The sequence below is a fragment of the Triticum aestivum genome, chromosome 1B (assembly GCF_018294505.1).
Source record: "Triticum aestivum cultivar Chinese Spring chromosome 1B, IWGSC CS RefSeq v2.1, whole genome shotgun sequence".
NCBI lineage: Eukaryota > Viridiplantae > Streptophyta > Magnoliopsida > Poales > Poaceae > Triticum > Triticum aestivum.
In genome coordinates, this window is record NC_057795.1 from 430,396,657 (window position 1) to 430,467,835 (window position 71,179).

At 46.6% G+C, this 71,179-nt stretch overlaps 4 protein-coding genes and 1 pseudogene across 4 annotated transcripts; 4 read left to right on the forward strand and 1 right to left on the reverse strand.

Annotated features, from left to right (window-relative positions):
* Positions 1 to 7,196: 7,196 nt before the first annotated feature.
* Positions 7,197 to 11,492, forward strand: LOC123129047 (late embryogenesis abundant protein B19.4). Its single transcript, XM_044549190.1, has 4 exons — positions 7,197 to 7,406; positions 7,493 to 8,856; positions 10,057 to 10,142; positions 10,863 to 11,492. The coding sequence occupies exons 1-2, from the start codon at positions 7,289 to 7,291 to the stop codon at positions 7,834 to 7,836; spliced, it is 462 nt and encodes a 153-aa protein (XP_044405125.1). The 5' UTR covers positions 7,197 to 7,288; the 3' UTR covers positions 7,837 to 8,856; positions 10,057 to 10,142; positions 10,863 to 11,492.
* LOC123129054 (uncharacterized) lies at positions 8,372 to 8,833 on the forward strand. The gene has a single exon (XM_044549201.1). The coding sequence runs from the start codon at positions 8,372 to 8,374 to the stop codon at positions 8,831 to 8,833; it is 462 nt and encodes a 153-aa protein (XP_044405136.1).
* A 3,161-nt stretch (positions 11,493 to 14,653) lies between the features above and the next one.
* On the forward strand, positions 14,654 to 15,417 carry LOC543497 (em protein-like). Its single transcript, NM_001428000.1, has 2 exons — positions 14,654 to 14,852; positions 14,964 to 15,417. Exons 1-2 carry the CDS (start codon positions 14,735 to 14,737, stop codon positions 15,125 to 15,127), a joined length of 282 nt encoding a protein of 93 aa, NP_001414929.1. The 5' UTR covers positions 14,654 to 14,734; the 3' UTR covers positions 15,128 to 15,417.
* Positions 15,418 to 18,520: 3,103 nt separating this feature from the next.
* Positions 18,521 to 19,324, forward strand: LOC123129074 (em protein-like; annotated as a pseudogene).
* A 1,977-nt stretch (positions 19,325 to 21,301) lies between these two features.
* LOC123129081 (chlorophyll synthase, chloroplastic) lies at positions 21,302 to 30,238 on the reverse strand. Its single transcript, XM_044549236.1, has 15 exons — positions 30,016 to 30,238; positions 29,878 to 29,928; positions 29,682 to 29,770; positions 29,232 to 29,319; positions 28,637 to 28,722; positions 28,436 to 28,522; positions 24,205 to 24,270; positions 24,031 to 24,114; positions 23,860 to 23,921; positions 23,152 to 23,227; positions 23,007 to 23,069; positions 22,852 to 22,933; positions 22,226 to 22,302; positions 21,762 to 21,809; positions 21,302 to 21,654 (listed from the first exon to the last, which is right to left on the reverse strand). The coding sequence occupies exons 1-15, from the start codon at positions 30,128 to 30,130 to the stop codon at positions 21,592 to 21,594; spliced, it is 1,137 nt and encodes a 378-aa protein (XP_044405171.1). The 5' UTR covers positions 30,131 to 30,238; the 3' UTR covers positions 21,302 to 21,591.
* Between the last annotated feature and the right edge of the window lie 40,941 nt (positions 30,239 to 71,179).

Here is a 71,179-nt window from a genome sequence, read left to right on the forward strand (position 1 = left end):
CGTTACAAAAAGGAAACAGAGAGTTTGCAATGCCAACTTGATGGGACCGATCGCTCACTTCGGTTAGACCGAAACGTTACAAAGGGAAACAAAGAGTTTGCATTCCCATCTCGGTGAAATCAAACTGATTAGGGTTTGTGGATATGGCTATGTCAAGTGAACTCGGTGGCGCCGGATGAATCAAATCGGTAGGGCCGAGTTTGACTTTAGGTTTAGGACATATGTGGAAATGAGAAAGTGATTGAGGGATTTTGGAGCATATCACTAAGCATTTTGAGCAAGCAAGCCATTAAGCAACACCTCATCCCCTTTTAATAGTATTGGCTTTCCTATAGACTCAATGTGATCTTGGATCACTAAAATGAAAATGTAGAGTCTTGAGCTTTTACCAATATGTGTCCTTAGCATTTTGACATCTCTTGTCCATGCCATACCAATCATTCAACTTTCTGAAACATTGATCTTGAAAGAGTATTAGTTCAATGAGCTATATGTTGTTATGAATTACCAAAACCACCCGGGAATAATTGCACTTTCAGCGCAGAATTACAAAGGACGATTGGCCCATGACCCCTTCTCATTTAGGATGTAGACCGATGTGTGACCTCTCTGTTGAGCCTAGGTAGGACTACGACGTGTTAATCGGCCGAGGCCAATCATGACCTGATGGTGTGTTCAGCCGGAGTTGATCGAGCGTGTTGGGTAAGTTTGTGCACCCCTGCAGGGCAGTATTATCTATTCGAATAGCCAGGTCCACGGTAATGGACGCTCGGAGTTGTATGCCGATCGATACAACTAGAGCTGGATGCTAAGGCATGAGATGGATATGATGGCTCCGGGATTGCTTTCTCGCAGGGAGTCGAGGAAGGATCTTTGGGTGCTAATGTTACAACATGTTTGCTAAATATAAACTGCTATTCTTTACTCTTCTGAATGCTGCAAGATGCTTGGAGCTGCTTGAAGATGCTAGTCTTCGATAGGCTAGACTTTCCCCTTCTCTTCTGGCATTCTGTAGTTCAGTCCACAGATACTACCCATTTCATTGATGCCGATGCATATGTAGTGTAGATCCTTGCTTGCGAGTACTTTGGATGAGTACTCATGGTTGCTTTGCTTTATCATTTCCCCCTTTTCCTTTCTTCTCGGATGTCGCAGCCAGATGGTGGAGCCCAAGAGACAGACGCCACCTTCGACGACTACTACTATTACACCGAGGGTGCCTACTACTATATGGAGGCCGCCGACGACCAGGAGTAGTTAGGAGGCTCCCAGGCAGGAGGCCTTGCCTCTTGGATCGTTGTTGCTTTTGTGCTAACCTTCTTAAGGAATACTTGTTCAACTTATGTCTGTACTCAGGTATTGTTGCTTCTGCTGACTCTTGTGTATTCGAGCCCTCGACGCCCATGTCTTGTAATATAAGGCTTGTATTATTTTAATTTGTGTTTAGAGTTGTGTTGTGATATCTTCCCGTGAGTCCTTGATCTTGATCTTACACATTTGTGTGTATGATTAGTGTACGATTGAATCGAGGGCGTCACATTGACCACAAGACAATCATTGCAGCTCTGCAGACCAGGGGTTTTGGAGATAGATGGATTAAGTGGATGAACATGATCTTATCCTCTGATACTTCTTCATTCTTTCTCAATGGTGTTCCTGGCAAGGTATTTCATGCAAAAAGGAGTCAGACAAGGAGACCCCTCTCTCCTATATTGTTTTTTATATCAACTGATATCTTGCAATCAATTCTAAATGAAGCCATGCATTAGAATTTAATATGGACACCCATTGCTAGTCAAGCCTTCCCTTACTTTCCAGTCATTCAATATACATATGAGACCATCCTAGTGCTACCTGCAGATCCCATGCAACTGTCACAAATCAAGAATCTCATCATGCACTATTCTGTATTCACTGGGTTGAAAGTTAAGTACGATAAATCCTTTTTGTTGCCAATCAATGTGCCTGAACATCACATACCTTGCTTACTCAATATTTTGGGATGCAAGCAAGGGCGGTTCCCTTTCACATATCTTGGCCTGCCACTAAGTACTTCCAAAACAAAAATAGAGGACTTCAACCCAATGATGTAAAGAATTAAAAGAAGACTATTTGGGTGCTCAACACTGCTCTCATATGATGGAAGAATTCTACTGATCAAATCAGTCTTTGCAGCTTTGCCAATATTTTTCATGTGCACCTTGCACTCCCCATTGGTGTTATTGAAAAGATAAACAAGTATTTGGGGAATTTCTTGTGGAGAAAATTTGGAATGGAAAATAGGGGCACAACACTGATTGCTTGGTCAAAGGTTTGTCAACCAAAGCAGCATGGGGGACTTGGAATTTTGGATACTGCACTTCACAACAAATCTCTTCTCATGAAAAATCTATATAAGTTTCTCAACAAAGATGACATCCCATGGATCAAATTAATTTGGGAAAAATATTATCATACAACTGCACCCATGGGAAAACCGGAAGGCTCTTTTTGGTGGAAGGCCCATGTTACCCTTTTGAATAATATTAAATCACTTAGGAGCTGCATAATAGGGTCTGGCGAAACAGTGATGGTCTGGAAAGACAAATGGAAGGATGAAACACTTCATCAAACATTCCCTAAACTTCATTCTTATGCAATTGATGAAACCCAATCAGTACAAAGGTTCTGTGAAGCACAAGATTGGACAAAGCACTTCCATCTACCAATGTCCATTGAAGCCTATGATCAATTCAATCAACTAGGAGAACTTATTCCTTAGATACACCAAGACATAAAAGACAAATGGACCTGCAATGGACTAGCAAACATTTTCTCATCAATTCAAATGTATATGAAGATGCTTGGAAGCAAGGATGTGGGCTAGCTCCAGTAGATTGAATTACAAAATATTCTCCTGGTTGGTGGCACACTGTAGGATCAATACCAGATCACTTCTCCAGAGGAAAGGAATGCACCTAGACAATCCTTACTGTCCTAATTGCAATTAGAGGGCAGAAGGGACAACTATGCATCTTTTATGGGATTTAAACTTTGCACAAGATTGCTGGAACTCATTTATACCAAGTAGAAAGAGAGGTACATCTATGTGAGGACTAACCTTTGCTATGGAACTCCTTCCAAAACAATTAGCATCAGAGATTGTTATACTAGGATGTTGGCATGTATGGCTTAAGAGAATGGCAAATTTTCAGAGCTCAGACACAGTCAATTCAAGCATGGAGGTTCTATTTGAAGCAAGATTTGAAACTCCTAAGATTCAAGATTAAGGATAATTATGAACAAAGTTTCTCCTAGTGGTTAGACAATGACTTATAAAGCCATGACTCTATACCTAGAACATGCATTGGCTAGATCCTGACTTGATCTTTGGCCTTCTTTTGGGTGTTTTGTTTTCACTTCTTTGTAATATATTTTGATTAATATATATATATACATATATATATATATATATATATATATATATATATATATAATATCGTAGAACTATTGCTCTACGGGTTGGGGGTAAAAAACTCTTTTAGGGTTGAAATATGCACTTCTCTTTTCTTTTTATCCTCGTCGGCTTGCCATACAAGCGATGCCCTATAAAAGTCAGCATTCTTTCTAACACCCGCAGAAATGGGTATAGAGGCATCATAAACATATGCATATTAGTTTGGCGGGATTGCGCCAAAGTCACGCTACCAACAATGTTTAAAAGTCTTACTTACTGACGGGCACATCGTTTCTCAATTTTTAAGTAACCACCTTGCAATGATTATTCCTAATTCAAATGTCAGAGACATGCATCACCAAATATTTCAAAGGAACAACACCTAGTTTGCAAGTGGAAATCTCTTGATATATGGGAGCTTTATTAACTGACTCCCTAAAAAAACACTCATGAAAATTAATAGTGAGACCACATATTTGCTCAAACATACTTATAATAAACTTGAGATTCCTAGCACTATCCTCATCATCTTGTAATAGGAAATAGTGCCATATGCATATTAGTGAAAAATGACCTTGTAGTTTAATTTTTCACCCAACACCCCTTTCACAACTCCATCATTTCTAGCTCTCTCTCTCCAAAATAATGGCAAGGGCATCAACTGGCAAATCAAATAGCAAAGGAGATAAAGCATCTATTTGCCTAAGGCCTTTGTGATTTTTAAAATAAGCACCAATTACATAATTTATTTTGACCCCACATGCCCTCTCCTCTTAGTGCGCATAATTCAATCAAACCACTGAATAGGGAAGTTTTTGAGTTTTAGCATTTGGTGAACAAAAGGCCATTTAATCTTATCACAGGCTTTCTCAAAGTCAGCCTTAAAGAGAAATGCACTTTGTTTCCTACAATGTAGTATGGAGTTCAAAGCTTCATGTAGTAGAACAACACTTTCCATTATGTATCTACCTTTAATGAAAGCATTTGGTTATGAGCAATAATAGGGTTAATGACCCTACTAAGCCTGTTCATTAGGACTTTAGTAATAATTTTGAAACTAACATTCAATAGAAAATTTGGTCTATAATTTGAATCTTAACATCTTTAATTTTGGGAACCAGGGTGATAATTCCCTAATTTATCCTAGCAATATCTATAACCGCATTATGAAAATTATCCATGACCCCTTCCAAATCCCACTTACCAATTTTCCCAAAAATGTTGATAAAAATCAACAAGCAACCCATTAGGTACATGGCTCTTGTTTTTCTAGAGAGAGAAGACTACATTGTGTAATTCCTCTATGAAGAAAGGTCCCACCAACCTATTAGCATCGTGTCTAGAATTTTTCTGTTCTTCTTGGATGTTTAAAGAAACAGAGGAGATCTTAGCTTGTCCAAAAAAATATAGAAATTAGTGATGTATTTTAAAAGATTGTCTTCCCTTTAATCGTCCCCTCATCTTGCTCTAAAGAAATAATTTTATTTTTCCTTCTCCTGCCATTGCCCTTGCCATGGTAGAATCTAGTATACAATCACCTTGTCTGATTTCGTTATCCTTATATCTTTGGAGCCATTTTAACTCTCCTTGTTTTAAAATTCTCCCTAACTGTTCACTAAGTTTCTTTCATTCAGTTCTATCATGAGTAGTTAAGCCATTAATTTATGCATTCTTATCAATGAAATCTAACTTGGATATGTTTTTTTTTATTTTTCTATACCATGTACCAACATTTAAGTTTCAGCCCCTAATCTTCTTCCAAAGAATTCTCAACCTATTTTTCCACCTCTGAATATTAGAACTTTCATAATTATTGGTCTAAATTTTGGTGACGAAGTCCTTAAAACCATCTCTCAGCATCCAATAATTTTTAAATCTAAAAATTGGCTTTGAAATATTATGAGACCCAGTCTCAAGAATGAGAAGGTTGTTTTAGAAACTTCCCTCTCCAAGGCTTGTACCATAGCTAAGGGGTAATATTCCTCCCATTCATGACAAATTCTATCTAATTTCTCAAAGGTTGGTTTAGCCAAATTATTGCCCAGGTAAAATTTCTCCCATTTAGAGGAAATTTTCTAAGCTCTGCATGCTCAATAATGACAATATAAAACTCCAGTGATCAGTGATCAGTTTCATTGGATTTCTTTTCTCATAACTTTTCTAATAAGATTAAAATCCCCACCTACCACACAAGATAAAATATTGTCATGTTAGACCCTAGACAATTCTGCCAATAAGCAGTTTTGCCATCTAATTGAACATCACCATACACAATAATAAGATTTCAATGAAATTTAGCTATTTTATCAAGAAACAACAGTTTCACAAAGTATACCCCTACTTCTACTGTAGTCACATCAAACAAATCATTATTTACTCCAACGAGGTTCACTTCAGATTTACCTATTGGAGCGGACTAGTTCCAAATAAGATAAAAAAACTCGAATGTAAATATGGATATTCCATTGGATCTTTAGTTGATGATGTATTTCCTTTTCATTCATCCTATCCATGTTTTCTTGAACTTTTAGAGATTTCACTATACAAACTACATTCAGATGTATATAGACGGCTTTTAGAGTTTATGTCCACTCATTTTGCTCTGCCTGTAGTCTGTAGTGGAACCTTTAAACAATGGTGGAGCTTAGTGCATGGTCGGGGGGTACGGTTCTGCCCCCCCCCCCCCCCCCAAACACACACACACACACACTTTCGTCATCTTAGTAGGATGGGAGCTTTGGAACCAACGGAACGCGCGCGTGTTTAACAGGCTGCAACAGCAGAGGACCCCAATAGAGCTGGCGGACGACATCTTTAGAGAAGTGCAACAATGGAGACTAGCCGGTGTTGGAGTTGGTGGTTTAATCCAGTTTGTGAGAGAGTAGCCTAGAGTGTTGGGTTTGGGTGTAATGGGTGTTGGCCGTGCCTAGATGCTTACATCTGCCCCGTGCCTATCTTGTACATTTTCTCTCCATCTTCAATAAAAATATGGTACGTCATTGGCGTACTTTCGAAAAAAAAAAATACATGCAGACGTAAATTTTTCAGAGAGAGATTAGATGATTTAATAACGAAGGGAGTAGTTCACAACGAAGCCAAATATTGAAGCCGTGTTTTTTACCCTAAATGCCCCAAGTGGTTGTTTGGATATCGAGAATTATAAAAAGACAATTATGCCCTAAAATGGAGCCGCTGTTGAAACGCTCTAATGCTATATAAACTTGCATCCGCAAACGTAGCTAGCTGCGTCTCGCTTTAATGGTGCGACCGGACGACAGCGCGGGACAACGCAGGCGTCCAAGCATTGTAGCCCATACCGGACGTTTCTCGGATAACTATGGCCGTGCGCACACATATGTGTCCATGCCCACGCACGCTCGCACATGTCGTACGCCCCTCCGTAGCCCAGAGAATTACATGAGGCACGCGCGGTACAGCATGGCGAGTCCATGACGTGCAGTCTCCGACCGGCCGCCGAACACCCGAGCATGGCGAGTGCTAGAACCATGATCCTAGCTACTACGTGCCAACCGGACGACAGCGCGGGACAACGCACGAGTCGCCAGCATTGGCAGCTCATCCTCACTTCCTCGGACAACCGTGCGCACCCAATTCGGGGCCCATGCGAGCTACCACGTGTCGTCCCTCCAGAGGCTTGCATGCGCGACGCGCGTCGACAGCAGGAACAGGGAGAGGTACACGCGCACCTCCTCGCCGGCTATATAATGGCGACGCCGATGGCTCCTCCGCCATCAGCATCAGGCAATCACAAAGCAACAACAGCGGTCACATACCAAAACCTACGTCCGCTTACGGTTTCCGTTTAGCTAGCTCCCAGGCAGCGATCGAGCGATGGCTTCCGGTCAGCAGGAGAGGTCGGAGCTGGACCGCATGGCCCGCGAGGGGGAGACCGTCGTCCCCGGCGGCACCGGTGGGAAAACCCTCGAGGCGCAGGAGCACCTCGCCGACGGTATGCTTCCTGTACTTGCGTTTCGCTTGAGCGATCTGTGACTTCTGGTACTCAATACTGGCGTTGTTGTGACCGCATTTGTGCAGGGCGCAGCCGCGGTGGGCAGACTCGGAAGGAGCAGCTGGGGGAGGAGGGATACCGCGAGATGGGTCACAAGGGCGGGGAGACTCGCAAGGAGCAGCTGGGGGAGGAGGGGTACCGCGAGATGGGTCACAAGGGCGGGGAGACTCGCAAGGAGCAGCTCGGGGAGGAGGGGTACCGCGAGATGGGGCACAAGGGCGGGGAGACTCGCAAGGACCAGCTCGGGGAGGAGGGGTACCGCGAGATGGGGCGCAAGGGCGGGCTGAGCACCATGCAGGAGTCCGGTGGCGAGCGCGCCGCCAGGGAGGGCATCGAGATCGATGAGTCCAAGTTCAAGACCAAGTCCTAAATAATGTAGGTCAGTGTCTAGCTGAGTAGCTAGCTACTAGTGAGCAAGCTGTCTCCTCATGTTTGTAGTAATGAATAATGTAGGTCAAGGTCAGGTCTTGACATGACGAGAGAGCACGCATGTAGGCGATCACATGTACTGTGATCATGTGTGCTTTAGGTGTCTTAGCTTGTAGCGGTGACCATGTGTTCTTCAGGTGTCCTAGTACTTCCTCTGTTCCGAAATGTAAGTCGTTTAAGGGTTTGACGTGTAAATTTCGTAACGCTACGAGAATTTTTCACTTTCCAGAAATGCCCTCCCACCACCGCTCGCTCTCACCCACTCAAGCTCACTCTCTCGTTCCCCTCTCACCCACCCGGCCACCCCTCTCTCGCTCCCCTCCAGATCCCCGTCGTCGCCGGCCTCTCCTCGCCATCGTCACCGCTAAGCCACCCCGCTTCCTCTCTTTCTCCGCACCATCGAGCCACCCCGTTTCCTCCCACCGCCAGAAATCCACCACCCGTAGGTCAAAAGCTTGATTTTTTAGGCGCCGGCGATGAGCTTCTGGCCGGCGGAGGCGCTGGATCCGCGTGCTTCGACGCCGGCGACGAAGCGACATGGATCCGGGCGGGATGCTGCTGGAGGACTTCGGGCTGTGGGTGGACCTGGTGCGGCGCATCCGCGAGGTGCTGGCCAACTACCCGGAGGGCACCACCGCGCTGCGGGACGCCGGGAGCTCATCCAGAACGCCGACGATGCCGGGGCCTCGTGCGTCCGCCTCTGCCTCGACCGCCGCGCCCATGGGTCCCGCTCGCTGCTCGCCCCCGCGCTTGCGCAGTGTACGCCAGCAACGACGCCGCCTTCACCGACGAAGAGTTCGCCAGCATCCCCCGCATCGGCGGCCGCAAGAAGTCCTCCCAGGCCTGGAAGACCGGCAGCAAGATGGGCGCTAGCTACACTCTCTATCGCTGCTGAGCTCTGCTTCGAGCTGCTGCTCTTTCAATTTGAGCTGCGCTAGCTAAGCTCTTTCAATCTGAACCAGTACGTGTTCATTTTCTACTCGTACGAATGTTGCTGCTGTTTTGTGTTGTCACCTACGAATGCTGCTGCTAATTTGAGTTCTACTGTTAATTTGAGAACAATATGCTTAGCAAGGACCCACTGTTAATTTGGAGTAGCAACTGTACTCCATTGAAGTACTGTTACTGTTAATTTGCAAACTGAATTTGGAGTAGCAGCATACTGAATTTTGTATACTGAATTTGGAGTAGCAATTTGGAGTATGAAGCAGCTGTATGGATTACTGTTAATTTTGCATACTGAATTTGAGTAAAATGGAGTAGCTCTGTCACTGAATTTGGTTGGTAAAGATGCAGTAGCAGTAGGAGTTTTTACTGCACCTAACTAAGGTAGCTGCTGGGGTTAATTAGTTACCGCGCCTAATTAATTATCATGTGTAATCTGAACTGGTGTGTGTACCAAGTGATGATGGTTCTTAAGTTTAGCATGCATCACCAAGTTAATTGGGCGCCTAATTGCCAACTCTTTTGTGTCAGGAACATATATTCATAATGGAATAAAAACAACTTGCCAAGTTCTTTTGTGACTGGAACATATTCAGAATGGAATAAAAACAACTTGCCAAGTTCTTTTGTGACTGGAACATATTCAGAATTTATTTCTTCTCCAGTTCAGTTGCTTAATTTTCTTGGAGTACATTTGCTTAATTTGCTTGGAGTACATTTAACTTGGAGTACTTCAATACTCCAAGATTTGCTTAATTTGTGAACAGGAGTAGTTTTCAGAATGGAATGAAAACTAATGGCAGTACATTTGCTTAATTTGCTTTGAGTACATTTAACTTGGAGTCCTCTCGTACTCCAAGATTTGCTACTCAAACAAATTTTGAGTACTTGCACTTGCACACAACACTACTCAGCAATTTTCAATTAATTTTCTTGGATTACTCCATCTTGCTCTGTTAGGTTATCTTGCATTTTCTGTTAATTACTCCATCTTGGATACTTGGAGCACTGATGATGATTGCTGCTGTTATGTTAGGACTTGCAAGCAGTAGTTTTAGTACTTTAGTGTAGGACTTGCAACAAGAGGAGAGCTACTGTAGTATACTCCTCTTGTGCCCTCCATATTCTTGATCTCTTCTTTTCTCTTCTCTCTTCTACAGTAAATATGAGCCCTACAATAATATGATTTGTGACCTTGAATGTTTTTTTCCATCAGATTGTTTTAAAGAAGGGCTAATGAAAAAAGATGTGTGAGGGTATCAGTCATTCTCATGCCGGCATGCTGCACTTTTCAGCTAGCAGGTTGGTATCTCAACATTTCTCCATTCAAGTCATTTCCCATAGTGTTTTTTCGAAGCACTAACTGCAGATTTGCATACTAAGAATGGCTGGAGTATTTTATTTACATCAAATTATGTCAAACAGTTTAGATTGTTCAGTCATACCATAGTGTTTAAAATTTTGGACATTCTGAAGATTCAAATAAAAATAGACATGTGCACAGTTTACTTGATCATGTCAAGTTACAGGTGAAAGTGACCCTCTTATGGGAATAATGAAGTACAGAAATGAGATCGAGTTCAAAGTAAGGCTGGGGTAAAATTTTCAAAGGCCATGATGTACTCCTTCCTGATATTCATGCTCCTGATATTCCTACTCCTATTCCTACTCAATTTTACCTTAAATGAGAGTAGCAATTATTTCTGCCCGTTAATTCATACTCCTACTGATTTGGAGTACTGATGAAACTAAGTCCAAACCTGTTCTAAATTGACAGTACTTGTTCATCTTTTCTATTGACAGTACCGGTCCAAACCTGTTCTAAATTGACAGTACTTGTTCATCTTTTCTATTGACAGTACCGGTCCAAACCTGTATTGATAGTACATGTTCTACTCAGTGTTCATCTTTCACTGTTCAGTTTCAGTGTTAAATTTCAGTATTACTCCAAGATTGTACTGCATGCAATTATTCAAGACAAATGATTACAACAAGTTTATGATCATCAAATTGTTTACTCAGATGCAGAGCGAGTACTGGGCGAGGAGATGAACCTAGGCGAGCAAAATTGAGAACTCCGGCTGGAGCAGCTCCTGTCCAGCGGCGAGGACTTCAGCGGCAGCAGCACCTGTGCGTGGGGAGGAACAACACCTGGGCGCGTGCAGGCGGCAGCTCGCCTCCAACAGTGGGCGGCAGCAGAGCACCAGCTCGCCACCACCAGGGGCCGGCAGCAGAGCACCAGCTCGCCTCCACCAGCGGGCGGCAGCAGAGCACCACCTGGGCACGCGCGGGCCAGGAGGGGCCCCTGGGCGTGGGAGAGGAGGAGCGCCTGGGCAGGGGTGGAGGTGGAGGGCGGGGGAGGAGGCGGAGGTGGAAGGCAGGGATGGAGGCGGAGGTGGAAGACGCCGAGGAAGAAGACGGGCTGATTCAAAGTTTGAACTGGGGGCATAAAGGTCCATTTGCCCATTTTCACCTGGTCGGAACATATTCCCCAGCGACTTACATTTCGGAACGGAGGGAGTAGCTTGTAGTACGTCTCGTTGTGGCTTGTGAGTCAGCTTGCTAATGTATGTGAGTCGTCGTTAAATCAGGTTGTGGCTTGTGAGTCAGCTTGCTAATGTATGTGAGTCGTTAAATCAGGTCGTTGTTGAATCAGAACGTGTGCTCTTAAATTGTTCTCTTGGACTGGCTAGAGAGGAACAACTCCCGACCGTACTGGCCCATGAACAACTCCAGGTAGGCGGCCTCATCAATTCCTGCGGTCCACTAGTCTGGTGTTGCTTCCCATGGCCGTCCTCAAGGAAAGGGGCCTTGTTGTGGAATCCATCGGATCTGAATTCGCCCCTTCCCGTTCCAGGCCTAGTTGCAGGGTCTTTCCTCACGTCACGAGGGAGGCAGGGAGCTCAGTTGCACGGGTGAGGATGAGGGCCTCGGGTGCATGTGCCACATTGGTCGGTGCATGACTAGTTGATGTTGGTGTCGATTAGGGTTTAGGGCCATGAATGACATCTAGTTAAGTATTGCAAGAAAATATAGCAGGGTCATGTGACTATTTAAAAAAAATCTAAGTATAATCTCTTATCCATTATCTCAGGAAACAATTTATTTTTTTGTAAATTTGCCATGTGCTGACTGCAAACATTTTCAAAATTTGCCATGCTATAGAGAAACATTTTCCCTTAATTTGCCATGTGATTATTGGAAAAAAAATCTGAATCGTTGCCATGATTTTAGGAAACGTAAATTTTCAAAAATAGCCATGTGATCAGTATAAACATTTTAAACTTTACCATGTTCGAGAGAACAAAATCTCTTAAATTTACCATGTGATTATCTTACATTTTTTTCTAAATCGTGCCATGATTTGGGAATCAAAATTATCTCATTTCACCATGCGATTATCTAGTTTTTTTTTCTAAATCTTGCCATGATTTGGGAATCAAAAATTATCTCAATTCGCCACGTGATCACTGCAAACCTTTCCAAGTTGACTAATCTTTTCAACAAAATTTTAATGTGACCATGGCAACTCATTCGTTTGTTTCCATTTTCCCCCTACATTGTGGAACTTGTTTGTGTGCGAGCTTTTATACACATGCATTCTTCAACTTGTAGTGTCTTTTCTCCTAGATCATGATACACTTTTGTTTTTATGTGACAGCTTTATACATATGTGAAGGAACTGTTTAACATGGTAAATTTATGCTCTATCATGGCTCTCGAATGTGTTTTGTATATACTTTGTCATGTCATAATAGTAACTGTTGATTTCATTAAATAATGGGTCTAAGTAACTCTTACAGAAAGGCATCACGCCTTGCTTTATCCCACGAGAATACGACCAATCCAAAACCAGATGTTCACAAACATACAACAATGTTCGAAATAAAAAGTACTACCTACCTTCCTAAATATAACTTTTTAGAGACTTCAGTGTGCACCATATAAGAAGCAAAATGAGCGATCTACACTTTAAAATATGTCTATATATATTAGTATGTAGTTTTTATTAAAATCTTTAAAAAGACTTATAATTAAAATATATCTATATACATCAGCATGTAGTTTTATTGAAATTTTTAAAAGGACTTATATTTAGAAACGGAAGAAGTACAGAAAATACGTGCTTGGGGCACAACAAAACAAGCCCACAATTGCTAACATAACTATCAAGCAGAATAAGTGACCACAGGCATCCGGGACGCCAACTCGGATCCGGTGCCTTGACACACAAAAGGCACATGTGAATAGCGAAACTACTATGCAGACGAAAGTCCCTGCACGATCAGGGAACGACAGCCAAATCCAGCCGTCTACTTCATTTCAGTGCTGTGCATGGACGAGCTGATTTGCATTGTCGTTCACATATCGTCCACAGCCCATCGTGTGTATAGCAGCGCTGTGTGAATAGTGCAATGCCTTGAGCTTTCAGCCGCTAGATCGGAAATCAAGGTTCCAGATTTCAGTGAACAGTACTCCGCGCTACAATGTGTTAGTCATGTAGCGATTGTCCTGTAGCAGACTTCCTGTAGCGATGCACTGTAGCAGACTTCTCGATGTTCATCGGACCGTTGCTTGTAGATCCAACGGTCAGGAGATGCCCTCAAGGCACAATACTGTTCATCCGTGCCTTGTGTGTGTCAAGGCACCGGATCTCAGTCCGACTCCTCGTGCTTCCTGGCCAGGTTGTCGATAGCGCCTTATCCCGCCATTCTCTTAGGGTCTCAATAACTCTTATCTCTTACATTCCACGTGAAAAGGGAAGATAAAAGGGATCATGTTAAAATTAACTGTGTTTTGTATATAATTAATCATGTCATAATAGTAATTTTAATTTTTTTTAATCTAGTTGTCATGATATTGTGATTTTCAGATTTTTGAAAAAAAATACAATGATTTTTACATCAGTTCTTTTATTGGTCAACTACAGTGACATTTGGTCCAACGGGTTGGGCATCTCCTCTCTGTTTCGGTCGTGCAGAATGGCCTGCAGAGAACATCATCATTCTCTCATTCCATGCTACCTGAGGGAACAATCGTCCCTCGGGAACCTCCTAAGGTAACGTTCACCATATTAGCGTCCAAAAAATGGATATGGAGTTTTTGTACCTGAGATAAGAAAAAATAGTAAAAGAATTTGAAAATTCCAATTTTTCTCCTAAACATGCATGTTTCAACTGCATTTGTCATTTCATCACAAAAGTTTACATGCAGTTGAAATATTCATCAATGTTCATAAAAAATAGATTTTTAAAATTTTTTTACCATTTTCTAAAATTTTACTGTTCATAAGGGAGCACGTGAGATCGGAATTAAAAGAACATTTGGCCATAAAAACAAAGAAAATGTACTATAATGCTTGCCTTTGGCAAGAATATAAACAGAAATGCACCAGAGTGAACAAGCGCCGCTCTAGAAATTCCAAACTGCCGGATGCTGTATACGGAGTCCGTAGCACGGCAAGGGCTAGTCCATGCATGCCTGGTCTCCGACCGGCCGCCAAACGAGAGCTGGCATGGCCAGGAGTGCTCCACGACGCGGACATACGTGACGTGGCGGAACAACGACAACGCAGGACAGCTCAGGTGTCCTAGCTCGTACTAGCTCATTCCGGTCACTTCCTCGGATAACCATGCCCTACGCCCGTGCGCAGGCGTATGCCCATGCACGCTCGCACGCGTCGCGCCACAGGGGACTCGCATGGCGCGCGTCGACACATCAGAGGCACACGCGCCGGCGCTCCGCGCCGTGACGCGCCTCCTCCGCCGCTATAAAAGGGGCGACGCCGGTGCCTCCTCCTTCATCAGCATCAGGCAATCACGAACACCACCTTACAAGCAGTGACACAACGTTTCCCAGTTGAGGTTGTAGTAGCAAGGCAGGCAGAGAGAGCAATGGCTTCCGGTCAGCAGGAGAGGTCGCAGCTGGACCGCAAGGCCCGCGAGGGCGAGACCGTCGTCCCCGGTGGCACCGGCGGCAAGTCCCTCGAGGCGCAGGAGAACCTCGCCGAAGGTGCGTACGGGCATGATGATGCATGCGTGAGAAATGTCGTCGTACTATACTTGAGCGATCTGTGACTTCCGATGCTGATTGCTAGTATTGCTGTGTGCTGTATTTGTGCAGGGCGCAGCCGTGGCGGGCAGACTCGCAGGGAGCAGATGGGGGAGGAGGGGTACAGCCAGATGGGGCGCAAGGGCGGGCTGAGCACCAACGACGAGTCCGGCGGCGACCGCGCCGCCAGGGAGGGCATCGACATCGACGAGTCCAAGTTCAAGACCAAGTCCTAGATGATCTGTTACCCTAGCAAGCAAGACGAATCTCCTTAGGTCGGCTGTTGGTTTGCCCTAGTGTCTACGTACCGAATAATGTAGTTCAGGCGCACGTAGGCGATCGTACGTAGTATGATCATGTGTGCTTCGTAGCTGGTAGTCTGTAGCTACTCTACGGTGAGTAGCGTCAGGTTAAGTCGGAAGCGTACTGTGGCTTGGTCAGGTGGCTGGTCTGCCTCTGGGCCCAGGAGTGTCGCAGTGTCCACTGTATCCTTGCTTCTTCAGTAATGCATGTCGTCTTGCTCAAATCTGGAGCCTTGTCTGATTTGTGTTGATTGCTGGTGCTTTTGGGGGCATACCCTTGTTGCTCGTAGCCGTCACCGGCTCGTCTCAACGAGAAACACACGGGTGCCCCATGAGCAGTCACTGTGACCGCCAAACCATGAATGAACGTGTACCTTCATGGCTTTGCTCAGCACCTGCGTCTATACATTTGCCACGAAAGATGAGATACCAGAGCAGATCGATCGATCTCGCGGACATGTCCCAGAAACGGGGAGCTCTTGATTACGTCCGGGAGTTCGGCAATGCACGCGTGGACGAGACTGAAAGGGCCTTCCGTAAGAGATGCCGCATGCACTATATAATTGAAGCATCTCATTAGTACTCGAAATGGAGACTCTTGACTCATCATAAAATACACCGTACGTGCTTGTAAGTTGTAACAAAGCATTCACAAGGACACATATTTTTGGAATTTTCGGAACTAGAGTCCACATGTATCCCTTATGAATAGTAAAAAAGAATCAAGCCGTAATGAAAAAAAATAACAAATGGCCTGTGAAGTTCCTTAACTTAGATGATATTTGTTGTGGGAATTGGTTGTAATATATTTTATATGAGATTTGGTTGTATAAAGCATGAGTAGTTTTGATTTATAAATGACTAAAACCGAATATATATATGGTATTTGGTTATTATATAATTACAAATTATTTATTGGACTTTTTTTTAACATCAGTAAGTAGCATAATATAGTGTGCTTTCTTTTAACATCAATACAGACGCAAGAGCTCATACATACGCGCATACACTCACCCCCTATGAACACACACATCCTACCCTTACGAGCATTTCCGGAGACTGAGCCGACATATCATCATGAGATTTACAAAGTCATCGTGGGCCCTTCGTCGTCGACGGGAACGTTTCCTCCCACTGAAAGCGCATCACCGAAAGTCCTGAAATAAATCCAGAAATAATGCGAGCACCAGGACTTGAACCCTGGTGGACTGGGGTTACCGCCAATCAACCACATGTTGGTTCACATATAATGGTTTTTTTTTGCCATGGCATGTGTGTATATTGAGAAAAATAAAGTAGTGAGGATCAACACTTAACTAGAGGTGTTGCTACAAAGGAATTGTGCCCCTAATACCTTATTTTCCCCAAAAACATCACATATATGAGTAGAACAGTCGACCAGTTTTATTATGAAAAGGTTGTGTATTAATTAACCTGCCTCAAGATTATCCAGTGCACATAGTTTTACAATTCTTCCAGAACCAGACCGGAACCAGACGGCCGTCTTAATCTCAACTCTCCCAATCTAAGCTAATTCATGACTAACACGATTACTCTCCCTTTTGATAGCCTGGATTTTAATCTCCCGCTCCCCTCTCATCATAGTTGAGATCTCTTGAGTAATGGCAGTGTGTTGTGATCTGTCAACCGAGGGGTTGGATATCATCACAGCAACTTTAGCACTATCCATTTCAAAGGTGAACGGAAGTGAGCTCCATTCCAAAGCAAGAGCAATACCCTCCTTGCAGCCTCGAGTTCTGTAGCTAGAGCATTACCACATGTGAAGAGATGTCGAAACGAGTTGAAAATAATGCTACAAGAGCTGTCCTGGAGCACCATTCCCGTGCTCCCATTGCCTGCATGTGCTATGTTTGAACCATCCACGTTTAGTGTGAGCAACCCGGGCTTAGGCGCTCTCCAGCCCTTACTCGGACGCAGCACTTCGTGGCGCCCGGTGTGTTGTTATGGCCGCTAGCAGCCAGTGCATCCCTGTTGTTGCCTTCTCCCAACTCGCCATGGCTGCTGCCGGCCGTCGTATGTAACATCGGGCTCATCAAGACCATTTTACCTTTTTCTCGGTCTGCTGTGGTCATCAAGAGAGCCATGCAAGATGTGTCCAAGAGCAGCTCAAGCACGTCAAAGAGCCATCCGGGCCTGTGTGCCGCACCGGCTTGATGTCCCGGAGCGTCCAGTCTTTAGTCATCGCCCTCCAAAGCTCGACTGCACGAGGGCACCTGCACATTGCGTGAAATCCATCCTCGCATTCCAGACCACACATGAGGCATATGTCAGTGGTTTTCAAATGACGGTAGAATTTATTTGCCCACTCTTGCAAGATAATTTGTCACAAGCCGCCAAGCAAACAGCGTATCTTTGGGGGACCAGATGGCGCGTCAACCATCCGGTGCCAGGGCAATAACTAGCAGGCCAAAGATGAAGACAAACAATAGCGTGGAGTACAGACTAGCTGGCGTGGCTACTAGACGGCCCATCGTCAAAATGATGATTGAACACCACTTCATGTCCAAGGGGAAAACTCCTATTCTGGCCCTCATTCATTGGTTAGGCTTAGCAGCGATGAACTTGCGTCATTACCTTGTCGAAGGTGCTGTCTCCTTGCCATTGTGCTGGCCTTCGGTGGTTAGTTTTGACAATTGGAATGAAAATCCTAGTCTTGGTTGTCTTCGACCGGACGTGATCATGGCGATGTGAGAGCACTTATTCCTCGAAAGAAGTCGGATTAGTCGTAGATGTTTATTTCATACATTTTATAATGACTAAGCCGTGTTTATCTTTCTCTAACTCTGCTTAATACTCCCTCCGTCCAGAATTACTTGTCATTAAAATGAATGTATTTAAAACTGAAATACATCTAGATACACCCATTTCAATGACAAGTATTTTCGGACGAAGGGAGTAACTAATAAGAATAATTATGTGCATTACGATGATGCAGAGGCCAAGAGTTTAACCTTCTTTTTGTTTGAAAAAAATAGCAATGGAACGCTCGATCCATGCCCTGGTTCCTACGACCGGACGACGACGAACGCACGTACGGGAGTGACAAGTACGGTAGTACTACGATCTACGCGCCAACAGGACGACAGTGCCAAGACAACGCAGGTGTTGTACGTAGGCTCCTACAGCTCTCTAGCTCATTCCGGTGGCTGCCTCGGATAAGCACGCTCGGACGTGTCATCCGCCCGGTGCCTCGCCTAACGCGTGTCGATGCGTCAGGGACAGCAAGAGGAGCGGCTTGCGTCCGCGTCGTCGCACACGCCCCGTCTCCTGGCCGCGCGGCGCGCCTCCTCTCCGGCTATAAAACTGCGACGTCGCTACCTCCTCCATCACCAGCACCAAACAAGCAACCACAAGCACCGCACAAGCTGAAGCAGTAGAGCGCACACGTTCCCTTCCAGTTGAGGTCCGAAGTAGCGAGGCAGAAAGAGAGCGAGCGAAGAGCGATGGCCTCCGGTCAGCAGGAGAGGTCGCAGCTGGACCGCAAGGCCCGCGAGGGCGAGACCGTCGTCCCCGGCGGCACCGGCGGCACCAACCTGCAGGCGCAGGAGAACCTCGCCGAAGGTACGTAACAGCGCACGTCGACCTTATGTGTCGGTGATGGTGATGGCGGCTTCGGCTACTCATTTCATGTCATGTCTACGGTGTTGGCAGGGCGCAGCCGCGGCGGGCAGACGCGCAAGGAGCAGATGGGGGAGGAAGAGCACCAACGACGAGTCCGGCGGCGAGCGCGCCGCCAGGGAGGGCATCGACGTCGACGAGTCCAAGTTCAAGACCAAGTCCTAGATGTTCACTCAGCGCGTGCGATAGCTTAGCAAGCAAGACGACTGCTTAGCTAGTTGGTTTACCTTGCCGGATGAATAATGTAGGTCAGGAATCCTGACGTGTGCACGCATGTAGGAGATCGTACGTACTAGTATGATCACGTGTGCTTGGTAGTCGCTGCTAGTCCGTAGGTACTGATGGTCAGTAGTCATGTGTCCGTGTCGGTCGGGAGTGTGGTGGTGGCTCCGGTGGCTTGTCCGGCCTCTCTTCCCAAACCAGCTCCCGCTGTATCCTTGTATTTCCAGTAATGTAAGTCGTCGTTGCTGAAATCTGAACCTTGGTAGTTCGCTACTTCTAAGAGCATCTCCAACAGTCGCACAATGCGCGGCGCCCAAAAATTGGGTTTACAGCGCGCAGGTATCTTTTTTAGGCGTTAGAAGATGGTTGCTCCAACAAGCGCAGCAAAATATGCTGCGCGCGTGAGTCCAGCGGTCCCAATCAAACGGTCGAGTCCAGCGGTCCCATCTGCATCAGCCCAGAGTTTGCAGCCTAGGCGCACTAAATATGTTGCGTGCGATACCTTTTTAATGCACGCGCTGCATTAGTTATAGCGCGTGATTTTTGTGTGGCTGCTGGAGACGTGTGGCTGCTGGAGACTTCAAATCAGGTCCGTGCGCGCTAAAAGCAGTTTTTATAACGTGTGTCCCTTATAGCGCTCGCTTCTGTTGAAGATACTCTAAGAACCCTTATGAATTTGCTAGTCTATAAGGTAAATATCCGAATTTTTGTCGAAAGAGACCATCTGCCCAACGAAATTGCCAAAAAAGACCCCTTTCGGATGCAATTAACAAAAAAGACCCTTGACCGTGGCGGCAGGCGCGTCGGGCCAGAACGGAAATCCGCACCCGCGATGGAACGGGGCTGGCGCTGTGAGCCCTGCCGCCTCAGGGGCAGGCGGCAGCACTGTAGCTGCTGGGCCCGGCCGCCTGAGGGGCAGGCGGCAGCCGTGTGCACGCCGCTTTGGTGTATTGCCTGATTATGTGCGTTGGAGCATGCCACTTTGGTGTATTGCCTGATTATGTGCGTTGGAGCAACAGCGGCACGGCCAGCTCCAGAATAATCGCTCGCAGCGGCAAACAACATGTGACGGTCCAGCGTGGAGCCCTTGGGCTACGCATATGAGGAACACACGGTAACTGAGTGGGTTCATCTCGCCATAATCAAGACGTAGCATGGTGTTCAGTTCATCTGGCCATCATTCGTGTGATTATTTTTTTTAACAATTTGTGTGATTAATTGAGTAGACGTGTGATTGTTGCATAGACGCCCTGGCTCAGCGACCCGTTCGACCCCTTTGCCCGAGATAAGTCTGCTGCCTGGCAGGTGGCAGGGCCCAACAGCTACAGCGCTGCTGCCTGCAGCGCCAGCCCCGCTCCATCGCGGGTGCGGATTCCCGTTCTGGCCAGCCTGCCGCCTGACCGGTGGCGGCAGGGGCTGCCGCCTCCACCGTGGCGGCAGGTGCCACATGTCGCCCGGCGCGCCTGCCGCCACGGTCAAGGAGGTCTTTTTTGTTAATTTCATCCGAAAAGGGTCTTTTTTGGCAACTTCGTTGGGAAAATGGTCTCTTTTGACAAAAAATCGTAAATATCCAGCCCACTAAATGCTAGTCTTAACGAGGATAAAGTCCTCCAAAAAACTTCTTTCCTTCTATGAACTTTTAAGGTGTGTGAATTTTATTTATTTATTTTGCGGGATGCAATTTTATTTTTATTTTTTTATTTTTTTTGCGGGATGCAAAGTGTTCCCAGTTGTTGATTGTAACTTCCAACCCGCTCATTTAAACGAGAACTCGACGTGCCGCATTACTAGCCACCGAACTAGCCAATGCCACCAGTTCCTTCTACAGGGCTAACTGTACATTTGACCAAACTGATGAACAAGAAAAACGCACGAGCTCTGGCCGCAAGAGAGTCGGGTACCACAAGCTTCATATACTGGTATATTCCTGAAAAGTTTTATCAGCAGGCCTTCAGCTTGACAGGAAATGCATACTGAAGATGGGGTGTGGGCATGCAGGAGGCAGTGTTCTAGCAGTTGCAGCGGATAAGGACAGCACTTGAACGCCTAGGCCTAGACATTCATAACGGGCATATTGCTGCAAGTACAAGACATATTATGCAGCCCCGTTTTCCAGCACAAGACGACCGTATATTATGCAGCCATTTTTTTTTCAATTTTCTCATGAATGATGCTCCTCTCGAACGGAAGGAGAGGCTTTATGGAAATGCACTTTCCAGGAGAAACAATCTGAATCATAAACCGTAATAGGAGAAACAATCTGATCATTAACCGTAATAACGTACCGTATCATCCAAAATTACGTTGTACAGCCAACTGATAGCATCACAAACAACCTGACACTGTGCACCTACGGTCTACGCGCACTAGAGGCACGGCGGCTGAAGGGGAAGGAAGAGCCACCACCTAACGTTTCCATCTTCAGCATTCAGGGAGGCCTTCTTGACGTTGCTGCTGCAGATTTATTCCACTATCTGTGTTGTACAAAATGCCCCCTCATCCAAAACATCCAGCTTGATTTGAGGTCCGTCCTTCCGTCAGTGGCTGGTCGCCAGGGCAGTAACCAGCAGGCCGAAGACGAAGAACGGTTGCGCACTCGCCTGCATTGGGCACGATAAGATGCCGGATGCTCGCAGTTTTGGGGGAGGCCGTGGATGCTGATTGGAGAGAAAGAAAGAGAAATGCATGGGAGAGACAGCGACCGCACCTGGTATTTGACGTCGTACTTCACGGGGTCCTTCAGGAAGTACTGGAACTGCTCCATGAAATCAAGGATTAGAATGTACACAGCGTACATGGCAACAGTCGGTGTTTTCATTTCATGTTTATTACTCTCTCCGTTCACGAATATAACATGTTTTGGATATTTCAATATGGACTACATACGGTCTGAAATGAGTGAACAAACACAATAACATGTCTACATACATCCGATTCAGAAAAAAGTTTGAACATCTTATATTTGTGAACGGAGGGAGTAATATAGGAGCTAAAGGACAGTCTGACAAGCCTTGCAGATAGAGCAATTGTGTATAATATAATATAAGTCATCTAAATGATTTTCACTTATTTCATTTGATCGCGAATAGGAAATTCTGGGGGAGTGAGAACATTTGAAATACAAAACGAGAAATAATTATATCCAAGGTCCAAAAAGATTGGTCAGCTCACCTGTAAGATCACCTGGGGAATTGTCAATCCAACTAGTGCCAGGGCATAATACAGCTTACCCGTGCTCAGGAGGTACGCTGAAAATAGAGTTACAAGATTAGGGCAAGTTCCCAACATAAATTCAGGATAGATAGATAGACAAATAGTAGATACCGAATGAACGTAAGTTTCCTGTGCTCCCTAATTTATACCGGCAGATTGTTGTACATATCAATATGGACTATTTTCTGTTTTTGCAGAACGTAAGCTTTGGGTGTAGTTTGCCGGCATCTGAAACTTTCTGGTAATACTGAACATTTCTTTTCTTCACTAAACACATCTTCTGTCGTTATAACTAACACCAACTGCCTTCCAAGGATCCATGAAAGCTTCCATCATTAGGTTGAAAAGTTGTAGTATGATCTATTCGCTTTTCGACAAAAAGTATGATCTATTTTCACAGCTGGCCCATGACATTATGGTATGGTAAGTAGTCGCATAAATCCATGAACTACTCTATTATATGTTTTTTTGTCAAGTTTGGGTTGCAAACCATGCGTTCTACGTGGTCACTCAATTATATGTTAAGCAAATGGCTTAGTAGTAAGCCTTGAAGGAAGAAAGAAATGAAAATTTTGTATCTTTACCTGCAACAGATAATTGAGTGATGTCAATTGCTCCAACACATATCCATTTTGCAGTTTCCATACCGAAGGCAACAGGGAGTGACTACAAAAAGGTAAAATGATAAACAGATATGCTTTGACAATAAACCTACAATACAGAAAAAAAGAATAATAACCTGAAGTCCCAGAGTTCTATCCCCCTCGATACTCTTAAAATCATTTACGATAGCGATCCCTAGCTGCAAAGCCAGGAAAAACAGTCAGCAATCATGATGGTATACAGGATTGCAAACAAGCAAACAGATCATGAAATATAAATACCCCAGCTATGGAGTACAAAGTAGTTAGGACAACAATGTCAGGAGTAAGAGTTCCAAATAACGCCTGGCCAGCCCACCTGCACAAAAGATATAAGGATTTTACGGTACCTTAGTAGAGTAACTCTGGTCCTTGAATCCTAATATGGAATTACCTTCCCTATTATTCCTCAAGGTATTTTATACATTTTAACACAAACTAATTAAGTCCCAACAGAATTCACTAATTCCCACCCGACAGCTCCGCACTGAGCTTCAGGCCACACCTGTACTTCTGATGGGAAGTGGAAGTGGCGTCTGTGTTGGAGCCAAGCAAATTGGCTCCTGCCCAAACCGCGTGGTAAGATAAATGTGATTCAATAACTTCGGCAATCAATCACCAAACTACCAAGTGCGAACTGGTTACGAACTTGCAATTCCTCAGTCATGGGCTAGGGTTCTGATGTTTGGAAAGTGAGTTATTTTTTCTTGAAAAGAGGAAAGTGACAGTTGTGATGGGACTGAATGCAATATGTTACCACTAACGAAAATACAATCCCTTCTACTTGGTATTGTAGTGTGATAAAATCCAAACTAATTTGTCCGTTACATTGAAAATGACAAAAGAGCGGGAAAAAAAGATGCATCTTCTTGTATATAGTATAGGTGACATCCAACAGAACATTATCCTCTTATTCAACATGAAAAAAAAGATTCACAGCTTTGATCCTACCAGGGCAAGCCAATGTAACTCGCACCGAGAGCAAAGTTTCCTATCCATCCATTCTGCTTGAGCTGAAATGAGGAATAATAAGACATAGACATTTTTATCAAAGAGTTCACAACACAGTGTACTATGCTAAAAACAAGATGCAGAGTGCATAGAACACAAGTACTCAAGTACCTTGAGAGGCGGTGCTGAATATATGTAAGAAAGCAAGGACCCACCCAGAGCAAGGTAGAAAATAATAGGAAAATCATGCCCTGCCTGAAATGGAACTAGAGAATAAGCAAAGAAGGAATGTATCTTCAACCTCTTATTATACTAAAGTAAGTCTTGTTGTGACTTGTGACTTACCCATATGTCTAACAAAGCACCCAACCCAAGACCTGCTAACAGTAATACCCAGATCTGAGTAATTACCTGGATCAAATCAACATCATTAGTAAGACATGTCAATTCTCACTGGACATTTGACATCAGCCTTTAGAATAAGATCGGACGATCGGAAGCTCATCATTATTAATTAGCCAATTTTGTTTGAAACATTCTACAAAAGACTGTAGCAATACATACTCTTCATCATCCCATAAGAAAACAAATCCGAAAATGGGGTTTCAAACAGTAAAGCACAACAACTTCAAGCAAAGTATCACATTAATCAACTCGCCATCTAGATAATGTCTATAATATTCAAGCTATAATATAAGTGAAACACATGTTAAGCTTCATGCACTAGTCAATGCAACCAAAAGTCCGAACTGATGGAAAGGGCTAGGCAATCCACATATACACTTCAACACCCCCTCTCACGTGTGACGCGGGAAGTCAACACATGAATAGACTCAGAGGTATGGCTCAAGAGGGCTATGCGTGGACACAGAGGAGGCAAGAACATTTTTTTGATAAATTGCGAAAGCCGGACTTGAACTCAAGACCTTAGGCTTTGATACCATGTTAAGCTTCATGCACTAGCCAATGCAACCAGAAGTCCAAACTAATACTCCCTCCGTCCGAAAATACTTGTCATCAAAATGGATAAAAAGGTATGTATCTAGAACTAAAATACATCTAGATACTTCTCCTTTTATTCATTTTGATGACAAGTATTTCCGGACGGAGGGAGTAGAAAGGGCTAGGCAATCCACATAGACACTTCAACACAGACTCTAATGAAAACAGAACCCACATGGAAGCAATTATGGGGACATGCAAGTTATGTAGTTTTGATGTTTTGAACCAAAAAACAAAAAATGAGGGAGCGCCCACGGCATCTGGATGGATTGATGCACCCAGCCATCTTCTTTATTTAGAATGTTATTACACAGTATCTTGCTCAAAAATAATATCAAATAATCCATCAGTATATTTAAATTGAGATATTGGTAGATTAGATATTGGACTTATGGCACGAAAAATGCACTGTCTATTGTTGATAATGACCTAAAAACATAAAGGCAAAGTCCGTGCGTAACATCCTAAGAATTGATGTCTTTTATCCATGCACCATCACTGGATAATAGGGCAGATGAAACGGGTCAACTTATAACATAAATATGTGTTAAGAGTACGTAATGGGCCTAATGGGCCCATTAGTCTTAGGGTTAATTAGAGATAAGAGTCGCTTGCTTAGGGGTCAAGTAAGCCTTGCTTGGGAGTCAAGTAAACCTCTCTATATAAAGAGAGGAGATGTATCAATCTAATCAAGCAAGAATTAAGAAGGAAATCCCTTCCCTCTTGCCTGGCCGTGGGCAAAAAGCCCCCGGCCGGCCCTCTCACGCCCTCCTTCTAGCAGCGCCATAACAATTTGGTATCAGCTAGCTTCAGTTCGATCATGTCTTCACCGCCGCCAAGCCCGTCTCTTCCGCTGCCGGTTACCTCGTCGCCTCCGGCAAGGAGGCGACCACCACGACCGTCGCCCCGCTCCTGCCCGCGCCCGGATCCTCCGTCGCGCCTGCGCCCGCCCCCGCCGTCCTCACCCCGGAGGAGGTGTTCGGGGTGCTGCGGGACCTAACCCAGGCGGTCCAGGAGATCCACATGTTCTTGGCCGGGTCCTACGGGCCGCCCCCGCGCCGCCGTGGCTGCCGTGGCAGCCGCCGCACCAGGCGGCCTTTGCCGGGCCGCTGCAGCTGCCATCCATCGCCCAGCCCTGGCTGCAGTGGCAGTCACCGCTCCTAGCGGCCTCCGCCGCGCCCGGCGCTTTGCCGCAGCAGCCGCTGCCGCTGCCCGGCGCGACACCGCAGCAGCCATCGCCGGTCAGCTCCGGCGCCCAGTATGGGATGCCCTACGACGGGACTGCGACGACCTTGTTCCCATCAGCGCCGCCGCCATCCCAGGGCATCCACATCCAGCAGATCAAGTCCCCGCCGCCGCAGTCACCGCTTCCGTCTTGGATCGCTACCCGCCACGTGTCAGCGGCGGTGAGGCTGCAGGCTGCTGCGGGCGGCCTCCTAGCGCGTCGGCGTGTGCGGGAGATGCGTGGTCTGCAGCTGCCGCTCCTCCAAGTTGCCCTTCGCTGCACAAAGGACCTCGATCTCGTCCGCTGCGTCGGGGATCTTGGGCATGCGGTTTCCCCCACGGGCGGCGGGCATGCTGTTTTCCCCGTGGGCAGCGACCTCAAAGTCCGCGACATCGGCGGTTGGGGGGGCGCACCCCTCCTCGACATTCTCCATCGCAAGCCCTCCACTCTTCCATGTGCGGTGCAGACCAACAGCCATACACATGCACTCCTTTTGTCCAGGTGGTGTCCATGGGATCCAGGTGGCTGTACACGTGCACGTCCAAAATAAAGCGTCCTAGTCTATTTCAGGTTGAGAGTAATAACACAAGCCGAGATGTAAAAGGCTTGTTTTTAGGTGTTAGGTTTGTGTTGCGTCGAGCCATGATTATAAGTTGGTTAGGCTGCAGCTCGAGGACAAGCTGCATGTCCAGGTGGGGTGTAGTGTTAGAGTACGTAATGGGCCTAATGAGCCCATTAGTCTTAGGGTTAATTAGAGATAAGAGTCGCTTGCTTAGGGGTCAAGTAAGCCTTGCTTGGGAGTCAAGTAAACCTCTCTATATAAAGAGAGGAGATGTATCAATATAATCAAGCAAGAATTAAGAAGGAAATCCCTTCCCTCTTGCCTGGTCGTGGGCAAAAGGCCCCCGGCCGGCCCTCTCACGCCCTCCTTCTAGCAGCGCCATAACTATATGCTTACAATATTTATTGAAAGAAAATCAAAACAAGTAGTTATCTTCAGGGCCACAGCATTGATCCGTATGTGGTCGCTACTCACTCCGACGGCGGCCAGGGGGCGTTTGGCTACTGCGTCTACCCGATGGGAGATGGTAGCTCGGGTTATTTTCAACCGGTTTGGATGTCGGTCATGTAATAGGATAGGCATGTAGTGCTCCTATTTTATTTGCCAGCCGGTTGTGGCTTTCGATCTGGCTCTTATGAGCGTTTTGTTTTAGTTCTTACTTTGCGACTTGGAGACTTTGTTACTGGATTTTTTAATAATATGAGCCGTATGCATCTTTCTGATGCAGAGGCTGGGGTAAACCCCCTTTTCGAAAAAAAAGTACATGTGAAATCGAATCAGAAAAAGGACATATGGGCAAAGATAACTAAACATCTTGTAAGCATGTGGTTGTGACAGCAATATATTTGAGATGTCTGCTTAACAGTTATAGAAGTCATATGTGCATTCTCTAACATAAACTTTGGAAAGGAAATACTAGGATATTCTACAGTGGTTGCTTTATAAAAAAGAAAGGAGAAACAATATGACACATTGCTAAAAAGATAATATTTTCATAGTTGAGATGAACTTTGCAGTGCATCTATGATGCAGCGTCCGGGGATAACAAAAGCATCCATTATCTTAAAAAAATTCTCAACAGATAAGAAATCAACAAGTTCGTTTTATGCATGTAAAATCTACTTACAGAAGCATATTGGATATTCCCCAAGGATCGATCACATAAAAAATCACCAACACATGCGCACGAAGATCTCTTCGTCCGGCACGTATTGTGCCTCTCTTCTTTTTATTTATTCCCCAATCCAGCATACAATCTCACAGCCCTTGTGCACGTATATATGGGACCAAAGCTAGCTAAAGCTAGACCTACTCAACTTAGGACATTAGCAGCTAGCACAATTCGGACTCGAATTACTACTGAGTCCTGACCAGCAAGTAGACCTATACTCATATCCGACTCAACTAGCACCAAGGCATGGAAAATCAGAAACCAACTCCAACACATGCCCATAAAAATCCTAATTAGAACTAACTTAATCCTAATCGAACTAGCATTACTTAGACTTACGGCAAGCAAACAAAAACCTGATTACAATTCAACTGGACTGCATTAGAGGCAATATTGTTTCAAATAAAGCATGCATACACATGTCCAGTAATCGATAATACAATGACAGATATATGAATGAGTGTTTCCGGGAATTAAATATTTTTCATTGCTAAAATAAAATGTGGTGACAAATAAACCTACAAAGTGGTCAACAGTTTATTAAAGTCATGAAACTAAACAAAACTCTAATTAGCAGTTGCCATGGAGTAAATCTTACTCCGGGAGACGGTCATACCTCATTTTCTGATATAGCTCCTGAAGGAATAGGACGATAAGGCTCATTAATAGCGTCGATGTCTCGGTCATACCAGTCATTAATTGTCTACAAGCAATAATTTTTGAAGCTGACATATTCTTTAGTACAAATAGTTTTCCATGAAACATATGTGAGGTTACAAAATATGAATAGAGCAAACACGATGAATCTGAAGTAAACCTGCGTGTATCCTGTAAGACAAGGACCAGACATTAACATGCAAACAATAGATTTTGCAACATCTTCAACTGTCCAGTGGAAATTTCCTACAGCATGAGAAGTTCAAATAAGCATAACAGTTGCATTGTACACCAAGAGGAACAACATTCGTTAGCACAGAAGCCATAATGGTATTGTATTTTCATCCTAAACCCTAGAAGTTCTAGACGTCTGACAAGAGGGGAGAATAGTATTGTTGAGTTGCCATGTGTTGTTTTGTTGCAGAAATTGGGTGAAGTTTCCTGTGTAGTCAATCAATATTCAATTCTTTGGTCTACTCCAAAATAAATATATGCGACCAAGGATAGTGAGAAAGACACTGTAGGCCCACAGAGCATATCGACACCATTGCAAGCCAGCACAACTTAAATCGCCAGGTTATAGATGACTAGCAAATCTAAGGAATGTGGCAAAATGTAACAACGGTGCATCGCATATGGAAACATATAGCTGTCTAACTCCAAATCCACTTAAGTATAAACTATTCATTTTTTCCGATAAAGAAGTATAAACTATTCATGTACAGATAGAAACCATAATAGTCGATAAAGCATACCAGAGGCAGCTGCTCCACAAAGCACACCCCAGACAAGCGGAGGCCATGTCACCGGCTTAGTAAGTTGAAGACGGATCTTCCATATGTTCTGTATATGCAGCATGATAAAGAGGGGGTTAATGAGCAAATTATCATTTCTAGTGCCTACACAAAATTAGCTAGATAGTGATTAGTATAAGCACAAAGCTAGTATACACAAGCCATGCTCGCATGACACCATAAGCCGCACCTCCATAAAACATATACTCCACAAAAAGGTGAAATTCATAAGTTTCAGCATCCACATCCAGACACTTTACATCTGCTACATACAGTCCGGCATTGGCTGCATGCTGAATCCCGAATTCAACGCATGCCTGACCAACCAGCCAACTAACAAACGACTCCGATTTGGATTCATAAATATATTGCGATGAGAAACCAGTTCATGGGAGCAGATTAATGGCTCACGTCTTCTTGCTTGGCGCCCTTGATTCCGAGCAGCTGGTTGAAGCTGGACCCCGCCGCCGGTGCCTTCTCCGGGACCTTCGGCTTCGTTGCTACCGTGCCCAACACAACAAAACAAATCACACGTTAGAACTTCAGCCGAAACGCCCCATAAATCAATCGCAGAACAAGCTGAACTTCATAAGGAACGGGCGCCCACTTTCTTTAGCGTCGGCGTCGGCCGCGCAGATCACCGGGAACGGCCGCCGCCCTGCGAACGGAACTCACGTGCATCAGGACGACACGCGGCAGCACACATACACAGTAAAGTAATAGGCCAGAGAGGAAGAGGGTATACGGCTGAGGGTTAGAGGAGGCGGCAGGGAGAGGAAGCGGAGAGGGGGGCGGAAGGCGGCGGCGGAGGAAGATGTGGCGGCGGCGGCGGCGGCGGCCAGGAAGTGGGAGGTGGCCATGGGGAAGTGGGAGGATAACGCCGGCGCAGTTCGTGCCTCGTGGGCAGCTTTGCTGGGAATGTATCCGGTGCACCTGCACTTGTGGTGCCACCGGTGCACCGGATGCTATAGTCTATTTTTAAAAATCTGAAAAAAAATTCTAGCATGCTAACGCAACAACATCATCAATGTATAAAGTCACAAAATTTCGTGTAAAAATTTAAAATATTTTTTGAGATAAAAAATGACAAATTTAACATCAGTGTGATAATTTTTTTCGAAATGGAGGCAAAAGATTTGCCTCATCTATTAAAGTAGAGGAGAATAGAGTTTTGTAGAGTTACACAAGGCCGGAGTACGGCATGAAAATTACTCGCGTGATACAATTTTCCCTAATTGTTTAGCCCCTGCAGTAACCCATAGGTTGGCCTCATCTATAATAAGCTTGAGAAGGATTGGTGGTGGCGTCTCTTTGTGGCGGAAGACTCTAGCGTTCCTTTCGTTCCAAATTGTCCAAGATACGAGCATGGTAAGGGAGGCCATGGCTCGACGATTTGGAATGCTCGAATTGGTGCGCTTGTCCCACCAAGAGAGGAGGGAATCCTCAAGGTGCCAGTCAGAAGGGTCCAGATGCGCGAGCCCATACTTGTCAATGAACATCCGCCAAAGCCTCAAGGTGAAGCGACATTTGGCGAATAGGTGGACGCCCGACTCCTGCACCTGTTTACAGAGCGGGCAAAGACTGCAATTGTCCCAGCCACGTCGCTCTAGCCTGTCGGCGGTCCAGATCCGATCTTGTAAGGCCAGCCAAGAGAAGAATTTGACCTTTGGGGGCGCCCACATTTTCCAGACCATGGAGTCCATGGGGGAAAGCGTCAAACCCAGAAATTATGCCTTGTATGCAGTGGACGCCGAATATGAGCCATCCGAAGAGTGCTTCCAAATGATGTCATCCTCAGAGTGGATGTCGAGGTGTATGTCATGGATGAGCAGCCAGAGGGTGAAAATTTCCTGCACATGCTGGCCAGTGATGGTAATGTCTCGTCTGATCGTAAGCATCCAAGCATTCTCTGTAATAGCCTCTCGCACCTTCCAGTTCTTTCTCCTCGAGGCCTCAAAGACGAGAGGTGCAATGTCCTTCGGCTTGCGGCCAAGCAGCCAGGGGGAGTCCCAAAAAGGCGTTTTGGCCCCATTGCCCACGATGATGGAAGTGGAGGCGTAGAAAAAATCACGGTCCTCCTCGGTGCAAGGGTTGCCCAGGCCGACCCAGAGCTTGGACGGCTGTTTCCATTCAAACCAAAGCCATCTGAGCCTCAAAGCACGAGCAAATTTGTCGGTGTTAAGAACACCCAAACCCCCATAGCTGGTGGGGCGGCAGACCATGTCCCAGTTGACTTTACATTTGGCACCGGTGGTCTTGTCAGAGCCGGACCAAAGAAAAGCTCGCTCAATCTTGTTGAGGTTGTCAAGGGAACCCTGAGGGACAATGAGTGATGTGATGGAGTACACAGCCTGAGAGGTGATGACAGATCGAACAAGGGCCGTGCGCCCAATGGTGGTGATGTTCTGCCCATCCCAGGTGACCAATTTTCCAGCTGCCTTGTCCTGGAGGTATTGGAAGTCAACTTTCTTTAGTCTCCAAACCGAGAGCGGGAGGCCCAAGTATTTGATAGGGAAAGACGCCCTGGTCGCCGGGATGCTGCTGAGAATGCTCACAAGATCAAGGTTGGCGCATCGAATGGGAACGACAGAGCTTTTGTGGAAGTTGGTGCAAAGGCCCGTGACGTCTCCAAAGCCTTTTAAGATGGTTGCAAGGTTGTCAATATCACTCTTAATTGGTGCCATGAACACGGCAGCGTCATCCGCATAGAGGGAGGTTCTGACCATTGTACCTCGGCCACGAATCTTATGAATGATTCCCTTGCACGTAGCCAAGTCGAGGATCTTGTGCAACGGGTCAATTGCGAGCACGAAGAGCAGAGGCGAGATGGGGTCTCCTTGGCGAAAACCACGTCCATGCCTGATGGGGGGGGGGGGCCAGGCAGGCCGTTGAGGAGGAAGCGCGAGGACAAGGACGAAAGCAATGCCGCAATCCAATTTCTGAATTTATCAGGGAACCCCATGCGTTGCATGAGATCCAAGACATACTCCCATCGGACTGAGTCAAAAGCCTTTTTGATGTCTAGCTTGAATAATAGAGCTGGAGTCTTGCACTTGTGCAGCCGACGAGCGAAGTTGCGAACATACATGAAATTATCATGAATGCTTCTCTTCTTGATAAATGCACTCTGCGCATTGGAAACCAGAGCATCCATGAGCGGCGCTAGGCGCATGGACAACACCTTGGCGATGATTTTGGCAACAGATTGGATAAGACTGATAGGCCTATAGTCGGAGATCCCCTCAGCGCCGTCCTTCTTGGGCAATAAGACCACATTGGCAGAGTTTAGCCATTGCAGGTTGTCTGTGCGCAGGGAGTCAAAGCAGTGGATGACTCGCATGAAGTCCACCTTGATGAGGTCCCAACATTTCTTGAAGAAAATGCCGGTGAAGCCGTCTGGGCCGGGAGCTTTGTCGTTGGGCATTTCTTTGATAGCAGCCCAGACCTCCTCCTCAGTGATGACAACGCCAAGAGCGTGGAGGTTGTGATGCTGGATGTCGAGCTCATCCCAGTTAAAGTCTACGTTACTGTTGGTTCCAATCCGCCCCATGACCTCAGAGAAGTGGTCGTGGATGATCTTCTCCTTCTGTCCATGCTCAGTCACCCAACTGTGAGCCTGTTTGATGCGGTGAATATGGTTTTTTCTTCTCCTGGCATTGACACGGTGATGGAGAAATTTTGTGTTCGCATCCCCTTCTTTGAGGTTGGCCACCCTCGCACACTTGCTCTTCCTAGCTCTCTGAAGGACCGCCAGGCTAATGACTCGTCATTTTAGTCTAGCCCGAAGGTCGGACTCGGCGGGGGAGAGGAGACGCGTCTCTTGAGCAATGTCCAACCGAAGGATTACCAACAGAGCCACATGGAGTTGGACGTTGGCCTTCGAGAACATTTTTCTACTCCATTCCGAAAGGCGGAGGGTGGTTTTTCTGAGCTTATGATGAAGGACTTGATAGGGCTCCGAGTGGGGCATGTGCTCGTTCCAGGCCGTTTGGATCACCTCAGTGAACCCAAGCCAGGAGACCCAAATGTTTTCAAATTTGAAGGAGCGGGGACGTTTGGGTCCTTTGTCATCTACCAGGAGCAGCGGACAGTGGTCCGACAAGGAGGATGAAAGCGCGTGGAGAACGTGGGTGTTGTATGTGGTGTCCCACTCTGCATTGCAGAAGGAGTCTAGCTTGCACAGGGTTGGATTGGATCGCTCGTTACTCCAGGTGAAGCGCCTGTTCTGAAGATGGATTTCCTTAAGCTCACAAGACTGCAGCATCGCACGGAAGCGGTTGATCCTACTTGTGTTCACGTTTCTCTTATTTTTGTCCCTAGCACGACAAATTTGATTGAAGTCGCCTGAGGCCAACCAGGCGACTCCCGACAGCGGCTTGTGGCTAAGGAGCTCCGCAAAAAAGGCATCCTTGCACGCCAAGTCGGTGGGACCATACACCGAAGTGGTTTTGAATGTAGCTCCAGTATCCCGGATGCGTACCGTGGCCGACAGACAATAAGAAGATGTGGCAATGTCAGAGACCTCCAGGAGGCCTTGATCCCAAAGCAGGAGGATACCACCACGGGTCCCCTCAGCCGACCGCTGTGCGAAGCCACGAAGCCTATTTCCGCCAGTGGAAGCCGCAATGAACATGTCGATGGAGCTGAGCTTTGTTTCTTGGAGGCAGGCAAGGTGACATGAGGTGCCCTCGATTGTTGCCTTAACAGTAGCCCTGCGGTCTGGGCAATTTAGCCCTCTTACGTTCCAGCTCAAAGTGTTGATAGGTTGCTCATGCATGGGAAAGATAAAGATTCTCAGGGTACAATCTGATAGCAGAATACAACTTGGGGTTGAAGCAACTAAGGCAAGGCATAAAGCCAGTACTGCTAACAAGTAGCAAGTTCCATGCCACACACGGCAAGGACCCCTTACAGGAAATGCAATCTAAATGCACTAACATGGGAAAACTAGAGAACCCTACAGAGGCACTACAAGCAATTTTCTTCAGACTGTAGCCTCTTGCTCTCCCGTACCAGCAGCGGTAGGTTCCATTGTCGACTCTCCTCCATGCCCAATTAGGGTGTCTTCCACTGCGTTGACAGCGCCATTGTCCAGCTGGAAGAAATCACGCATGGCCACAATTATCTCTGGGGTCAGTTGCTCTTTAAATTTCAGCGAGAAAGCAGCAAGGGTGGCTTCAGTAACATCTTCTCCATCTCTGGTGATGCCCAGACTCCGGCAAACCAGCCGTTCGGCCATTTTAGCCGTTGGTACAGCCTCGGGACGGGCGGACGGGCGCCGCACATGCTGAAGCGAGATGCCCCCAGAGCTGTTGCAAATCTTCAGCCCGGCCATCGTCTTCCAGCGAGTTCGCAGGCTCCTAGGAGGAGATACAGCGGGGTGGAGGCTGCGGGCTGCACAGCGAGGAGGCCCGTTCCAGCAGCGCCGACTCGCGTACAGCAAACAACTGTGAAGGCAGCACAACAGTAGCATCCTGGACAGGGGCGATCAAAGCAGCAAGCCCAGCCGGCAGAGTATCATCAGCATGCCCAGAACGTGCTCTTGGCGGAGTAGGCGTGCGCTGGAGCTCTCCAACGCCAGGAAGAGGCGGAGTCGGGGAGCATTCAAACCCCGGAGGCCGCGTAGGTGAGAAGGAGATCAACGGGCGCATCATGGCCGTCGGCGAGCACAACTCGATGAGGGCGGGGCTTCGCTCCTGAAGGGCCATCCTCGCAACACGGGCCGAGTCTCGCTTGGAAGAAGGGGAGGGCCAGAGGACCGACGTCGGGGAGCAAGGCAGGGAAGTGGGCGGAGTGCGCGCCTCCTGGGAGAGGCGCCTGGTCGCAGCTGGCCGCCTTTGCCTAGAGGGGCTCCGACCGCGCCCATCGTCTTGAGGGGCCGGAGTTGCTTGGACAATTGGCAGCAGCTCCATGGCGATGGCCTCTGGGGCACTAGCGGAGCCAGAACCCAGCAGCAGGGCAGCATCAGCGGCCGGACCGGCGAGAGGAGCCTGACGGCGCCCGTCCCGGCCAGACCCGCCACGGCGATCCTCTTGGACATCTCTGCCAGACCCGCGCTGCTCATCACGAGGAGCACGAGAGAGGCTACGTCTGAGTCGAGCACCCAAGCTTTGGCCGCTCCTGGGAGCATCCCGCCCGCTTCGTCCATGGCGATCATCACGGTCGTCATCACGGTCCCGGCCATCACCATCATCTCTGTCCCTCCGGTCATGCCGCACGGGGCGAGAGATTCTCTCGCGCCTGTCCCTCATGTGCTTCTCGCCGTCGACGATGTTGTACAACCAAGGGTTTGGCTTGGAGACGATGTTGCCAGAGGAGGGGTCCTTGTGGATGTCGAGATGCACCAGAATGCGGTGCTCCAAGCCTTTTCAGCCATACACCGGCGCACCACCGTTGCGGCCGGGAAGAGTGATCCAGCTCACCCTCGGCACCTTGCTTGGGCACTGCGTCCATGCCCAGAGCCCCAGGACCTTCGTTTGGGTCTTCAACTGAGAAGCAGGCTCGATGTAGTCAATGGAGCACCCGGAGCCGATGGCCTTGGCGACGGCTTGCTCCTCCCAAGCATAGAGGGGAAGGCCTTCGAGGCAGAGCCGGACATGGTGCCGCATGTCCACATGCTCGGCGTGCGCCTTGAGCCGCCAGGCGCGGAGCTGAAGCTTGGTGTCGCCGAACGCCAGCTCGCAGCGGGAGATGGCAAGCTCGGCATGGTGCCGGTGGATGAAACGCGCGAGAAACTTCTTGGGGTGATGCAGCACCACGACGACGTCCGGCTGGAGAGCTCCAATATTGCCGGCGATGAAGGCCGCCATCTCGATGGTGGATGCTTGGCGGTCGCGATCGAACCAGGCGACGACGGTGTTGGATTCTAGTAGTGCGATTTCCAACAGGATGGACGGCGTGTTGTGCACCACAGCGAAGACCTCCGGGCGGGTGGAGTGGTCACCCGACCAAGAGCCAGCAGAGGAGCCCATCGCAGCTTGGGGACGGGACGGCTGGGCCGTCGGCAGCGACACACGCTGCGGCGGGGGGAGCGCAGCTTGGGGAGGACGAGGCGAGGACGACGGCAGCGGCGAGGACGACGTCGGGGGAGGCGCCTTGCGCAGCTTGGCAGCACCTGGACGCAGATGAGGCCGAGGAGTGTGGGTGCAGAAGCGTGCTTTGTGGCCCGAACGAAAGCACCTTTTGTAGACCACAGTGTCCCGACAGTCAATGGCGCGATGTCGAGGGCAAAGTCAGTTGAAGCAGAGGCCTCTTAACCACTCGGGCGGAGGGGGGCGTGCAGTGAATGCGGCGTGCTTGGCCGGCGGGCGTGGACGACGGGATGTGACCTCCAACCAGGGCATGGCCGTCGCCTCAGCCTCGAGCCCCGTGTCCGCCGCGCCGTGCGGGATTGAATGCCCGTCGCACGCCCTGGACGCCGAGCCTTGGAAGCAAGCTAGCCATCCCGCACCATTACTCGCCATAAATGTCGCAGCAGTGCGACCCGCATTGAAGGCGGCAGGTGGGGCGGCAAGTGAAGCCGGGGCGGGCTCGGAGCCGGAGGAGCCGCCCATGCCCACGCCAGCGCCAGTAGGGCACCCAGGCGGGGGAGGCGGCAGCGCCCCAGAGACCAGATCTCGATCCGCATCGAAAAGGGGCAGCTGCGCCGCGGGCTGCTGCAGCGAGGAGTGAGACTCCCAACGCAGCTGCGGGGGCGGGTGGAGGATGCTTGCCAGCAGTGATAGCGGCGGGGCTGGGACGATGGCCGACGGCGCCGGAGCGAACGCCGCCGGTTTGGCTGGTGGGACTACGGGGACAGGGTTGGGGTTGGGAGCGGGCATGGCTGACAGTGTGAGAAAGATTCAGTGTGATAATGGATCAAATCTAAAGCCCAAGTTATGTTACGTACTATTCAATGTTGAAATGTCATTTTTGTTTTTCGAGTTATGTTTCGAATTTTAACTTGAAATTTTGTGACAACCTATGTTGATGTTGTATGAGTGTGCTAATTATTTTTCAGAATTTTTTAAACAATTTTAAAATACAATGTAAGTTTGGTGCACCGGTAGCATCACAAGCTCCGGTACACGAGATATTTTCCCCAGCATTGCTCGCCCAAGCCTAGTTTTCTGTTGAGTGTCCCAAGTGAAAGAAAGAGTAATGCTACATCTATGAATGATTATTTAAGTTTCTTGCAAAAAAACTGATGTGGGAAATTACAATTAGTAATGGGGAAATGAAGGGACCATTTCAGAGGGAAGGGAAATATAGTTTGAAAGCTAAGTAAAACGTTTGTAATTCTTTCGTAGGTCTAGCATTATTGATCGAAGAAACGACCGGCCTAAACCCCGCCTCTTCATGAAGCAGCAACCCAGCCCACATTCTTTTGTAGGTCTAGCATTATTGATGGAAGAAACGATCAGCCAAAAGGCATCTCCAGCCGCGCCCCTAACAAGGCCCCCCAGGCGACTTTTCGGCCGTCGGCGCCAAAAAATCGGCCCAGTTGTGCCCCCAAAGGCCCATTTTCGTCGGCTCGGGCCGAAATTGGCGCCGGCGGACCCAACCCGAACCCGGCGCGCTGGGGGGCACCGGGCGATCGTTTTTGGCGCGAAAGAGCCGCGGGCCTCCTTGCCAGCGACTCGCCTCTCTTCTCGTTGCTTTGTCGTTCTCATCGCCTCGTTTCCCGCCGCGAATCAATGCCAAAGCTGCCACATGCTGTCGCGCCGGCCAGCCTCCATTGATGCCTCACGGGTGGCGCAGTGAAGACCGGACGACGCGCGTCCCCTCGCCCGCCACGCGTACACGCGGCGGCCACGCGTACTATGCGGCGCCTTCGCCTATATAAGCCGACCCCCAGCGCGCCGGAGACACGCACAGAGCCTCCACCGCCGACGCGCCATTTCTCCCCCTTCCTCCCTCTCCTCTCGCCGTCTCTAGTTCAAAGCATGGCCGACGTGGGAGCTCGTGGACGCCGAGGCGCATGGAGCCACCCAGGGCGTCCTCCTCCTCGCCCGGCTCTCCCTGCCTCCGCCTCGTCAAGCCGGAACCCCAGGACACGCCTGTCAACGGGCGCACCCGCAGCTCCGGCATCCGCATCGGCGACTCCACCCCCCTCTGGCCGCTTCATCCTCGTCATGCCCAAGCCAGAGCCCGGCCTCCCCGCGGAGTACGAGAAGATAGCCCGGCGCGGCTTCTCCGACGAGGAGGCCCTATAGTGGGCGCGGGATGACTACCTCCGCGACGAGATGGTCCGGCAGCGCCGGGCCCTGGAGGAGATAGCCGCCCGCAAACGTGGGCGCGAGGACGAGAACGGCGTCATGATCCTCGACAGCGACGACGACGAGGATGCCCCCGGACCGTCCAGCCCGCCGCGCCAACCGGGGGAGGGTTGCAGCAGGGACGGCGGCCACGGCGGAGGCGGCGACGATGACGACGACTACACGCGATTCTACAGCCTCCTCAGCATGTAGAACTGCAAGGGCGGCGGGCAGCGAGGAGCGGCGAGGGAGACGGCGAGGAGCAGCCTAGTAGTTTTTTTCTTTTTTGTAAAATATGTTTAAATTTGAACGAACTCGCCGAAGTTTGGTTGAATTTACGCCGTGTTTGTGTCGTAATTAATTAATTTTTTTAAAACGTGGGCGCCGTGACTGGGGGCATCACGCCCCCAGCGCGCGGCTTAGCGCCGGTGCACCCCCAGGGGGCGATTTTTAGCGCCTCCTGGGGACCAACGGCTGGAGATGCTCTAAGCCCCGCCTCTTCACGAAGCAGGAGCCCAGCCCACATGTGAAGGAAAAAATTCTAGTCCTACTTAGAGCATCTTCAACATCAGCTTTATAATACGCTACCTAGCGTTTTTAGGGCACCAGACCCTCCAACAGCTGCCTAGTAGCAAAAAAATAGTTGAATAAAATTTGGGCAGCCCCAAAATGAGGCTTCTCGTGCGGCAAATATACATCACTCGTGCTACTACCGCAAAAATGCGATGTTGCACAAACACCCCATGCGCGGCCATTTTGCTCCCGCACCCAGTAGGATCCGCCTTCCCCCGCCGCCGCAGATCCACCATCGTAGACCACCATCGCTACCCCGCGGCAACAACCCCACCCCGCTGCCCCTCTTCTGGCCGCTCACGAGCCGTCACCGATCGGCGCTTCGCCTGGATTTGGTCACCGCCTTTGTTGCAGCAGCCGTGTTGATTAGTCGTCGATCCACCACCGTCGGGCTACATGGAGGCTCAGTCGTGTCCCCCGCTCACTGCCCTAGCGGACACCAGAGTTGCACAGCTAGTCGTAGCCTTCAGTGACATTGGGCCAGCCATGGCGCGGCGTCCCATAGCTCTTGACGGATAGCTGGCCCTCCCCACATCAAGGACCACTTTGGGTGGTCGTTGCCCACCCCCTACCTGCATCCGCAAGCCACAAACGACTCGCCGACCGAACTTCTCTTCCTCGCACACAAGGTGTCCGATGAAATCACTACAAAGGTAAAAAAACGTTTGCATTTTTTTGGTGCATTTGTAGAATTATAGCTTGATAGATAGTTTTGGATTGTAGATGAGTTTGTGTGACTCCAACTATTACGAGGATTTCTCGTCGGGTGAGGAATTTGATTCGACCAAGGAGGAAGATATTGTTATGATTGGGATGATGCACAAGAACAAGAAGCCCAGCCATGAAGGTTCGATTTTTGGCCATGAGTTTATATGGAGAGAAAGGAAAGAGGCGGGCGACTGATTGTGGCGCAAGTACTTTACCCCAAGACCTCGCTAACTAGAGAGGTAATTTCGATGCCGGTTAGGATGTCCACTCGCTTATTTCTTCACATTTGTAATGTTGTGAAGCAACATGATCGTTCCTTCGTTCAAAGGAAGAACTATGCCAGAGCTCTTGGACATAGCACTGAGCAGAAGGTTGATAACCCACAAGTATAGGGGATCGCAATAGTTTTCGAGGGTAGAGTATTCAACCCAAATTTATTGATTTGACACAAGGGGAGCCAAAGAATATTCTCAAGTATTAGCAGCTGAGTTGTCAATTCAACCACACCTGGAAACTTAGTATCTGCAGCAAACTGTTTAGTAGCAAAGTAATATGATAGTGGTGGTAACGGTAACAAAAGTAAAGACAGTAAAAGTAATGTTTTTGGTATTTTGTAGAGACTGTAACAGTAGCAACGGAAAAGTAAATAAGTGTAAACCAGTATATGGAAAACTTGTAGGCACCGGATCAACGATGGATAATTATGCCGGATGTGGTTCATCATGTAACAGTCACAACATAGGGTGACACAGAACTAGCTCCAGTTCATCAATGTAATGTAGGCATGTATTCCGCATATAGTCATACGTGCTTATGGAAAAGAACTTGCATGACATCTTTTGTCCTACCCTCCCGTGGCAGCGGGGTCCTATTGGAAACTAAGGGATATTAAGGCCTCCTTTTAATAGAGAACCAGAACAAAGCATTAGCACATAGTGAATACATGAACTCCTCAAACTATGGTCATCACCGGGAGTGGTCCTGATTATTGTCACTTCGGGGTTGCCGGATCATAACACATAGTAGGTAACTATAGACTTGCAAGATTGGATCTAAAACACACATATATTCATGAAAACATAATAGGTTCAGATCTGAAATCATGGCACTCGGGCCCTAGTGACAAGCATTAAGCATAGCAAAGTCATAGCAACATCAATCTCAGAACATAATGGATACTAGGGATCAAACCCTAACAAAACTAACTCGATTACATGATAAATCTCATCCAACCCATCACCGTCCAGCAAGCCTACGATGCAATTACTCACGCACGGCGGTGAGCATCATGAAATTGGTGATGGAGGATGGTTGATGATGACGACGGCGATGAATCCCCCTCTCCGGAGCCCCGAACGGACTCCAGATCAGCCCTCCCGAGAGAGATTAGGGCTTGGCGGCGGCTCCGTATCGTAAAACGCGATGAAACTTTCTCTCTGATTTTTTTCTCCCCGAAAGCCAATATATGGAGTTGGAGTTGGCGTCGGAGGGCCACCAGGGGGCCCACGAGGTAGGGCGGCGCGCCCAGGGGGGAGGGGCGCGCCCCCACCCTCGTGGACAGGGTGTGGGCCCCCTGGTCTTCATCTTTGGCGAGGATTTTTTATTATTTTACTAAGATATTCCGTGGAGTTTCAGGTCATTCCGAGAACTTTTGTTTTCTGCACATAAAACAACACCATGGCAATTCTGCTGAAAACAGCGTCAGTCCGGGTTAGTTCCATTCAAATCATACAAGTTAGAGTCCAAAACAAGGGCAAAAGTGTTTGGAAAAGTAGATACGACGGAGACGTATCAACTCCCCCAAGCTTAAACCCTTGCTTGTCCTCAAGCAATTCAGTTGACAAACTGAAAGAGAAAAAGAAAAACTTTTACAAACTCTGTTTGCTCTTGTTGTTGTAAACATGAAAAGCCAGCATTCAAGTTTCAGCAATTATTATGAACTAACCATACTCACAATAACACGTAGGTCTCACAATTACTCATATCAATAGCATAATCAGCTAGCGAGCCATAATAATAAAACTCGGATGACAACACTTTCTCAAAATAATCATAACATGATATAACAAAATGGTATCTCGCTAGCCCTTTCTGAGACTGCAAAACATAAATGCAGAGCACCTTTAAAGATCAAGGACTGACTAAACATTGTAATTCATGGTAAAAGAGATCCAGTCAAGTCATACCCAATATAAACCAATAATAATGAATGCAAACGACAGTGTGCTCTCCAGCGGGTGCTTTTTAATAAGAAGGGTGATGACTCAACATAAAAGTAAATAGATAGGCCCTTCGCAGAGGGAAGCAGGGATTTGTAGAGGTGCCAGAGCTCGGTTTTGAAATAGAGATAAATTATATTTTGAGCGGCATACTTTCATTGTCAACATAACAACTAAAAGACGACGATATCTTCCATGCTAAACAGATTATAGGCGGTTCCCAAACAGAATGGTAAAGTTTATACTCCCCTCCTCCACAAGCATCAATCCATGGCTTGCTCGAAACAACGAGTGCCTCCAACATTCAACAGGTCCCAGGGGGAGTTTTGTTTGCAGTTATTTTGATTTTAGTTTGCACAAAGCATGGGACTGGGCATCCCGGATACCAGCCATTTTCTCGTGAATGAGGAGCGGAGTCCACTCCTCTTGAGAATAACCCGCCTAACACGGAAGATAAGGGCAGCTCTAGTTGACATATGAGCTATTCGAGCATGCAAAACAGAATGTTTATTTGAAGGTTTAGAGTTTGGCACATACAAATTTACTTGGAACGGCAGGTAAATACCGCATATAGGAAGGTATAGTGGACTCATATGGAATAACTTTGGGGTTTAAGGAGTTTGGATGCACAAGCAGTATTCCCGCTTAGTACAGGTGAAGGCTAGCAAAAGACTGGGAAGCGACCAACTGAGAGAGCGACAACAGTCGTAAACATGCATTAAAATTAATTCACACCGAGTACAAGCATGAGTAGGATATAATCCACCATGAACATAAATATCATGAAGGCTATGTTGATTGGATTCAACTACATGCGTGAACATGTGCCAAGTCGAGTCACTCAATGCATTTAAAGGAGGATACCACCCATCATACCACATCATAATCATTCTAATAGCATGTTGGCACGCAAGGTAAACCATTATAACTCATAGCTAATCAAGCATGGCACAAGCAACTATAATCTCTAAATGTCATTGCAAATATGTTTACTTCATAATAGCTGAATCAAGAACGATGAATCATCATATTTACAAAAACAAGAGAGGTCGAGTTCATACCATCTTTTCTCATCCCAATAAGTCCATCATATATCATCATTATTGCCTTTCACTTGCACGACCGAACGGTGTGTATAATAATAAGAGTGCACGTGCATTGGACTAAGCTGGAATCTGCAAGCATTCAACTCAAGAGAGAAGACAAGTAATATGGGCTCTAAGTTAAATAATCAATCATGCATATAAGAGCCACTAAGCATTTTCAATATGGTCTTCTCGACCCCCAAAGAAAGAAAAAGAAATAAAAACTATTTACACGGGAAAGCTCCCAACAAGTAAAAGAAGAATGGGAAATATTTTTGGGTTTTCTTTTTAATTTCCACTACAAGCAAAGAAATAAACTACTACTAATTTTTTTTGTTTTTTCTTAAGGTTTATCAAACACACAAGAAGAAAGCAGGAAAAAGTAAATAAACTAGCGTGGATATTACAGTGAAAAAGTATGAGCACCGACATCTAGCAATGAGTGTGTGTGAACATGAATGTAATGTCGGTGGGAAATACGTACTCCCCCAAGCTTAGGCTTTTGGCCTAAGTTGGTCTATTGCCAGGGATAACCTGGCGGATATCCGTAGGTGAAGCTGGGGTCGTACTGTGATAAAGAGGACTCTGACTGCCACTGACTGGCAACCGCCTCAGGATCCCAAGAATAAACAGATAGTCGTGGAGGCTCATCTTGTGGCTCCGGCTCCGGGGTTGGTGCAGGGTTCCGATAGGCTTGAACAGCCGACCATGAAATGATGTGAGGTTCTGCAGACAAGTTAAACAAAGAAGGAGCAGGCAAAGTAATAGTCTCAGGGTGATGTTTATCAAAGTATAATTTATATTTAAGCTCCCCATCGCGACTCTTAACAAGAAAATCATGCGCTATCATACTCTTATAATCTAAATAAGCACGAGGCAGCGCTGTTTCTTCTTTCTCCTCATGCCTAATAGGTATTTCAAAATGTTCAGCTAGGCGCGAAGCATAAATGCCTCCAAAAATGGGGCCCTTAGTACGGTTCAGATTTAACCGTCTAGCAACAATTCCACCCATACTAACAGAGTTATTGCGGTATAAACCATGGAGCAAAATAATAATATCAGGAATACTAAGGTTCCCACAGTTCCCGCGTCCAATCAAGCAACGACTAGCAAATAAGGCAAAGTAGCATAAAACAGGATAATGTATGCTAGTGATCCTTGCATCAGAAACCTTCCTGGTTTCTCCCACAGTGATAGTGTTAATAAAAGCTTCTACTTTGTTATGGTGGGGTTCATCTAAGGTGCCCTCAAAGGGTATTCTGCAAACCTCGCAGAATTCAGCTAATGTCATTTCTTTAACAACGTCATATAAATGAAACTCTACTGTTGGAGGTGATTTCTTAGGGAAAAAGTAGAAGTTTTGCACAAAAGTATTTGTGAGTAAGAGATACTGATGACGTTGGTCGTGGAGGAAGTCGGTGAGGCCGACGTTCTCAATCAATAAATAGAAATCTTCATGAATCCCAGCTCTCCTCAAGAAGTCATCGGAAGGCCATTCACACGGCCGAACCTCCGCAGTGCGAGGTAAATTAAATTTGGGCTTCTCCTCTTCTTCCTTTTGTTTTTCCTTAGAGCTTCGGCTCGACGAGCCCCTCAAAAGTCTCTTTATTATTTCTGAAACAATCTGAAATTTTTAGTAACTTCAAATAAAAGTGAACCAACTTCAATAAAATTGATAGCAACAACTCCCACAAGTGCCTAGGACCTATATCAAGCATTAGAACTACTTGGAACCATATAAATTGGACATGCAAGCTCAAGAACATGGTCTCCTATGCAGCACAAATTTGCAATGAATAAAGCACTAGAACAAAAACTAATTGGACCAATGGAGGAGTCACATACCAAGGAACAATCTCCCCAAGCAGTTCTGCAAGAGGTGCTTTGAGCAAGGAGATCGAAAATCACAGCAATGGGGGCTGGAACTCGTGCTTGAGTTGGTTTTTCGTGTTTGTGTGAGGCAGAGGAAGAAGATGGGTGTAGGAATAAGTGGAGGAGGGCCACCGTGGGCCCACGAGGGGCAGGGGGGCGCGCCCTCCACCCTCGTGGCCAGGTGGCAGCTCCCCCCGTGGTAATTTTTGCACAGTAAATTCTCAAATATTCCCGAAAAAATCATATTAAATTGGCATGGCATTCTGAGGACTTTTATTTTCGGGATATTTTTATATTGCACGGATAAGTCAGGAAACAGACAGAAAAATACTATTTTACTTTATTTTTACTAAATAACAAAAAATATAAAGAGGGTACAGAATGTTGTGCTTCTAGTTTCATCCATCTCGTGATCATCAAAATGAACCCACTAACAAGGTTGATCAAGTCTTGTTAACAAACTCATTCCGAATAATCCGGAACCGGAGAAATTTCGAATGACACTAAGTTACCTCAACGGGGATATGAAAATCCCCAACAATAAGAATATCATACTTTTTCTTGACAGTAGGGAGAGGAAATTCAAAACCTCCAAATATAATCGATGGAATTTTTCCAATAGAGTTGATGCTATAACCTTGAGGTTGTTTCCTCGGAAAGTGTACCGTATGCTCATTACCATTAACATGAAAAGTGACATTGCCTTTGTTGCAATCAATAACAGCCCCTGCAGTATTAAGGAAAGGTCTTCCAAGAATAATAGACATACTATCATCCTCGGGAATATCAAGAATAACAAAGTCCGTTAAAATAGTAACGTTTGCAACCACAACAGGCACATCCTCACAAATACCGACAGGTATAGCAGTTGATTTATCAGCCATTTGCAAAGATATTTCAGTAGGTGTCAACTTATTCAAGTCAAGTCTACGATATAAAGAGAGAGGCATAACACTAACACCGGCTCCAAGATCACATAAAGCAGTTTTAACATAATTTCTCTTAATGGAGCATGGTATAGTAGGTACTCCTGGATCTCCAAGTTTCTTTGGTATTCCACCCTTAAAAGTATAATTAGCAAGCATGGTGGAAATTTCAGCTTCAGGTATCTTTCTTTTATTAGTAATGATATCCTTCATATACTTAGCATAAGGATTTGTTTTGAGCACATCAGTTAATCGCATACGCAAAAAGATGGGTCTAATCATTTCAGCAAAGCGCTCAAAATCCTCATCATCCTTTTTCTTGGATGGTTTCGGAGGAAAAGGCATGGGTTTCTGAACCCATGGTTCCCTTTCTTTACCATGTTTCCTAGCAACAAAGTCTCTTTTATCATAACGTTGATTCTTTGATTGTGGGTTATCAAGATCAACAGCAGGTTCAACTTCTACATCATTATCATTACTAGGTTGAGCATCAACATGAACATTATCATTAACATTATCACTAGGTTCATGTTCATCACCTGATTGTGTTTCAGCATCAGACATAGAGATATCATTTGGATTATCAGGTGGTTCAGCAATAGGTTCACTAGAAGTTTGCACAGTCCTATCATTTTTCTTTTTCTTCCTCTTAGAAGAACTAGGCATATCAATATTATTTCTCTGAGAATCTTGCTCGATTCTCTTAGGGTGGCCTTCAGGATACAAAGGTTCCTGAGTCATTCTACCAGTTCTAGTAGCCACTCTAACAGCATAATCATTTTTCTTACTATTCATTTCATCAAGCACTTCTTTCTGAGCTTTAAGTACTTGTTCTACTTGAGTGGTAACCATAGAAGCATGTTTGCTAACAAGTTTAAGTTCACCTCTAATATCAGCCATATAATCACTCAAGCGTTTAATCATAAAGGTATTCTGTTTTAATTGTCTACCAAAATAAGCATTAAAGTCATCTTGCTTAAACATAAAGTCATCAAACTCATCCAAGCACTGACTAGCAATTTTAGTAGGAGGGACTTCAGCTTTATCATATCTATAGAGAGAATTTACCTTTACTACCTGTGTCGGGATATCGGGAGGTTCTTCAGTAAATAAGTAATTGAGATCATATACTTCTTCAACAGGCGGTAAATTAAGACCATGTATTTCTTCAATAGGAGGTAAATTCTTAACATCTTCAGCTTTAATACCTTTTTCTTTCATAGATTTCTTTGCCTCTTGCATATCTTCGGGACTGAGAAATAGAACACCTCTCTTCTTCGGAGTTGGTTTAGGAATAGGCTCAGTAATTGGCTCAGGAACTGGCTCAGGAGGTAGCTCGGGAGGTGCCCAATTATTTTCATTTGCCAACATATTATTCAATAGAATTTCAGCGTCATCCGGTGTTCTTTCCCTGAAAAGAGAACCAGCACAACTATCCAGGTAATCTCTGGAAGCATCAGTTAGTCCATTATAAAAGATATCAAATATTTCAGGTTTCTTAAGAGGATGATCAGGCAAAGCATTAAGTAACTTGAGAAGCCTCCCCCAAGCTTGTGGGAGACTCTCTTCTTCAATTTGCACAAAATTGTATATTTCCCTCAAAGCAGCTTGTTTCTTATGAGCAGGGAAATATTTAGCAGAGAAGTAATAAATCATATCCTGGGGACTTTGCACACAACCAGGATCAAGAGAATTAAACCATTTCTTAGCATCACCCTTTAATGAGAACGGAAATATTTTGAGTAAATAAAGGTAGCGCGATCTCTCATTATTAGTAAACAGGGCAGCTATATCATCTAACTTACGAAGATGTGCCACAACAGTTTCAGATTCATAGCCATAAAAAGGATCAGATTCAACCAAAGTAATTATATCTGGATCAACAGAAAAATCATAATAATCCTGATCAGGAACACAGATAGGTGAAGTAGCAAAAGCAGGGTCGGGTCTCATCCTATCTCTAAAAGATTCTTTACTCCACTTAACTAGCAACCTCTTACGTTCAAGACTATCCTGGCAAGCAAGAACAACTTCAATAGATTCAGCATTAAAAAGATAACCCTCAGGAATAGCAGGCATAGGTTCATCATCACTAACATCATCGTGTTCAGGTTCAATAATTTCTCTTTCTCTAGACCTAGCAATTTGCTCATCAAGAAATTCACCAAGTGGCACAGTAGTATCAAGCATAGAAGTAGTTTCATCATAAGTATCATGCATAGCAGAAGTGGCATCATCAATAACATGCGACATATCAGAATCAATAGCAGTAGTAGGTTTAGGTGTCGCAAACTTACTCATAACAGAAGGAGAATCTAGTGCAAGGCTAGATGGCAGTCCCTTACCTCCCCTCGTAGTTGAGGGCAAAATAGTAGTTCGATCATCTTTCAAGTTCTTCATAGTGTCCAGCAGATATAAATCCCAAGTGACTCAAAGAATAGAGCTATGCTCCCCGGCAACGGCGCCAGAAAAAGGTCTTGATAACCCACAAGTATAGGGGATCGCAACAGTTTTCGAGGGTAGAGTATTCAACCCAAATTTATTGATTCGACACAAGGGGAGCCAAAGAATATTCTCAAGTATTAGCAGCTGAGTTGTCAATTCAACCACACCTGGAAACTTAGTATCTGCAGCAAAGTGTTTAGTAGCAAAGTAATATGATAGTGGTGGTAACGGTAACAAAAGTAAAGACAGCAAAAGTAATGTTTTTGGTATTTTGTAGTGATTGTAACAGTAGCAACGGAAAAGTAAATAAGCGTAAACCAGTATATGGAAAACTCGTAGGCACCGGATTAGCGATGGATAATTATGCCGGATGTGGTTCATCATGTAACAGTCATAACATAGGGTGACACAGAACTAGCTCCAGTTCATCAATGTAATGTAGGCATGTATTCCGTATATAGTCATACGTGCTTATGGAAAAGAACTTGCATGACATCTTTTGTCCTACCCTCCCGTGGCAGCGGGGTCCTATTGGAAACTAAGGGATATTAAGGCCTCCTTTTAATAGAGAACCGGAACAAAGCATTAGCACATAGTGAATACATGAACTCCTCAAACTATGGTCATCACCGGGAGTGGTCCCGATTATTGTCACTTCGGGGTTGCCGGATCATAACACATAGTAGGTGACTATAGACTTGCAAGATAGGATCTAGAACACACATATATTCATGAAAACATAATAGGTTCAGATCTGAAATCATGGCACTCGGGCCCTAGTGACAAGCATTAAGCATAGCAAAGTCATAGCAACATCAATCTCAGAACATAATGGATACTAGGGATAAAACCCTAACAAAACTAACTCGATTACATGATAAATCTCATCCAACCCATCACCGTCCAGCAAGCCTACGATGCAATTACTCACGCACGGCGGTGAGCATCATGAAATTGGTGATGAAGGATGGTTGATGATGACGACGGCGACGAATCCCCCTCTCCAGAGCCCCGAACGGACTCCAGATCAGCCCTCCCGAGAGAGATTAGGGCTTGGCGGTGGCTCCGTATCGTAAAACGCGATGAAACTTTCTCCCTGATTTTTTTCTCCCCGAAAGCCAATATATGGAGTTGGAGTTGGCGTCGGAGGGCCACCAGGGGGCCCACGAGGTAGGGCGGCGTGCCCAGGGGGGAGGGGCGCGCCCCCACCCTCATGGACAGGGTGTGGGCCCCCTGGTCTTCATCTTTGGCGAGGATTTTTTATTATTTATTCTAAGATATTCCATGGAGTTTCAGGTCATTCCGAGAACTTTTGTTTTCTGCACATAAAACAACACCATGGCAATTTTGCTGAAAACAGCGTCAGTCCGGGTTAGTTCCATTCAAATCATACAAGTTAGAGTCCAAAACAAGGGAAAAAGTTTTTGGAAAAGTAGATACGATGGAGACGTATTAAAGGTCACTGTCACATTGCGTATAATGGTATATGGAATTTTGGCAGATTGCATTGATGACAACTTGACAATGGGAGAGAGCACTTCAATCTTCTTCATCAAACAATTTGCGAAGGTAGTTGTGGAGGTGTTCGGTCCAAAGTTTTTGAGAGCACCCAATGTGATCTTGGATCACTTAACCAAAAATGAAGAGTCTTGAAGCTTTGCCAATTTTAAGTCATTCGCATCTTGAGGGGTCCACATTCATTAGTCCTTGCCATGCCAATCATTGGTCTTCTCTGGAATCTATAGTCAATGAGCATTAGGTCAATGACATATATGTTGTTATTAATTACCAAAACCACCCGGGGATTAGTTGCACTTCAATCTCCTCCTTTTTGGTAATTGATGACAACATATAGATCAAAGCTTCGAGAATGACACAATCAATGAAATACATCATCGCTTTGAGAAGTATGTGATAAGTAAGAGCTCCCCCTAAATTTGTGAACTACTAATATTTGCGTTTGAATGCAAATGCACAATCGATTAGGATCATGGGCCACTCTTCCATGTCACATACATCTTGGTGGAGTGCTCAAAATAATATGATTGCAAAGTAATAAGCACTCATCACCAAACAAACAAGTAAATGATCATACAACGAGCATATGGATAGATATTTAAGCAAGCATAACATCAAAGTATGGTATGATCAAGCACAAAGTAACATAGTCTCATAAAGGCATCAATTAAAAGTAACACGAAACTCAAGAAAACCAAACGAGAAAAAGCAAACACACACTCTCTCTCTCTCTCTCTCTCTCTCTCTCAGCCCTAATGATCTATACTAATTCTCCCCCTTTGGCAAAAAGTACCAAAAAGTTTGAAGAAGTAAAGAGCTAAGCATCGCTCTGGGCTCGATCTGCAGCTCCTGGTGCTGAAGTCATCTGACTTGCAGCGTTGGTGTGCATAGAAGTCGTTGGAGTAGAGAGAAGTGTGTCCACTAAGATCTCAGCTGATGTCTGCTATGGTGGTGGTGTAAGGACCGCTGGAGGAACCGAGGAAGAAACCATGGGTGTAGTAGCTGTCCTGGAGGTGGTAGCAGCCCTCTTGGGCATAACATCTGCCATGAGCTTTTGTTGCTTGGGAGGAGGCTCATCGGCAACTGGTTCATCCTCTCTCCTCATGGATGTGGGCTTATACACCACATGGGCAGTTTGCTTCCTCTCTCTTTTCTTTCCAGCCACTTTGGCTATTGACTTGCATCGGCCTAGTCTAGAGCAAGGAGCAGTGTCGTACTCTTTAGCAAGAACAATTTTCCTCTTGGAAGTGACCTCCTCAACATGAAAATCCTCATCCTCATCGTCAGAATTCTTCTTCTTTCTTGTCCTTGTGGCAGCTGGGGGAAAACTAGGAGAACTCCTCTCTCCTTCATGATAACTTTCCTCAGAACTTGAACTTGCATCCAAGTCAACGCTGGGCTCTGCTGATCTGTTCTGGATATCACTTGTGTCTGACATGCTGACAACTGACCCTATGAAGTAGAATAAGTAGAGTGGAGTGGGTGAGCATCACAAAACAAAACTATTATTGAAAAATTTGAGTTCAAATTTAAGTTTTAGGTTCTCATGAAGAGCATCTCGGAATTACCGATTTGAAATTCTCGGTAGCACCGATGCAACAACTGAAACTAGGGTTCGCATTTTGGTTAGACTGAAGTTGATCCTGGTTCCACCGAAGTGCTTATGAACCTATGGAGAAACCAACTCGGTTACATTGATTAGTACCATTCGGTTTCATCGAAGTGTACTAAGTGCAACGGCCGAAGCCAAATCAGTGACGCCAGGTTGTTCAATTCGGTCGCTCCGAGATGAAATCTGAGAAACCCTAAACCTAATTTTTTTGCTCGAGTCTAATTCTAAGAATTTTCTTGTAGATATTGAAGTGCAAGCAGTGGCGAGATATAGGCGCGTCCTTCCATGCATTGAATCAGATTTGGGAGCACAGAAAGGGGTCGAATCTTACCCTAACTTGGTGAAGATTCGCAGCGGTGGCAACGACGGAGAAGATTGCCATTGACGGCGGTGGAATCCGGCGGCAAGAGCACGCTAGAGGCAACGGCGATGATCCGAAGACCAGGGGCGATGACAGCAACAGGGTGCGGGAGTGAAATGGTTGAAGGAATTTTCAACGTACGGTTCGTGCCATATATATACCTGTGTGTAGTCGGTAGTACTAATCGAACAAAATTGGTCTCACCGAGATGCATAACTGCAAGAAACAAAGAGCATCGATGACACCGAGATTTTCATACTGGTCTTACCAAGGTAGATGTTTGGATCAATCTAAATGCAATCGGTGGAACCAAATAGAAGTGGGTTGGTCCAACCGAAATATACTTAGCAGGTTTTGGATGTCAGTGATATGTCTCCAACGTATCTACTTTTCCAAACACTTTTGCCCTTGTTTTGGACTCTAACTTGCATGATTTGAATGAAACTAACCTGGACTGATGCTGTTTTCAGCAGAACTGCCATGGTGTTGTTTATTGTGCAGAAAACAAAAGTTCTCGGAATGACCTAAAAATCCATAGAGATAACTTTTGGAAAATATAAAAAATACTGGCGAAAGGATCAAGGCCAGGGGGCCCACACCCTATCCACGAGAGTGGGGGGCGCGCCCTCCCCCCTAGGAGCGCCCCCTATCTCATGGGCCCCCCGATGCTCCACCGTCCTCAACTCCAACTCCACATATTCCGTTTCACGGAGAAAAAATCAAAGAGAAAGTTTCATCGCGTTTTACGATACGGAGCCGCCGCCAAGCCCTAATCTCTCTCGGGAGGGCTGATTGGAGTCCATTCGGGGCTCCGGAGAGGGGAATTCATCGCCGTCGTCATCATCAACCATCCTCCATCACCAATTTCATGATGCTCACCGCTGTGCGTGAGTAATTCCATCGTAGGCTTGCTGGACGGTGATGGGTTGGATGAGATTTACCATGTAATCAAGTTAGTTTTGTTAGGGTTTGATCCCTAGTATCCACTATGTTCTGAGATTGATGTTGCTATGACTTTGCTATGCTTAATGCTTGTCACTAGGGCCCGAGTGCCATGATTTCAGATGTGAACCTATTATGTTTTCATGAATATATGTGAGTTCTTGATCCTATCTTGCAAGTCTATAGTCACGTATTATGTGTTATGATCCAACAACCCCGAAGTGACAATAATCGGGATACTTCTCGGTGATGACCATAGTTTGAGGACTTCATGTATTCACTATGTGCTAATGCTTTGTTTCGGTTCTCTATTAAAAGGAGGCCTTAATATCCCTTAGGTTCCACTAGGACCCCGCTGCCACCGGAGGGTAGGACAAAAGATGTCATGCAAGTTCTTTTCCATAAGCACGTATGACTATATTCGGAACACATGCCTACATTACATTGATGAACTGGAGCTAGTTCTGTGTCACCCTATGTTATAGCTATTACACGAGGAATCGCATCCGACATAATTATCCATCACTGATCCAATGCCTACGAGCTTTTCACATATTGTGCTTTGCTTATTTACTTTCCGTTGCTACTGTTACAACTACTACAAAACTATTATCTTTACTTTTGCCACTGTTACCATTACTATCATACTACTTGCTACTAAATACTTTGCTGCAGATACTAAGTTATCCAGGTGTGGTTGGATTGACAACTCAACTGCTAATACTTAAGAATATTCTTTGGCTCCCCTTGTGTCGAATCAATAAAATTGGGTTGAATACTCTACCCTCGAAAGCTATTGCAATCCCTTACACTTGTGGGTTATCAAGACTAATTTCTGGCGCTGTTGCCAGGGAGCATAGCTCTATTCTTTGAGTCACTTGGGATTTATATCTGTTGGTCACTATGAGGAACCTTAAAGACGAAAGAACTAAGATTTTTCCCTCAACTACGAGGGGAGGTAAGGAACTGCCATCTAGCTCTGCGCTAGATTCTCCTTCTGTTTTGAGTAAGCTTGCGACACCTAAACCTGCTACTGCTATGAATTCTGATATGTCGCATGTTATTGATGATGCCACTTCTGCTATGCATGATACTTATGATGAAACTAGTTCTGTGTGTGATACTACTTTGCCATTAGGTGAATTTCTTGATGAGCAACTTGCTAGGGTTAGAGAGAATGAAATTATTGAAGATGCTATTATTGATGATAGTGATGATGAAAGTTCTCCCCCTGATTATGAATTACCTGTTGTCCTGAGGGTTATGTTATGGATGAGGAAGCTGCTAGAGCTATTTTTGCTTAGATAGATATGATCTTAAGAAATTATTAGCTAAATGGAAGCAGCAATATCTTAATGCTAGAATGAAACCTGACCCCTCTTTTGCTACTTCACCTATCTGTGTTACTGATAAGGATTATGAATTCTCTGTTGATCCTGAGATAATTACTTTGGTTGAATCTGATCCTTTTTATGGCCTGGAATCTGAAACCGTTGTGGCACATCTTACCAAGTTAAATGATATAGCCATCCTGTTTACTAATGATGAGAAGTCTCGCTATTATTATATCCTTAAGATGTTTCCGTTCTCATTAAAGGGTGATGCTAAGGCTTGGTTTAATTCTCTTGATCCTGGTTGTGTGTGTAGTCCCCAGGATATGATTTATTACTTCTCTGCTAAATATTTCCCTGCTCATAAGAAACAAGCTGCCTTGTGGGGAATATATAATTTTGTGCAAATCAAAGAAGAGAGTCTCCCACAAGCTTGGGGGAGGCTTCTCTGATTACTTAATGCTTTGCCTGATCATCCTCTTAAGAAAAATGAAATACTTGATATCTTTTATAATGGACTAACCGATGCTTCCAAGGACTACTTGGATAGTTGTGCTAGTTGTGTTTTCAGGGAAAGAGCAGTCGACCAAGCTGAATTACTATTGAATAATATGTTGACTAATGAAAATAATTGGACTCTTTCTGAGCCAATTGAGCCAACTCCTGAGCTTATTCCTAACCCGACTCCGAAGAAGAGGGGAGTTTTATTTCTCAGTCCTGAATATATGCAAGAGGCAAAGAAATCAATGAAAGAAAAAGGTATTAAAGCTGAAGATGTTAAGAATTTACCTCCTATTGAAGAAATACATGGTCTTAATTTACCGCCTGTTGAAGAAATACATTGTCTTGATAACCCGACACAGGTAGTAAAGGTAAATTCTCTCTCTCTATATATGATAAAGTTGAAATCCCGTCTACTAAATTTCATAGCCCATGTTTAGATGAATTTGATGACTTTATGGCTAGACAAGAAAGTTTTAATGCTTATGTTGGTAGGGAATTAAAGAATAATGCTTTCGAGATAGGACGCTTGAGCGATTATATGGCTAGAGTTAAAGGTGAACTTAAACTCATTAGCAAATATGCTTCTATGGTTACCACTCAAGCTGAGCAAGTACTTAAAGCTCAAAGTGATTTGCTCGATGAATTAAATAATAAACATGACTTTGCTGTTAGAGTGGCTACTAGAACAGGTAGAATGACTCAGGAACCTTTGTATCCTGAAGGCCACCCTAAGAGAATCGAGCAGGATTCTCAGTAATTTAGAGGCACCTAGTTCTTCTAAAAAGAAGAAAAAGAAAAATGATAGGACTTTGCATGGTTCTAGTGAACCTATTATAGACACACCTGAGAATCCAAATGATATTTCTATCTCTGATGTTGAAACACAATCAGGTGATGAATATGAACTTAATGATAATGTTAATGATAATGTTCATGTTGATGCTCAACCTAGCTAAAGCAATGATGTAGAGATTGAACCTGCTGTTGATCCTGATAACCCATAATCAAAGAATCAACGTTATGATAAGAGAGATTTTGTTGCTAGGAAGCATGGTAAAGAAAGAGAACTGTCGGTGTCAAAACCGGCGGATCTCGGGTAGGGGCTCCCGAACTGTGCGTCTAGGCGGATGGTAATAGGAGACAAGGGGCATGATGTTTTTACCCAGGTTCGGGCCCTCTCGATGGAGGTAAAACCCTACTCCTGCTTGATTAATATTGATGATATGGGTAGTACAAGAGTGGATCTACCACGAGATCAAGGAGGCTAAACCCTAGAAGCTAGCCTATGGTATGATTGTTGTTGTGATTGTTGTCCTACGGACTAAAACCCTCCGGTTTATATAGACACTGGAGAGGGCTAGGGTTACACAGAGTCGGTTACAATGGTAGGAGATCTACATATCCGTATTGCCAAGCTTGCCTTCCACGCCAAGGAAAGTCCCATCCGGACATGGGACGAAGTCTTCAATCTTGTATCTTCATAGTCTTGGAGTCCGGCCGATGATGATAGTCCGGCTATCTGGACACCCCCTTGTCCAGGACTCCCTCAGTAGCCCCTGAACTAGGCTTCAATGACGACGAGTCTGGCACGCATATTGTCTTCGGCATTGCAAGGCGGGTTCCTCCTCCGAATAATTCATAGAAGATTGTGAACACCAGGATAGTGTCCGGCTCTGTAAAATAAATTCCACATACCACCGTAGAGAGAATAATATTTACACAAGTTCAATCTGCTGATGTATTTTGTGGCGTGACGTCACACCACTACCAAGCCTTTACTTGAATCGTTTTTATTATACCACCTCAGCGCGTTTAGCAAAGCGTTTTCCTTGGCACGTCTTGTCGAAGCAGAGATCGTGTTCCCCTTATTCCAGGATTCCCATCAATACGGACGTGGGTAACCCAACTGCGCCCGTCGCCACGCCCCCTCCATCGAAGGCGGGTTCCAAACGGTCACGGAGACAGCTCTTGGTATTCTCCTTCTTTATAATGAGACCGAGGCTCATTCTTTTTCTTCAATCCTCAATCGAATCCGCCCCTCGCCCCAAGCTCCAACACCCAAGGCTCCAGATTCGAGTGCTTCGGAACTTCGACAATTTCCGGCTCCGACTTGCAGGGCCGGTGGATGCCCTCCTCCGTCACGGAGGAGGACGTGCTAAAGCTGAGAGAAGCCAGGTACTTAACCTACGAGATTTCGCATAGGCTTCCTGCCCATGGGCAAGTCATTCCCACTCCCGAGCCAGGCGAGAGCGTCGTGTTCGTGTCTCACCTCCGTCGGGGTTTAGGCTTCCCGATGGATCCCTTCGTGAGGGGGCTCATGTTTTACTATGGGTTGGAATTCCACGACTTGGCTCCGGAGTCCATCCTCCACATCTCATCATTCATTGTCGTCTACGAAGCCTTCCTCCGCACTACCCCTCACTTCGGTTTGTGGCTCAAAACCTTCAACGTGGAGCCGAAGATGATCGAGGGGCGTCAAGCAGAATGCGGCGGGGCGGTTGTAAGCAAGAGGGCCGATGCTCCATGGCCCGAGGGCTCTTTCCAGGAGGAGCTCGGTTTGTGGCAACAGGAGTGGTTCTATATTACCGCTCCCAGGGGCAGCAGGCAGAAGCCGCCGCCCGTCTTTCGCTCAGGCCCTCCACAACGGCTGAAGTCATGGGTTAACAAAGGGCTTAACCGGGGGCCGTCAAAGGACGTACCCCTATTGCAGGGCCGGATTCGAGACCTCCAAGAGAGGGAGATCAATCTGGTCGTAGTGATGCAGGTTATGCTGATTCGGCGTCTTCTGTCCTGCAAATGTCGCCCCCTCCGCCTGTGGGAATTCAATCTAGAGGGGCCACGAGCTCTCCAACACTTCATGGGTATGACACCCGTGGAGATGTACAAATTTTTCTTCGGATCACAAGAAGTGTGTCCGGAATTGACCGAGGACGCCGGCTTAAGCTGCAATCGCCCGGATGCTCAAGTAAGTAGCCCTGTGTCCGGACATACCTTTTGCTTGCATATTCTTGGATTTGCCTTTTAACCAATCGTCCTTTGAATAGGAGCGGATAGCGCAAGCAAAACTGATACGGTGTCCGACCCCCCTCCCGGAGACCGCGCCGGACTCGGTGTTGGTCAAGATGCTGGAGGTTGTGCCTCCAGAGGAGGGCGAAGGGGAAAACAGAGAAACTACCGCCTCTACTAAGGAGGCTTTCGAGAAAGGGGGGATCGAGAATCCCTCCTTCCAGGGGGAGAAGAGGACCGCTTCCGAAGATCCGGAGGCTAAGGCCTCAAAGCGGGGGAAGAAATCTTCACCAGAGGGTCCTACGCCAGGGGAAACCCCGGCCGCACTATCTCCCCTAAGGAATCAGCCCTCCAGCGAGCCGTAAGTAGAAAAAGGGGAGTTTTGTAATAAGAGACATCCCTATTTTTGCTTCTGAGGATAACCGAAGTCGTTATCTTGTAGTTCGGATCTCCGTCCTTCTCAGTTGAGCTCGTCCTCGGGGGACCTTTGTCCGGAGATGATGGAGAGCGAGACGCCTCCATCTGCCGCGCCATCAGGTGGGGCGGACGACCCTGAAGTGTCGTCGCGGAGGGTCTCCCCAAGTCCGGCGGGGCCGGAGAGTTCGGCACCTACTGGTGTACGGTCGGGGGAGGTGAAGGATCTGCTCGAGAGGGCGTCTATCTCAGAAGATTACCGTATATTGATAAATACGGTGATTGAAAGAATTTCGTCCGCTGAGGGCAGGTTGCATGATGCCGTGAGAAGTTTACTGGCGGGTTTTGAGGTACGTAAAAATGACATACCTTTTGACAGTTTTGCACATAGAGTGCACCCTGTATAGATAGTAGCCCCTGAGACTCGGAATGTTGTCGAAAGCGACAGCGTGCCGAGGATCATAATCTCAGTTATTAATTCTCGCCTTTCTTATGCAAGTGGCGGATCGTCCGGTGGCCAGCCGGACTGATAGAGTTGCCGAGCTAAAGCGGCAACTTGACGTTGCGGATGCAGACATCGCGCTGGTCAATAAACGACTCGACGAGTCACAAGGTAGGTTGTTTCTCCGTGGTCACCTAGTAAGGGAGCTGACGCCCACTCCTTACAATATGTATGCTTGATGCAGATGGTGCCGCTGCTGTGGAAGACCTTTGGGCAAAGCTTGCTCGAGCCAAGGAGCAGGCCAGAAGGAGTGATGCGGCTGCCTCGAGGGCAGCCGAAGAGTTAAAAGCCGAAAAGGCTGCTCACTGCCGAAGCAAGGAGGAGATGGCCGGAATGGCCGTGAAGCTGAAGGATGTTACCGACCGCTATGAGGTTCTTGAAAAAGAACGCCGAGCGGAGCAAGAGGACCTGAAGAAGGCCACCGCCGAAGCCAAGGATGCCCGTTCTGCACTGAGGGCTATAAAGGAGGAGCTGCGTCAGGCCGGAGACATTGCGGCTGGAAAGCCCTTTCTGCTGTGCAGGAAGTTCACAGATCCGAAGTATGCTCAGCTGGGCCAGCTGTGGGGTGTGGAGGATCCTTATCTGGATTTGGTGGCGAGTGCGGCAGATGCGGTTGTGCACTTCCGAAGGCAAAAGGATCACGAGATGGAAGAGCTGTTTTGGTCTCAGTTCCACAGTCCGGAGCGTCCACTTTCGTTGACCGATCGGTTGGCTGAGTGGGCTGAGCTGAATAGATTATCCAGATTTGCCATGTCGGATGTGGTGGCTCATGTGTGGCCGGATAGACCTAAGCCGAAGAGTTATTTTGGCTTATTGCAGCCGTTCCTTGGGGCGGTGCCGCATATCAAGGCGATGAAGCGGTCGGCGTGCATAGAGGGTGCACGGATGGCTCTCGCCCGTGTCAAGACTGTCACATCCCTAGCTTCTGGCATTGCTCTAGCCTAGCTTCATGTGTGCATCATGTCTATATTTTTGAAACTTGAATTGAGGAATATTGGAAGCCTCAAAACCCTAAATAAAAGAGGGGCAAAAACCCTAGAAATCTCATTCATTGCTCCAAAAGGCTCTTCTTAAATGTTTGATAATTTTTGGTAAGGGTTCTGGTCCCAACCAAAATATTGAACATTTTTAAGGATTTATTTTTGGGACTTTGAATTTAAATCATTAGCTATTTGAATTTGAATTATATTCATATAATTAGAATATAATTTCAAATACCCCTGAAATATTTTATGAGCTTTTGGAAAAGTCCATCTAGCCAAATAAAATTATTCAGAGGAGTTTTTGGCATTGTTTGAATTTGTTTAAAATCCAAAACAGTGGCAAAACGAAATTAAATAAAACAAAACAGAAGAAAAAAATAAAAGAGAGAGAGAGGACTTACCTGGCCTCACCCGTGCAGCCCACCAGAACCGGCCCAGCCGGCCCAGCCCGCCACCGCTACTCCCCCCCTGTCGTCTTCCTCTTGCCAGTGGGAGCAGCTGCGTGCTCGCACGCGCGCGGCCGAGGAGGCCACCTCCTCCCTGCCTGGCTGCCTCCTCCTTCCCTGGTCCCTCCCGCGACGCCACGCAGCCCCGACCCCCTCTCACTTCTCCCTCGCTCTCTGGACCTCCCTCCCCCTCGCTCCTTTGTTTCCCCTCCCGCGACCGAACGGAGCCGCCGCCACCGACGAGAGCCACCGTGGCTACCGGCCACCCCACGGCTCACCGACGCCCCAGGAAGCTCCGCCGGTCCTCCCTCTACCTCCTCAACGAGCCACGAGGCCCCGGACGTGCCACAACACCGCCCTCGATGCCTTCTTCAACCTCGGGACCGCCGGCCATCTTCGTCAAATTCGCTGGCTCCGGACCGTCCCCGACCTCGCCGAGCGTCCCCTCGTCATCGCCGTGAGTCACTGACCCTCTCCCCTAACTCAGCATGCTCCCCTCCGTGCCGTAGCGCCGTTCCCCACGAGCACCGAAGCCACCGTCCGCCATTGCTGCTGCACGCATAGCCTCCGTGCTCCCCTGGCCTCACTGAGCTGCTCTTAGTGCTCCCCATGTCTAGCAGGTGCTGCCCAACCTCTCCATTTGCTCACTGATGCACCGTAGTGACGCGCCCGAGCACCACCGAACACCATCGCCGCCAAAGCTCGTCGCCGGCATGAGTTCCGGCGACCCCACGACCTCCCACTCGGTCCTCTGGATGCGCGGGAGCAAGGGCCATCCCCTGGTGCCCTCAGCGCGCCAAACTGACGCCTCTAGCGCAAGTCCGGCGTGCCCCGCCGTGTTCTGTGGTCGCCGTCGGCTGGTCTCCGGCGTGCTGACGTGGCGTCGTCGTTAGGGGCTAATGACCCTGCTAACTAACCCTGTGACACTGACAGCGGGCCCCGTAGCGGGTCAAAGCCCGAGTCAACGCGGGATTAGCCCCTGTGTCACTGACGTGTGGACCCCACACGTCAGGTTTGACCCGAGCCGGCCCCTGTTGACTTGCTGACGTCATGCCAACGTCATGCTGATGCAGTAATGTTTTCTGGATTTAATTTAATTCTGAAATTCCAGAAAATGAATATAAACTTCTAAAATTCATAGAAAATTAACCGTAACTCCAAATTAAATAATTTATATATGAAAAATTATCAGAAAAATTCAAGGAATCCATCTGTACCATTTTCATGCATGTTAGAACAACTTATAGCCGCTGTTTAGCACAAATCAAATAAAGGGCATTTAAATAATCACATATGGAGTTTGAATTTGAATCTTGTATTCAAACCAACTTCATTTAATCTGTTGCTAGTTGCATTGGCTCAAAACACATTCATTTTGCCATGTCATGATCATGCATCATATTGTGCATTGCATTGATTGTGTTCCCTTCTGTGTTGCCGGTATTTGTCCCCTCTCGATAGACGTGATACCGATGATGTGATCGTTGACACTGATGAAGACTCAATGTTATCTTCAAAAGTGCCAGGCAAGCAAAACCCCCTTGTTCATTCCGATACAATCCTACTCTCTCGCTCCTGCTCTCTTTTACTGCATTAGGACAACACCGATTCATCTGTTACTTGCTGCGGTAGCTGAACCCCTTTGTCCTTTGCATGACCTGTCATTGCCACAGTAAATAGATGAAACCCACTAGCATGAGTAGGAGTTGTTTGAGCCCTGATGTGCCTACTCATTCATGTTTGTTTGTCATGCCTGCTATTGCTTAGAGTTGAGTCAGGTCTGATTCATCGGGGATGAATCAGAGGCGTGTGAACCTGTCCTACTGTGTGTGAGCTAAGTGTGTGAACACGATTTGGTAAAGGTAGCGGTGAGAGGCCATGTAGGAGTACATGGTGGGTTGTCTCATTGCAGCCGTCCTCAGGAACTGAGTTCTGTGTTTGTGATCCATGATTCAGCTACTACCACGCATTGGGCCCGAAACCAATGGACCCTCTCGGCTTCTTAATCAACCTTGTCCTCTGTCCAGGAGTTGCAAGTAGTTTCTGGTGTTTGTAGTATGCTGGAGGCCGTGGGCAGCACTGACCGTAGGGGTGGGCTGTGATGCGGTAGGCACGTGGCACGGTGTACCGGGCGCCCGTTTGGTGTCTCGGGAACCCCGTTCACATCGTTTGGGGCTGTGAGCGAAACTCCGGCCGGATCTCCTCATGGATGGAACCCGAATAGGCGATAAACCTGGACTAGAGACTTGAGTGGTTGGGCAGGCCGTGGCCGACACCCACGTTGGGCTTCCGCTTGAAGGTTGCCGAGTACATGTCGTGTAAACGGCGGTAAGTGGTGAGAGCGTGTGTGAAGAAGTACACCCCTGCAGGGTTAACATCATCTATTCGAATAGCCGTGTCCACGGTAAAGGACTTCTGGGTTGCTTATATCAGTTCATAGACAAGTGAAAGTGGATACTCTAAAATACGCAAGATAAGCGTGAGTGCTATGGATGGCGTTCTCGTAGGGAGACGGAAGCGGATCCATAGTGGTGTATTGATATGGTGAATATGTGGACTCGTGTGCGCCACCTCATAAGAGTCGCTTGTAGTAGTAGTTTAGGATAGCCACCGAGTCAAAGCTGGCTTGCTGCAGTTAAACCCCACCATCCCCTTGTTGAAAATGATGCATATGTAGTTAGTTCTGATGTAAGTCTTGCTGGGTACATTTGTACTCACGTTTGCCTATTTTATGTTTTGCAGAGAGACTTCAGTCTCACTAGTAGTTCCGCGTGGACTTCGACGTTTAGCTTGATACCTCAGCTACGATCTTGTGCCCTCGGCAGGATCTGATAGATAGTCAGGCTTCTCAGCCTTTTTCATTTATAGATGTCTGTACTCAGACATGATAGCTTCCGCTTGTGCTTTGATTTGTATGCTCTGAATGTTGGGTCATGAGACCCATGTTTGTAATATCTCGCTCCTCGGAGCCTATTGAATAGATTACTTGAGTCATAGAGTCATGTTGTGATGCCATGTTGTATTTGCACATATCGAGCATATTGTGTGTATGTTATTGAAATGCTTGGTATGTGTGGGATCTGACCATCTAGTTGTTTATCTTTAGTAGCCTCTCTTACGGGGAAATGTCTCCTAGTGTTTCCACCGAGCCATGGTAGCTTGCTACTGCTCCGGAACACTTAGGCTGGCCGGCATGTGTCCTTCTTCGTTCCTGTGTCTGTCCCTTCGGGGAAATGTCACGCGGTGAATACCGGAGTCCTGTTAGCCCGCTACAGCCCGGTTCACCGGAGTCCTGCTAGCCCAGTGCTACAGCCTGGATTCACTCGCTGATGACCGACACGTTCGATGCTGGGTCATGGATACCTGTCCCTGTAAGTCTGTGCCGCTTTGGGTTTACGACTAGCCATGTCAGCCCGGGCTCCTTATCATATGGATGCTAGCGACACTGTCATATACGTGTGCCAAAAGGCGCAAACGGTCCCGGGCAAAGGTAAGGCGACACCCGTGGGAATACCGTGCGTGAGGCCGCAAAGTGATATGAGGTGTTACATGCTAGATCGATGTGGCATTGAGTCGGGGTCCTGACAAAGACATACTGGGCGGAGATGGATGCCACTGATGTTGCCTCCCGGGGTTCGGACAAAAGCCGGTTACCCGCCGAGCACTATTTTGGGGAAGTCCTGCAGGGCGCTCGTTTGATAGAGTCGCAGTGCTCGAAAAATGTTATGTTCAAATGACATGTATGATTTGTGAAACCATATTTATAATATGAGTGCTTTTTTATACTTGTGCGTTCAAGTGTTGAAATATCTCCTGTGCAGCCGTTAATGTATATGTGTATATAACCTGAAAGATGGCAGTCTTCGGCTTCAGCCCCCACGCACATGGTGCGGGGGTGTTTGCAAAAATAGCGCATTTTCACACTTAATCCAACGTCTTGGTCCTATGAAGGAGGTGGTAGCATAGCAAACGAGGCAACCGGACTATAATGCTTTATCACTTTCACTTAGCCATAGGAGTTCGAAGGTGGGGCTACGATATAGCCCCTGGGGGCACCGAGCTCTCCGAATTTGGGGCGCGTATGTGCCTGACCGGGAAACGGTCCTTTTTCAAAGCGGAGGAATTCTAGACATTCCGGTAGTCGATCGAGTGGTTGACCAGTCTCTCGCTATATCATGACAGTCAGTTTTCGGCTTTCTCTACTGAGGTGCTCGCCCGGCCGAACCGGGGCACAATCGCAGTAGTTCTCCTGGTGCCGCGTCAGCCGATGATATGGAACGTAAGGCAGCAAAACACAGGAGCCGGGCAAACCCAACATTTGACCAAAGACATGATTCGCAGCTGATGCATATAAGGCCTAACTCGAGACGCCGAACACTCCCTAAGGTATTCGGTCTTTATGATAACGGGCAAAACGATGCTCTAAGCCCCTCGTGTCCAGGTACGGGCGAAAATTTCTGATGCGACCGATGCCAAAACGCCAGCCTCCTCATCGGTTATGGTAAGAAACCGGGGGATGTGGATCAACAAGAGACAGTAAGAAAGGTTTACGCAGGGTCTTAATCTGAAAAGAATCCTTGCAACGGGTCCCTGCTGCACGTCTGCGCCTGTGTCTCCGTTGTGCTGTATCCTGGACGGGTGTAGCACGCTGTTCATCTGTAAAAGAGAAGAACTTAGTTTGGAAAGATATCGTGCGAGCAATGTATTAAAATAGAGCGTGAAAAAAGAAATGAATGAAGTTGAGCTTTTATTGGTTCTCATTGTTCATGCTCACAGCCCCTTCTAAAGGGGTGTGCGGCTAGGAAGCCCCTAGTTTATTTAAACCGGACTCGCCTAGCCGTGTCCGGGGTCTTAAGCGACCTTTCAAAGAGATAATGCCGCGTGGACCGGGCATTTTAAGTGTAAGAGACGCGTAATGCGGTATTGCGTTAAAGCGGGCGAAAGCTTCATGTCCCAATAGTGCTTGATGGCTACTTTTAAATGGGGCAATATGGAAGATTAGCTTTTCACGACGGAAGTTATCGGATGAACCGAACACAACTTCTAGTAGTAAGGAGCCCGTGCAATTGGCGTAAGGGCCTGGCGTCACTCCTTTGAAGGAAGTGCTGCTATGGCGAATTTTGGTCGGGTCTATCCCCATCCTGCGGATTGTGTCCGGATATAGCAGGTTTAAGTCGCTACCGCCATCCATTAGGACTTGTGTAAATTGTAGTCAGTCGATTATAGGATCCAATATCAAAGCAGTCCATCCTGCGTTTCGAATGTTTCTAGAGTAATCCAGATGGTCGAAAGTAATTGGTTTTGACATCCAATCTCGGGATTCCGCTGGGGTGGACCATGCAGCGCGTACTTTAGTAGGTGCCGCACTATTGTTCCGTATTATCACGTGAAGTGAGTTTACTGTTTTGACTTCTTGTGGGAAAGTCTTTTGTTTTCCGGCGCTCTGCTTGTGGGGTTCGTCATCGTCTTCGCTTGGTGTGTCGAGCCCCTTGTGTTCGGCGTTAAGTCGGCCGGACTGTTTGAAGACCCAACAATCTCGGTGGGTATGGTTTGCAGGCTTCCCGGGGGTACTGTGGATTTGACATATCCTGTCCAAAATTTTGTTTAGGTTGGATAGCTCGTCACTGTTGTCTTTAAGAGGCAGTGTTTTGTTGTTCGGCCGAGAGCTTTTGAATCCGGCGTTGACCGCCGTGTTCTTTGGGCCATTTTCTTTACTCCGGCACTGATCCTTTCTGCGTCGTGATTTCCCATTTCCATCTCTGACCTCGGATGTACTTGGGTCACTGGTGCTGCATCTTGCCAGCCAGCTAGCTTCTCTCGCGCAAAAGCGGGTCATGAGGCTCGTTAGCGCGGCTATTGTTCTTGGTTTTTCCTGGCCGAGGTGTCTGGCGAGCCATTCGTCTCGGACGTTATGTTTAAAAGCTGCTAAGGCTTCAGCGTCCGGACAGTCGACTATTTGGTTCTTTTTGGTGAGGAACCTGTTCCAGAATTTGCGTGCTGACTCTCCGGGCTGTTGAGTTATGTGACTTAAATCGTCTGCATCCGGAGGGCGGACATAAGTCCCTTGAAAATTTGCTCTAAACGCATCCTCGAGCTCTTCCCAACTTCCAATGGTATTTTCTGGGAGGCTTTTGAGCCAGTGCCGAGCTGGCCCTTTGAGCTTGAGGGGTAGGTATTTTATGGCATGGAGATCATCTCCTCTTGCCATGTGTATGTGTAGGATGTAATCCTCAATCCAGACTCCGGGGTCTGTTGTTCCGTCATATGCCTCTATGTTTACGGGTTTGAATCCCGCTGGAAATTCATGATCCAGTACCTCATCGGTGAAACATAGTGGGTGTGCGGCGCCCCTGTATTTAGGTGTGCCGTTATCTTCGAACACTCGGCGTGTTGTGTTGCTCTCTGGAGCCCTCTTTTTTGGCCCGTAAATGGACCTGACCGGGCCATCCTTTTTGCGAGGATCTTTATGTGTATCATGTGTCGGCTTGTGTGCGGTGCCGCTTGCCGTTCTTAGGCTGTCATCTGGTCGTCTATCCGGCCAGGCGGCCTCTTTGCTTTTTGATTGTGGTGGCTCTACGGCCTCCTCGTCGAATTCGGGCAACAGCTTGCGCTTCGGGTAGCTCTTTGCTTGATGACTATTGACGTATTTGTCTGCGGTCTTGAGTACTTTGTTCCATCTCATTCTGAGTACGTCTTCCGCTTTTTTGAGCTTCCGCTTCTGCTTCTTCAAACTTCTTGCAGTGGCGACGAGCCTTTTGTGAAGGCTCTTATGCTCCGGTGATGTGTCCGGCGTGAGATCGTCTGGACTGTTGTTTTCGCCGGGGATGGGTTGCTTGTCCAATTCATCCTGTTCGGATGGTTGCTTGGTTGCATGTTCGTCCTCCACTGGTTCGCCCTACTCTACGGCTGGGTCATTATGGGTGCTGTTGTTGTCGAGGCGGGACTTCGGGCGGCGCTTGCATCGCCATTTTGGTTGCTTCGCCTCGTCCTGTTGTTCCTCGTTATCGCTTCCTTTTGGTGTATCCACCATGTATATGTCATGAGTTGAGGTGGCTTTCCAGTGCCCTGTTGGCGCTGGTTCTTGGTCGTCTCCGGCATCGTCGTCCATACCGTCGGTGTCTTCGGAGTCGAAGTATAGCATGTCGGTTAAATCGTCGATAGTGGCTACAAAGTGGGTGGTGGGTGGGCTTTGAATTTCTTCGTCGTCCGCATCCCAACCCTCCTGACCGCAATTCGGCCAGGGCTCTCCTGATAGCGAGAGATACCTTAGTGAATTCAGAATGTCGCCAAAAGGTGAGTGTTGAAAGATGTCCGTGGCAGTGAACTCCATGATCGGTGCCCAATCGGATTCGATTGGAGGGGGCGCAGGAGGTTCGGAGTCTGGCGAGGAGTCCGGCACCTCGGAGTCACGAGCGTCGCAAGGGATAAGGTCAGTATTCGGCTCCATCGCCGTAGAGGTTGCAGCCCCCGAGGTGGTGTCTAGCCACCCATCCTCGATCTGCACGGTTGGCTCCGAATTAAGGATCAGAGCGGACTCATGTGCGGCTTCCAGGGCACTGTCCGGCAGCAGAGCTAAATCATGCCCATCGAGACAGTGCGACGCGCTCGGCTGTGGCTCGAATCCATCGAAGATCAAGTCTCCGCGGATGTCAGCCGTGAAGTTTAAGCTTCCAAATCTGACCTGATGGCCAGGGGCGTAGCTTTCGATCTGCTCCAGATGGCCAAGCGAATTGGCCCGCAGTGAAAAGCCGCCGAACACGAAGATCCGTCCGGGGAGAAAAGTCTCACCCTGGACTGCGTTGTTGTTGATGATCGAAGGAGCCATCAAGCCTATCGATGACGACATAGAGGAACTCTCAATGAAAGCACCGATGTTGGTGTCAAAACCGGCGGATCTCGGGTAGGGGGTCCCGAACTGTGCGTCTAGGTGGATGGTAACAGGAGACAAGGGGCACGATGTTTTTACCCAAGTTCGGGCCCTCTCGATGGAGGTAAAACCCTACTCCTGCTTGATTAATATTGATGATATGGGTAGTACAAGAATGGATCTACCACGAGATCAAGGAGGCTAAACCCTAGAAGCTAGCCTATGGTATGATTGTTGTTGTGATTGTTGTCCTACGGACTAAAACCCTCCGGTTTATATAGACACCGGAGAGGGCTAGGGTTACACAGAGTCGTTTACAATGGTAGGAGATCTACATATCCGTATTGCCAAGCTTGCCTTCCACGCCAAGGAAAGTCCCATCCAGACACGAGACGAAGACTTCAATCTTGTATCTTCATAGTCTTGGAGTCCGACCGATGATGATAGTCCGGCTATCCGGACACCCCCTAGTCCAGGACTCCCTCAAGAACCATGGGTTCAGAAACCCATGCCCTTTCCTCCTAAACCATCCAAGACAAAGGATGATGAGGATTTTGAGCGTTTTGCTGAAATGATTAGACCTATCTTCTTACATATGCACTTAACTGACATGCTTAAAGTAAACCCTTATGCTAAGTACATGAAGGATATCATCACAAATAAAAGAAAGATACTGGAAGCTGAAATTTCCACCATGCTTGCTAATTACACTTTTAAGGGTGGAATACCAAAGAAACTTGGATATCCGGGAGTACCAACTATACCATGCTCCATTAAAGGAAATTATGTTAGAACTGCTTTATGTGATCTTGGAGCCGGTGTTAGTGTTATGCCTCTCTCTTTATATCGTAGACTCGAATTGAATAAGTTGACACCTACTGAAATATCTTTGCGAATGGCCGATAAATCAACTGCTATACCTGTCGGTATTTGTGAGGATGTGCCTGTTGTAGTTGCAAATGTCACTATCCTAACGAACTTTGTTATTCTTGATATTCCTGAGGACGATAGTATGTCGATTATCCTTGGTAGACCCTTTTTGAATACTGCAGGGGCTGTTATGGATTGCAACAAAGGCAATGTCACTTTTCATGTTAATGGTAATGAGCATACGGTACACTTTCCGAGGAAACAACCTCAAGTTCATAGCATCAATTCTATTGGAAAAGTTCCAACTATCATTATTGGAGGTTTTGAATTTCCTCTTCCTACTGTCAAGAAAAAGTATGATATTCTTATTGTTGGGATGTTCGTATCCGCATTGAGGTAACTTAGTGTTATTCGAAATTTCTCTGGTTCCGTGTTATTCGGAATGAGTTTGTTAACAAGACTTGATCAACCTTGTTAGTGGATTCATTTTGATGATCATGAGATGGATGAAACTAGAAGGTACAACCTTCTGTACCCCTTTTTTTACTTTCTGTTATTTAGAATAAATAAAGCAAAAATAGTATTATCTGTCTGTTTTCTGAATTATCCGTGCAATAAAAAATTATCCCGAAAATAAAAGTGCTCCAAATGCCCTGCAAATTTAGTATGATTTTTTATGGAATATTTGGGGATTTTAGGCACTGAAAACACTGCAGGGGGTAAGCACCTGGCCACGAGGGTGGAGGGCACGCCCACACCCCCTGGGCGCCCCCCCTATCTCGTGGGCCCATGGTGGCCCCCTCCACTTATTCCCGCACCCACACACTCCTTCTTCTTCCCAAAAAAATCCCCATCTAGCTCAAGCACGAGTTCTAGCTCATTTTGCTATGATTTTCGATCTCCTTGCTCAAAGCTCCATTCACAAAAGTGCTTTGGGAGATTGTTGCTTGGTATGTGAATCCTCCATTGGTCCAATTAGTTTTTGTTCTAGTGCTTTATTCATTGCAAATTTTTGCTACATAGGTGACCCTATTCTTGAGCTTGCATGTCAAATTTATGAGGTCCCAAGTAATTCTAATACATGATATAGGCTCTAGGCACTTGTAGGAGTAGTTGCTACCAATCTTGTTTAGTTTTATTCACTTTTATTTTGAAGTTACTAAAATTTCAGAAATTGTTCAGAAAAAGAAATATGTCTAGGAGAATGTACCAAGGTGGTTCCTCAACAAAGAAAGGACCCAGATGTGCTATGCGTGAGCAAGATGATGAACCACCAAGGGATGTAGAAGTGCGAGCTTGTGAGTGGCCATCAGACGAGTTTATGGTCAAAGCAGGCATTAAGGATGAATTTGATGCATATGTGCGTAATGCCGATCTGGAGGACTTCTTACAAGATAAGTGTCCTCAGTACTATCTATTGACTGATTCATTCGTAAGAAGGTTTAAATATAAATCTTCACGTAATTCTCAGAGTGTCCTGTTTGATATTTATGATAAATCTTATACCATGGACTTAGAAGATTTTACAACTGCTTGCAAACTCCCGAGTGGGGCGATGTTAACGACCCCCACAGATCTGAATATAAAGACTTTCTTGCTAGTATTACTGTGGGAGAATCTAGGGATATAGCACAAGCTACCATAGGGAGCATTCATTTTCCTGCTATACATTATTTTGCTCCCTTCATTGGTAGATGCATTAACAGTAAAGATGAAGCATGTCACATGTGTGTCCCTGATCTTTGTGTCCTCAAGAGTGCGGTGTTAGGTAATAAAGATTACAACTTGGGGGCAATAGTTGCATGTAGGCTGCATCATAATGGTATATCCGGAGATTTATTTGGAGGGATTTATGCGACCCATGTTGCTAATTATCTTGGTATAGCCCCACGAGAGGGGGATATGGAGTTGCTTCCTCCTTATGTAGATTATGACGCGATGGTCAAACATCGTTTTCTTTTGAGGAATGAACAATTCCTATAGTAGCGACTAATCTTTGACAGACGTAGCGCTGTCCATGTTACTCCCCCTGCTCCTTCCCTTTTTGATTACGAAGCAAAACAAAGATATGTTGTTACCAGGGAGGAGGCAGCTGAACACGAAGGGAGAGCGGAGGCGGCTCGCCAACCCGCCGCAGCTCAGGATGCATTTGCTGCTGCATCTCAGTACGACCCCAGTTATAACTACGGATATCAGCCAAGCTATCCTTGGCATTAGACCAACTTAGGCCAAAAGCCTAAGCTTGGGGGAGTACGTATTTCTCACCGACTTTACATTCATATTCGCACACTATACTAGTCGTTGGTGCTCATACTCTTTCATTGTATTATCCATGCTAGTTTAATTTCTTTTTCTCGCTTTCTTCTTGTGTGTTTGATAAACCTTAAGAAAACCCAAAAAAATTTAGTTAGTTTAATTTCCATGCTCGTAGTAGAAATTAAAATGAAAAACCAAAAAGATTTCTTGTTCTTCTTTTGCTTGTTGGGAGC

Bases quoted from the DNA above. Each gene is read 5' to 3' on its own strand.
- LOC123129047 (XM_044549190.1), top strand. From the start codon at position 7,289: ATGGCTTCCGGTCAGCAGGAGAGGTCGGAGCTGGACCGCATGGCCCGC. The intron at 7,407-7,492 runs GTATGCTTCCTG...GCATTTGTGCAG, and splicing joins GCAGGAGCACCTCGCCGACG to GGCGCAGCCGCGGTGGGCAG.
- LOC123129054 (XM_044549201.1), top strand. From the start codon at position 8,372: ATGAGCTTCTGGCCGGCGGAGGCGCTGGATCCGCGTGCTTCGACGCCG.
- LOC543497 (NM_001428000.1), top strand. From the start codon at position 14,735: ATGGCTTCCGGTCAGCAGGAGAGGTCGCAGCTGGACCGCAAGGCCCGC. The intron at 14,853-14,963 runs GTGCGTACGGGC...GTATTTGTGCAG, and splicing joins GCAGGAGAACCTCGCCGAAG to GGCGCAGCCGTGGCGGGCAG.
- LOC123129081 (XM_044549236.1), bottom strand. From the start codon at position 30,130: ATGGCCACCTCCCACTTCCTGGCCGCCGCCGCCGCCGCCGCCACATCT. The intron at 22,934-23,006 runs GTTATTATTCTT...ACCTTTTTGTAG, and splicing joins ATAGAACTCTGGGACTTCAG to TCACTCCCTGTTGCCTTCGG. The intron at 21,655-21,761 runs GTGCGGTCGCTG...TGCCCAATGCAG, and splicing joins AGTACGACGTCAAATACCAG to GCGAGTGCGCAACCGTTCTT.